The sequence below is a fragment of the Apteryx mantelli genome, chromosome 5 (assembly GCF_036417845.1).
Source record: "Apteryx mantelli isolate bAptMan1 chromosome 5, bAptMan1.hap1, whole genome shotgun sequence".
NCBI classification, from domain to species: Eukaryota; Metazoa; Chordata; class Aves; order Apterygiformes; family Apterygidae; genus Apteryx; species Apteryx mantelli.
The window spans coordinates 5,635,312-5,696,259 of NC_089982.1; the positions used below are offsets into that span (position 1 = coordinate 5,635,312).

Sequence of the window (60,948 nt, forward strand, 5' to 3'; positions counted from 1 at the left end):
CCTCCGGGAGCGCTTCTAGAGGCTCTCCTTGTTGGATTTTGGGGCGAGTGCTACAGCTTTTGCATTGGGAGCACTCTCTTTTGGCGACGCGTGCCGCTGGAGGCCCTGATGGGACAGTGTCCGTGCAGCCCTCAAAAGCAAAGGTGGCAATGAGTGGAGCGACGGGGCTCCTTTGCTTTGAAAGAAACGCAAGAGCAGTGGGGTGGTGGAGAGAGCAAACACACGCGGTGGTTAGCAGGTTGGGGAGGCAGCGAGCAGACGCAGGGGTTGGGAAGCTAGTTTGCGAGGTGTGAGCAGACAAAGTGGCTTGCTAATTTGCGAGGCAGCGCACAGACGCAGCGGTTTGCTTGTCTGCGAGGCAGCGATGACAATTTGCGGTTTTCTAGTTTGCGAGGCAGCGAACAGGCACAGCTTTTTGCTTCTTTCCGATAAAGCGAAGAGACGCAGCGGTTTGCTGGTTTGCGAGGCAGCGAACGGACCACAGTTTGCAACGCATTGAGCAGACGCAGTGGTTTCTTAGTTTGCAAGGCAGCGAACAGACGCAGCGGTTTGCTTGTCTGCGAGGCAGTGAATGGATGCAGCGGTTTCCTTGTTTGCGAGGCAGCGAACAGATGCAGCGGTTCTTTTTTGTGCGAGGCAGGGCAGAGATGCCGCGGGGAGTTATTTTGCGAGGCAGCCAAGTGACGCATTGGTTGGTTAGTGTGTGAGCTAAGGAACACAGGCAGTGGTTAGTTGGGGAGGCAGTGAGCAGACGAAGCGGCTTGCTGATTTATGAGGCAGCGAAGAGACGCAGCGGTTTGCTTGCGTGCGAGGCAGCGAACGAAGCTGCTTCGTCTGCTCACTGCCTCCCCGACAAACTAACCACTGCGTATGTTCGCTAGCTCGCACACTAACCAGCCAATGCGTCTTTTCCCTACCTCGCAAAGAAGCAAAGCGCTGCGTTTTTTCACTGCCTGGCAAACAAGTTAACTGCTGCATCCCTTCGCTCTCTCGCAAAGAAGCAAACCTCTGCATCTGCTCACTGCCTCGCAAACTAACTAACCAAGCACTACCTCTGCTCACTGCCTCCCCAGCTAACTAACCACTGCCTATGTTTGTTATCTGGCAGACTAACCGCCGCATCCGTTCCCGGCCTCGCATAGAAGCAAACCGCTGCCTCAGTGCGCTGCCTCGCAAACTAACTAACCAACCGCTGCCTCTGTTCGCTGCCTCGCAAAGAAGCAAGTCGCTGCACCGTTCGCTGCCTCGCAAAAGAAGCAAGTCGCTGCGTCCGTCCACTGCCTCGCAAACTGCCGCATCTCTTTGCTGAGTCTTATTGGTTAGTTAGTGTGCGAGCTAGCGAGCATACGCAGTGGTTATTTAGTTGGGGAGGCAGTGAGCAGACGAAGCGGCTTGCTAATTTGTGAGGCAGCGAGGAGACGCAGCGGTTTGCTTGTGTGCGAGGCAGCGAACGAAGCTGCTTCGTCTGCTCACTGCCTCCCCGGCAAACTAACCACTGCGTATGTTCGCTAGCTCGCACACTAACCAACCAAAGCGTCTCTTCCCTACCTCGCAAACTAACTAACCGCCGCATCCCTTCGCTGCCTCGCAAAGTAACTAACCGCTGCATCCGTTCCCTGCCTCGCAAAGAAGCAAAGCGCTGCGTTTTTTCGCTGCCTGGCAAACAAGCGAACTGCTGCATCCCTTCGCTATCTCGCAAAGAAGCAAACCTCTGCGTCTGTGCACTGCCTCGCAAATTAGCAAGCCGCTTCGTCTGCTCACTGCCTCCCCAGCTAACTAACCACTGCCTATGTTTGTTATCTGGCAGACTAACCGCTGCATCCGTTCCCGGCCTCGCGTAGAAGCAAACCGCTGCCTCGCAAACTAACTAACCAACCGCTGCCTCTGTTCGCTGCCTCGCAAAGAAGCAAGTCGCTGCGTCCGTTCACTGCCTCGCAAACTGCCGCATCTCTTTGCTGCGTCATATTGGTTAGTTAGCGTGCGAGGCAGGGAACATATACGCAGTGGTTAGTTAGGTGGGGAGGCAGCGAGGAGAGGCCGTGGTTTGCTAGATTGCGAGGCAGTAAATGGAGGGAGCGGTTTCCTAGGAAGAGCAGCGGAGGCCTGGGCCCATTTTCCTCTTTGGAAGGCATCTTGCCTAAGACACGTGCACCGGCCTCGTGCTGGTGAGGGTGTGTGGCTGGCGCCACGGCATCATTGGCGAGCCCCTGGAGCAAGGCCCGCGAGAGGGCGAATGGTGCCAAGGGCTTGGGCCTGCACCACTGAACGCCCCAAGGGCCCCTGAGGAGGCAGGCCCCTTGCGAGAGGCAAAGGAGAGAGGCAAGAGGTGGCCTGATGAGCCCCTGTGAGAGCACTGTGGGTGTGCTTCGTCGAGGTGGGCAGCGACTCTGAGCAGGGCTGAGCATGGCAGTTGAGAGGAAGTAGCTGTCGCACGGCCTTGGGGGCCTAGAAGGGAAAGGAAGGTGCGGAGAGTTGTGCTGGGTGTGTTTTGTGGCGCCAGGGGGTGGCCTGGCTGCTGCCATGTCTGGTCGTGCCCCCTGCGTGTCGCTGAGGCACAGGCACGTGTTGGCTGGCAAGGCTCTATGAGGCACGGGGCGGGGCTGCGGCATGTCACAGTGGTGGGGTTGGCTGTGGTGGGGAGGGGCAGCGGCCCCAGTGCCTTGGTGCTGCGCATGTGGGAGGAGGTGGCTGGAGAGAGCTGGGGAGTGCCGGCAGGATGGGGCGATGGGGAGGCGTGGCAGGGGAGGCTCTGCCTCGGCTCGCCGCGCCCAGGCTGCCCTGGAGGGGTGAGGCAGGGATGCTGGCCCTCTGCTGCTCTCTGTCCGCTGAGGGTGAGGCCTTTTGCTGCAAAGCTCTTGCCAGGCTGTGCAGACAGGATGCTGACTGAAGGGCAGGGAGTGTTTCTGCTTGCTCTGAGAGGCGTCCCAAGCATGCTTTTTGCCTCCTTCCTTCTCGTTTGCCTTGCCTAGGGAGAGCTTTTGTGGGCAGCAGTGTTTGCGGAGGGAGCAAGAGGTCATGGCAGATGCTCGCTGCAGGCTAGGGCTTTGCTTGCTGGCAGCTCTTTGGCCGAGGGAAGGCCTTGTGGAGAGAGGCTGTTTGGAGGTGGGGTGGTTGGGAGTTGGGAGAGGACTGTGCAGGGGCTGATGCCTTTGGGCGGACAATGTCCTGAGGCAAGCAGCGCCTTCGAGGAGGAAAGCCGAGGCGGCCAGCGGGCTGCAAGGCATGCGCGGCCCAGGGCGCTCTTGCTTCCAGCTGCAGTGTCGGGAAGCTCTGGCGCCTTGCCGCTGTGGTGTGCCACGGCGGTGCTGCAGCAGGGCAAGGAGAGAGCACGCCACGTGTAGGCAGGCGTGGGCTGGCTGTGGTGGAGTTGGGGGCTGGCAGGCCCGCCACTGCCAAGGCGCTGCTTTTCGCCTGTGTTTTGGGTGGCAGTGGGCAGCCCCCCGTTGGCTCGAGATGCGGTGCTACGAGCAGCTGGCGTCCAGGCAGTGCTGCTGAGCACCCAGCTGCTGCAAGGAGCCTGGCGGCTTTTTGGCCGGCCTTCTGGGCCCTGTGTGCTTGAAGGCCTTGACCCGTGCCTTTTCCTCCGGGAGCGCTTCTAGAGGCTCTCCTTGTTGGATTTTGGGGCGAGTGCTACAGCTTTTGCATTGGGAGCACTCTCTTTTGGCGACGCGTGCCGCTGGAGGCCCTGATGGGACAGTGTCCGTGCAGCCCTCAAAAGCAAAGGTGGCAATGAGTGGAGCGACGGGGCTCCTTTGCTTTGAAAGAAACGCAAGAGCAGTGGGGTGGTGGAGAGAGCAAACACACGCGGTGGTTAGCAGGTTGGGGAGGCAGCGAGCAGACGCAGGGGTTGGGAAGCTAGTTTGCGAGGTGTGAGCAGACAAAGTGGCTTGCTAATTTGCGAGGCAGCGCACAGACGCAGCGGTTTGCTTGTCTGCGAGGCAGCGATGACAATTTGCGGTTTTCTAGTTTGCGAGGCAGCGAACAGGCACAGCTTTTTGCTTCTTTCCGATAAAGCGAAGAGACGCAGCGGTTTGCTGGTTTGCGAGGCAGCGAACGGACCACAGTTTGCAACGCATTGAGCAGACGCAGTGGTTTCTTAGTTTGCAAGGCAGCGAACAGACGCAGCGGTTTGCTTGTCTGCGAGGCAGTGAATGGATGCAGCGGTTTCCTTGTTTGCGAGGCAGCGAACAGATGCAGCGGTTCTTTTTTGTGCGAGGCAGGGCAGAGATGCCGCGGGGAGTTATTTTGCGAGGCAGCCAAGTGACGCATTGGTTGGTTAGTGTGTGAGCTAAGGAACACAGGCAGTGGTTAGTTGGGGAGGCAGTGAGCAGACGAAGCGGCTTGCTGATTTATGAGGCAGCGAAGAGACGCAGCGGTTTGCTTGCGTGCGAGGCAGCGAACGAAGCTGCTTCGTCTGCTCACTGCCTCCCTGACAAACTAACCACTGCGTATGTTCGCTAGCTCGCACACTAACCAGCCAATGCGTCTTTTCCCTACCTCGCAAAGAAGCAAAGCGCTGCGTTTTTTCACTGCCTGGCAAACAAGTTAACTGCTGCATCCCTTCGCTCTCTCGCAAAGAAGCAAACCTCTGCATCTGCTCACTGCCTCGCAAACTAACTAACCAAGCACTACCTCTGCTCACTGCCTCCCCAGCTAACTAACCACTGCCTATGTTTGTTATCTGGCAGACTAACCGCTGCATCCGTTCCCGGCCTCGCATAGAAGCAAACCGCTGCCTCAGTGCGCTGCCTCGCAAACTAACTAACCAACCGCTGCCTCTGTTCGCTGCCTCGCAAAGAAGCAAGTCGCTGCACCGTTCGCTGCCTCGCAAAAGAAGCAAGTCGCTGCGTCCGTCCACTGCCTCGCAAACTGCCGCATCTCTTTGCTGAGTCTTATTGGTTAGTTAGTGTGTGAGCTAGCGAGCATACGCAGTGGTTATTTAGTTGGGGAGGCAGTGAGCAGACGAAGCGGCTTGCTAATTTGTGAGGCAGCGAGGAGACGCAGCGGTTTGCTTGTGTGCGAGGCAGCGAACGAAGCTGCTTCGTCTGCTCACTGCCTCCCCGGCAAACTAACCACTGCGTATGTTCGCTAGCTCGCACACTAACCAACCAAAGCGTCTCTTCCCTACCTCGCAAACTAACTAACCGCCGCATCCCTTCGCTGCCTCGCAAAGTAACTAACCGCTGCATCCGTTCCCTGCCTCGCAAAGAAGCAAAGCGCTGCGTTTTTTTCGCTGCCTGGCAAACAAGCGAACTGCTGCATCCCTTCGCTATCTCGCAAAGAAGCAAACCTCTGCGTCTGTGCACTGCCTCGCAAATTAGCAAGCCGCTTCGTCTGCTCACTGCCTCCCCAGCTAACTAACCACTGCCTATGTTTGTTATCTGCCAAACTAACCGCTGCATCCGTTCCCGGCCTCGCGTAGAAGCAAACCGCTGCCTCGCAAACTAACTAACCAACCGCTGCCTCTGTTCGCTGCCTCGCAAAGAAGCAAGTCGCTGCGTCCGTTCACTGCCTCGCAAACTGCCGCATCTCTTTGCTGCGTCATATTGGTTAGTTAGCGTGCGAGGCAGGGAACATATACGCAGTGGTTAGTTAGGTGGGGAGGCAGCGAGGAGAGGCCGTGGTTTGCTAGATTGCGAGGCAGTAAATGGAGGGAGCGGTTTCCTAGGAAGAGCAGCGGAGGCCTGGGCCCATTTTCCTCTTTGGAAGGCATCTTGCCTAAGACACGTGCACCGGCCTCGTGCTGGTGAGGGTGTGTGGCTGGCGCCACGGCATCATTGGCGAGCCCCTGGAGCAAGGCCCGCGAGAGGGCGAATGGTGCCAAGGGCTTGGGCCTGCACCACTGAACGCCCCAAGGGCCCCTGAGGAGGCAGGCCCCTTGCGAGAGGCAAAGGAGAGAGGCAAGAGGTGGCCTGATGAGCCCCTGTGAGAGCACTGTGGGTGTGCTTCGTCGAGGTGGGCAGCGACTCTGAGCAGGGCTGAGCATGGCAGTTGAGAGGAAGTAGCTGTCGCACGGCCTTGGGGGCCTAGAAGGGAAAGGAAGGTGCGGAGAGTTGTGCTGGGTGTGTTTTGTGGCGCCAGGGGGTGGCCTGGCTGCTGCCATGTCTGGTCGTGCCCCCTGCGTGTCGCTGAGGCACAGGCACGTGTTGGCTGGCAAGGCTCTATGAGGCGCGGGGCGGGGCTGCGGCATGTCACAGTGGTGGGGTTGGCTGTGGTGGGGAGGGGCAGCGGCCCCAGTGCCTTGGTGCTGCGCATGTGGGAGGAGGTGGCTGGAGAGAGCTGGGGAGTGCCGGCAGGATGGGGCGATGGGGAGGCGTGGCAGGGGAGGCTCTGCCTCGGCTCGCCGCGCCCAGGCTGCCCTGGAGGGGTGAGGCAGGGATGCTGGCCCTCTGCTGCTCTCTGTCCGCTGAGGGTGAGGCCTTTTGCTGCAAAGCTCTTGCCAGGCTGTGCAGACAGGATGCTGACTGAAGGGCAGGGAGTGTTTCTGCTTGCTCTGAGAGGCGTCCCAAGCATGCTTTTTGCCTCCTTCCTTCTCGTTTGCCTTGCCTAGGGAGAGCTTTTGTGGGCAGCAGTGTTTGCGGAGGGAGCAAGCGGTCATGGCAGATGCTCGCTGCAGGCTAGGGCTTTGCTTGCTGGCAGCTCTTTGGCCGAGGGAAGGCCTTGTGGAGAGAGGCTGTTTGGAGGTGGGGTGGTTGGGAGTTGGGAGAGGACTGTGCAGGGGCTGATGCCTTTGGGCGGACAATGTCCTGAGGCAAGCAGCGCCTTCGAGGAGGAAAGCCGAGGCGGCCAGCGGGCTGCAAGGCATGCGCGGCCCAGGGCGCTCTTGCTTCCAGCTGCAGTGTCGGGAAGCTCTGGCGCCTTGCCGCTGTGGTGTGCCACGGCGGTGCTGCAGCAGGGCAAGGAGAGAGCACGCCACGTGTAGGCAGGCGTGGGCTGGCTGTGGTGGAGTTGGGGGCTGGCAGGCCCGCCACTGCCAAGGCGCTGCTTTTCGCCTGTGTTTTGGGTGGCAGTGGGCAGCCCCCCGTTGGCTCGAGATGCGGTGCTACGAGCAGCTGGCGTCCAGGCAGTGCTGCTGAGCACCCAGCTGCTGCAAGGAGCCTGGCGGCTTTTTGGCCGGCCTTCTGGGCCCTGTGTGCTTGAAGGCCTTGACCCGTGCCTTTTCCTCCGGGAGCGCTTCTAGAGGCTCTCCTTGTTGGATTTTGGGGCGAGTGCTACAGCTTTTGCATTGGGAGCACTCTCTTTTGGCGACGCGTGCCGCTGGAGGCCCTGATGGGACAGTGTCCGTGCAGCCCTCAAAAGCAAAGGTGGCAATGAGTGGAGCGACGGGGCTCCTTTGCTTTGAAAGAAACGCAAGAGCAGTGGGGTGGTGGAGAGAGCAAACACACGCGGTGGTTAGCAGGTTGGGGAGGCAGCGAGCAGACGCAGGGGTTGGGAAGCTAGTTTGCGAGGTGTGAGCAGACAAAGTGGCTTGCTAATTTGCGAGGCAGCGCACAGACGCAGCGGTTTGCTTGTCTGCGAGGCAGCGATGACAATTTGCGGTTTTCTAGTTTGCGAGGCAGCGAACAGGCACAGCTTTTTGCTTCTTTCCGATAAAGCGAAGAGACGCAGCGGTTTGCTGGTTTGCGAGGCAGCGAACGGACCACAGTTTGCAACGCATTGAGCAGACGCAGTGGTTTCTTAGTTTGCAAGGCAGCGAACAGACGCAGCGGTTTGCTTGTCTGCGAGGCAGTGAATGGATGCAGCGGTTTCCTTGTTTGCGAGGCAGCGAACAGATGCAGTGGTTCTTTTTTGTGCGAGGCAGGGCAGAGATGCCGCGGGGAGTTATTTTGCGAGGCAGCCAAGTGACGCATTGGTTGGTTAGTGTGTGAGCTAAGGAACACAGGCAGTGAGCAGACGAAGCGGCTTGCTGATTTATGAGGCAGCGAAGAGACGCAGCGGTTTGCTTGCGTGCGAGGCAGCGAACGAAGCTGCTTCGTCTGCTCACTGCCTCCCCGACAAACTAACCACTGCGTATGTTCGCTAGCTCGCACACTAACCAGCCAATGCGTCTTTTCCCTACCTCGCAAAGAAGCAAAGCGCTGCGTTTTTTCACTGCCTGGCAAACAAGTTAACTGCTGCATCCCTTCGCTCTCTCGCAAAGAAGCAAACCTCTGCATCTGCTCACTGCCTCGCAAACTAACTAACCAAGCACTACCTCTGCTCACTGCCTCCCCAGCTAACTAACCACTGCCTATGTTTGTTATCTGGCAGACTAACCGCCGCATCCGTTCCCGGCCTCGCATAGAAGCAAACCGCTGCCTCAGTGCGCTGCCTCGCAAACTAACTAACCAACCGCTGCCTCTGTTCGCTGCCTCGCAAAGAAGCAAGTCGCTGCACCGTTCGCTGCCTCGCAAAAGAAGCAAGTCGCTGCGTCCGTCCACTGCCTCGCAAACTGCCGCATCTCTTTGCTGAGTCTTATTGGTTAGTTAGTGTGCGAGCTAGCGAGCATACGCAGTGGTTATTTAGTTGGGGAGGCAGTGAGCAGACGAAGCGGCTTGCTAATTTGTGAGGCAGCGAGGAGACGCAGCGGTTTGCTTGTGTGCGAGGCAGCGAACGAAGCTGCTTCGTCTGCTCACTGCCTCCCCGGCAAACTAACCACTGCGTATGTTCGCTAGCTCGCACACTAACCAGCCAATGCGTCTCTTCCCTACCTCGCAAACTAACTAACCGCCGCATCCCTTCGCTGCCTCGCAAAGTAACTAACCGCTGCATCCGTTCCCTGCCTCGCAAAGAAGCAAAGCGCTGCGTTTTTTCGCTGCCTGGCAAACAAGCGAACTGCTGCATCCCTTCGCTATCTCGCAAAGAAGCAAACCTCTGCGTCTGTGCACTGCCTCGCAAATTAGCAAGCCGCTTCGTCTGCTCACTGCCTCCCCAGCTAACTAACCACTGCCTATGTTTGTTATCTGCCAAACTAACCGCTGCATCCGTTCCCGGCCTCGCGTAGAAGCAAACCGCTGCCTCGCAAACTAACTAACCAACCGCTGCCTCTGTTCGCTGCCTCGCAAAGAAGCAAGTCGCTGCGTCCGTTCACTGCCTCGCAAACTGCCGCATCTCTTTGCTGCGTCATATTGGTTAGTTAGCGTGCGAGGCAGGGAACATATACGCAGTGGTTAGTTAGGTGGGGAGGCAGCGAGGAGAGGCCGTGGTTTGCTAGATTGCGAGGCAGTAAATGGAGGGAGCGGTTTCCTAGGAAGAGCAGCGGAGGCCTGGGCCCATTTTCCTCTTTGGAAGGCATCTTGCCTAAGACACGTGCACCGGCCTCGTGCTGGTGAGGGTGTGTGGCTGGCGCCACGGCATCATTGGCGAGCCCCTGGAGCAAGGCCCGCGAGAGGGCGAATGGTGCCAAGGGCTTGGGCCTGCACCACTGAACGCCCCAAGGGCCCCTGAGGAGGCAGGCCCCTTGCGAGAGGCAAAGGAGAGAGGCAAGAGGTGGCCTGATGAGCCCCTGTGAGAGCACTGTGGGTGTGCTTCGTCGAGGTGGGCAGCGACTCTGAGCAGGGCTGAGCATGGCAGTTGAGAGGAAGTAGCTGTCGCACGGCCTTGGGGGCCTAGAAGGGAAAGGAAGGTGCGGAGAGTTGTGCTGGGTGTGTTTTGTGGCGCCAGGGGGTGGCCTGGCTGCTGCCATGTCTGGTCGTGCCCCCTGCGTGTCGCTGAGGCACAGGCACGTGTTGGCTGGCAAGGCTCTATGAGGCACGGGGCGGGGCTGCGGCATGTCACAGTGGTGGGGTTGGCTGTGGTGGGGAGGGGCAGCGGCCCCAGTGCCTTGGTGCTGCGCATGTGGGAGGAGGTGGCTGGAGAGAGCTGGGGAGTGCCGGCAGGATGGGGCGATGGGGAGGCGTGGCAGGGGAGGCTCTGCCTCGGCTCGCCGCGCCCAGGCTGCCCTGGAGGGGTGAGGCAGGGATGCTGGCCCTCTGCTGCTCTCTGTCCGCTGAGGGTGAGGCCTTTTGCTGCAAAGCTCTTGCCAGGCTGTGCAGACAGGATGCTGACTGAAGGGCAGGGAGTGTTTCTGCTTGCTCTGAGAGGCGTCCCAAGCATGCTTTTTGCCTCCTTCCTTCTCGTTTGCCTTGCCTAGGGAGAGCTTTTGTGGGCAGCAGTGTTTGCGGAGGGAGCAAGAGGTCATGGCAGATGCTCGCTGCAGGCTAGGGCTTTGCTTGCTGGCAGCTCTTTGGCCGAGGGAAGGCCTTGTGGAGAGAGGCTGTTTGGAGGTGGGGTGGTTGGGAGTTGGGAGAGGACTGTGCAGGGGCTGATGCCTTTGGGCGGACAATGTCCTGAGGCAAGCAGCGCCTTCGAGGAGGAAAGCCGAGGCGCCAGCGGGCTGCAAGGCATGCGCGGCCCAGGGCGCTCTTGCTTCCAGCTGCAGTGTCGGGAAGCTCTGGCGCCTTGCCGCTGTGGTGTGCCACGGCGGTGCTGCAGCAGGGCAAGGAGAGAGCACGCCACGTGTAGGCAGGCGTGGGCTGGCTGTGGTGGAGTTGGGGGCTGGCAGGCCCGCCACTGCCAAGGCGCTGCTTTTCGCCTGTGTTTTGGGTGGCAGTGGGCAGCCCCCCGTTGGCTCGAGATGCGGTGCTACGAGCAGCTGGCGTCCAGGCAGTGCTGCTGAGCACCCAGCTGCTGCAAGGAGCCTGGCGGCTTTTTGGCCGGCCTTCTGGGCCCTGTGTGCTTGAAGGCCTTGACCCGTGCCTTTTCCTCCGGGAGCGCTTCTAGAGGCTCTCCTTGTTGGATTTTGGGGCGAGTGCTACAGCTTTTGCATTGGGAGCACTCTCTTTTGGCGACGCATGCCGCTGGAGGCCCTGATGGGACAGTGTCCGTGCAGCCCTCAAAAGCAAAGGTGGCAATGAGTGGAGCGACGGGGCTCCTTTGCTTTGAAAGAAACGCAAGAGCAGTGGGGTGGTGGAGAGAGCAAACACACGCGGTGGTTAGCAGGTTGGGGAGGCAGCGAGCAGACGCAGGGGTTGGGAAGCTAGTTTGCGAGGTGTGAGCAGACAAAGTGGCTTGCTAATTTGCGAGGCAGCGCACAGACGCAGCGGTTTGCTTGTCTGCGAGGCAGCGATGACGATTTGCGGTTTTCTAGTTTGCGAGGCAGCGAACAGGCACAGCTTTTTGCTTCTTTCCGATAAAGCGAAGAGACGCAGCGGTTTGCTGGTTTGCGAGACAGCGAACGGACCACAGTTTGCAACGCATTGAGCAGACGCAGTGGTTTCTTAGTTTGCAAGGCAGCGAACAGACGCAGCGGTTTGCTTGTCTGCGAGGCAGTGAATGGATGCAGCGGTTTCCTTGTTTGCGAGGCAGCGAACAGATGCAGCGGTTCTTTTTTGTGCGAGGCAGGGCAGAGATGCCGCGGGGAGTTATTTTGCGAGGCAGCCAAGTGACGCATTGGTTGGTTAGTGTGTGAGCTAAGGAACACAGGCAGTGGTTAGTTGGGGAGGCAGTGAGCAGACGAAGCGGCTTGCTGATTTATGAGGCAGCGAAGAGACGCAGCGGTTTGCTTGCGTGCGAGGCAGCGAACGAAGCTGCTTCGTCTGCTCACTGCCTCCCCGACAAACTAACCACTGCGTATGTTCGCTAGCTCGCACACTAACCAGCCAATGCGTCTTTTCCCTACCTCGCAAAGAAGCAAAGCGCTGCGTTTTTTCACTGCCTGGCAAACAAGTTAACTGCTGCATCCCTTCGCTCTCTCGCAAAGAAGCAAACCTCTGCATCTGCTCACTGCCTCGCAAACTAACTAACCAAGCACTACCTCTGCTCACTGCCTCCCCAGCTAACTAACCACTGCCTATGTTTGTTATCTGGCAGACTAACCACTGCATCCGTTCCCGGCCTCGCATAGAAGCAAACCGCTGCCTCAGTGCGCTGCCTCGCAAACTAACTAACCAACCGCTGCCTCTGTTCGCTGCCTCGCAAAGAAGCAAACCGCTGCACCGTTCGCTGCCTCGCAAACTGCCGCATCTCTTTGCTGAGTCTTATTGGTTAGTTAGTGTGCGAGCTAGCGAGCATACGCAGTGGTTATTTAGTTGGGGAGGCAGTGAGCAGACGAAGCGGCTTGCTAATTTGTGAGGCAGCGAGGAGACGCAGCGGTTTGCTTGTGTGCGAGGCAGCGAACGAAGCTGCTTCGTCTGCTCACTGCCTCCCCGGCAAACTAACCACTGCGTATGTTCGCTAGCTCGCACACTAACCAACCAAAGCGTCTCTTCCCTACCTCGCAAACTAACTAACCGCCGCATCCCTTCGCTGCCTCGCAAAGTAACTAACCGCTGCATCCGTTCCCTGCCTCGCAAAGAAGCAAAGCGCTGCGTTTTTTCGCTGCCTGGCAAACAAGCGAACTGCTGCATCCCTTCGCTATCTCGCAAAGAAGCAAACCTCTGCGTCTGTGCACTGCCTCGCAAATTAGCAAGCCGCTTCGTCTGCTCACTGCCTCCCCAGCTAACTAACCACTGCCTATGTTTGTTATCTGCCAAACTAACCGCTGCATCCGTTCCCGGCCTCGCGTAGAAGCAAACCGCTGCCTCAGTGCGCTGCCTCGCAAACTAACTAACCAACCGCTGCCTCTGTTCGCTGCCTCGCAAAGAAGCAAGTCGCTGCGTCCGTTCACTGCCTCGCAAACTGCCGCATCTCTTTGCTGCGTCATATTGGTTAGTTAGCGTGCGAGGCAGGGAACATATACGCAGTGGTTAGTTAGGTGGGGAGGCAGCGAGGAGAGGCCGTGGTTTGCTAGATTGCGAGGCAGTAAATGGAGGGAGCGGTTTCCTAGGAAGAGCAGCGGAGGCCTGGGCCCATTTTCCTCTTTGGAAGGCATCTTGCCTAAGACACGTGCACCGGCCTCGTGCTGGTGAGGGTGTGTGGCTGGTGCCACGGCATCATTGGCGAGCCCCTGGAGCAAGGCCCGCGAGAGGGCGAATGGTGCCAAGGGCTTGGGCCTGCACCACTGAACGCCCCAAGGGCCCCTGAGGAGGCAGGCCCCTTGCGAGAGGCAAAGGAGAGAGGCAAGAGGTGGCCTGATGAGCCCCTGTGAGAGCACTGTGGGTGTGCTTCGTCGAGGTGGGCAGCGACTCTGAGCAGGGCTGAGCATGGCAGTTGAGAGGAAGTAGCTGTCGCACGGCCTTGGGGGCCTAGAAGGGAAAGGAAGGTGCGGAGAGTTGTGCTGGGTGTGTTTTGTGGCGCCAGGGGGTGGCCTGGCTGCTGCCATGTCTGGTCGTGCCCCCTGCGTGTCGCTGAGGCACAGGCACGTGTTGGCTGGCAAGGCTCTATGAGGCACGGGGCGGGGCTGCGGCATGTCACAGTGGTGGGGTTGGCTGTGGTGGGGAGGGGCAGCGGCCCCAGTGCCTTGGTGCTGCGCATGTGGGAGGAGGTGGCTGGAGAGAGCTGGGGAGTGCCGGCAGGATGGGGCGATGGGGAGGCGTGGCAGGGGAGGCTCTGCCTCGGCTCGCCGCGCCCAGGCTGCCCTGGAGGGGTGAGGCAGGGATGCTGGCCCTCTGCTGCTCTCTGTCCGCTGAGGGTGAGGCCTTTTGCTGCAAAGCTCTTGCCAGGCTGTGCAGACAGGATGCTGACTGAAGGGCAGGGAGTGTTTCTGCTTGCTCTGAGAGGCGTCCCAAGCATGCTTTTTGCCTCCTTCCTTCTCGTTTGCCTTGCCTAGGGAGAGCTTTTGTGGGCAGCAGTGTTTGCGGAGGGAGCAAGAGGTCATGGCAGATGCTCGCTGCAGGCTAGGGCTTTGCTTGCTGGCAGCTCTTTGGCCGAGGGAAGGCCTTGTGGAGAGAGGCTGTTTGGAGGTGGGGTGGTTGGGAGTTGGGAGAGGACTGTGCAGGGGCTGATGCCTTTGGGCGGACAATGTCCTGAGGCAAGCAGCGCCTTCGAGGAGGAAAGCCGAGGCGGCCAGCGGGCTGCAAGGCATGCGCGGCCCAGGGCGCTCTTGCTTCCAGCTGCAGTGTCGGGAAGCTCTGGCGCCTTGCCGCTGTGGTGTGCCACGGCGGTGCTGCAGCAGGGCAAGGAGAGAGCACGCCACGTGTAGGCAGGCGTGGGCTGGCTGTGGTGGAGTTGGGGGCTGGCAGGCCCGCCACTGCCAAGGCGCTGCTTTTCGCCTGTGTTTTGGGTGGCAGTGGGCAGCCCCCCGTTGGCTCGAGATGCGGTGCTACGAGCAGCTGGCGTCCAGGCAGTGCTGCTGAGCACCCAGCTGCTGCAAGGAGCCTGGCGGCTTTTTGGCCGGCCTTCTGGGCCCTGTGCGCTTGAAGGCCTTGACCCGTGCCTTTTCCTCCGGGAGCGCTTCTAGAGGCTCTCCTTGTTGGATTTTGGGGCGAGTGCTACAGCTTTTGCATTGGGAGCACTCTCTTTTGGCGACGCGTGCCGCTGGAGGCCCTGATGGGACAGTGTCCGTGCAGCCCTCAAAAGCAAAGGTGGCAATGAGTGGAGCGACGGGGCTCCTTTGCTTTGAAAGAAACGCAAGAGCAGTGGGGTGGTGGAGAGAGCAAACACACGCGGTGGTTAGCAGGTTGGGGAGGCAGCGAGCAGACGCAGGGGTTGGGAAGCTAGTTTGCGAGGTGTGAGCAGACAAAGTGGCTTGCTAATTTGCGAGGCAGCGCACAGACGCAGCGGTTTGCTTGTCTGCGAGGCAGCGATGACGATTTGCGGTTTTCTAGTTTGCGAGGCAGCGAACAGGCACAGCTTTTTGCTTCTTTCCGATAAAGCGAAGAGACGCAGCGGTTTGCTGGTTTGCGAGGCAGCGAACGGACCACAGTTTGCAACGCATTGAGCAGACGCAGTGGTTTCTTAGTTTGCAAGGCAGCGAACAGACGCAGCGGTTTGCTTGTCTGCGAGGCAGTGAATGGATGCAGCGGTTTCCTTGTTTGCGAGGCAGCGAACAGATGCAGCGGTTCTTTTTTGTGCGAGGCAGGGCAGAGATGCCGCGGGGAGTTATTTTGCGAGGCAGCCAAGTGACGCATTGGTTGGTTAGTGTGTGAGCTAAGGAACACAGGCAGTGGTTAGTTGGGGAGGCAGTGAGCAGACGAAGCGGCTTGCTGATTTATGAGGCAGCGAAGAGACGCAGCGGTTTGCTTGCGTGCGAGGCAGCGAACGAAGCTGCTTCGTCTGCTCACTGCCTCCCCGACAAACTAACCACTGCGTATGTTCGCTAGCTCGCACACTAACCAGCCAATGCGTCTTTTCCCTACCTCGCAAAGAAGCAAAGCGCTGCGTTTTTTCACTGCCTGGCAAACAAGTTAACTGCTGCATCCCTTCGCTCTCTCGCAAAGAAGCAAACCTCTGCATCTGCTCACTGCCTCGCAAACTAACTAACCAAGCACTACCTCTGCTCACTGCCTCCCCAGCTAACTAACCACTGCCTATGTTTGTTATCTGGCAGACTAACCGCTGCATCCGTTCCCGGCCTCGCATAGAAGCAAACCGCTGCCTCAGTGCGCTGCCTCGCAAACTAACTAACCAACCGCTGCCTCTGTTCGCTGCCTCGCAAAAGAAGCAAGTCGCTGCGTCCGTCCACTGCCTCGCAAACTGCCGCATCTCTTTGCTGAGTCTTATTGGTTAGTTAGTGTGCGAGCTAGCGAGCATACGCAGTGGTTATTTAGTTGGGGAGGCAGTGAGCAGACGAAGCGGCTTGCTAATTTGTGAGGCAGCGAGGAGACGCAGCGGTTTGCTTGTGTGCGAGGCAGCGAACGAAGCTGCTTCGTCTGCTCACTGCCTCCCCGGCAAACTAACCACTGCGTATGTTCGCTAGCTCGCACACTAACCAACCAAAGCGTCTCTTCCCTACCTCGCAAACTAACTAACCGCCGCATCCCTTCGCTGCCTCGCAAAGTAACTAACCGCTGCATCCGTTCCCTGCCTCGCAAAGAAGCAAAGCGCTGCGTTTTTTCGCTGCCTGGCAAACAAGCGAACTGCTGCATCCCTTCGCTATCTCGCAAAGAAGCAAACCTCTGCGTCTGTGCACTGCCTCGCAAATTAGCAAGCCGCTTCGTCTGCTCACTGCCTCCCCAGCTAACTAACCACTGCCTATGTTTGTTATCTGCCAAACTAACCGCTGCATCCGTTCCCGGCCTCGCGTAGAAGCAAACCGCTGCCTCAGTGCGCTGCCTCGCAAACTAACTAACCAACCGCTGCCTCTGTTCGCTGCCTCGCAAAGAAGCAAGTCGCTGCGTCCGTTCACTGCCTCGCAAACTGCCGCATCTCTTTGCTGCGTCATATTGGTTAGTTAGCGTGCGAGGCAGGGAACATATACGCAGTGGTTAGTTAGGTGGGGAGGCAGCGAGGAGAGGCCGTGGTTTGCTAGATTGCGAGGCAGTAAATGGAGGGAGCGGTTTCCTAGGAAGAGCAGCGGAGGCCTGGGCCCATTTTCCTCTTTGGAAGGCATCTTGCCTAAGACACGTGCACCGGCCTCGTGCTGGTGAGGGTGTGTGGCTGGCGCCACGGCATCATTGGCGAGCCCCTGGAGCAAGGCCCGCGAGAGGGCGAATGGTGCCAAGGGCTTGGGCCTGCACCACTGAACGCCCCAAGGGCCCCTGAGGAGGCAGGCCCCTTGCGAGAGGCAAAGGAGAGAGGCAAGAGGTGGCCTGATGAGCCCCTGTGAGAGCACTGTGGGTGTGCTTCGTCGAGGTGGGCAGCGACTCTGAGCAGGGCTGAGCATGGCAGTTGAGAGGAAGTAGCTGTCGCACGGCCTTGGGGGCCTAGAAGGGAAAGGAAGGTGCGGAGAGTTGTGCTGGGTGTGTTTTGTGGCGCCAGGGGGTGGCCTGGCTGCTGCCATGTCTGGTCGTGCCCCCTGCGTGTCGCTGAGGCACAGGCACGTGTTGGCTGGCAAGGCTCTATGAGGCACGGGGCGGGGCTGCGGCATGTCACAGTGGTGGGGTTGGCTGTGGTGGGGAGGGGCAGCGGCCCCAGTGCCTTGGTGCTGCGCATGTGGGAGGAGGTGGCTGGAGAGAGCTGGGGAGTGCCGGCAGGATGGGGCGATGGGGAGGCGTGGCAGGGGAGGCTCTGCCTCGGCTCGCCGCGCCCAGGCTGCCCTGGAGGGGTGAGGCAGGGATGCTGGCCCTCTGCTGCTCTCTGTCCGCTGAGGGTGAGGCCTTTTGCTGCAAAGCTCTTGCCAGGCTGTGCAGACAGGATGCTGACTGAAGGGCAGGGAGTGTTTCTGCTTGCTCTGAGAGGCGTCCCAAGCATGCTTTTTGCCTCCTTCCTTCTCGTTTGCCTTGCCTAGGGAGAGCTTTTGTGGGCAGCAGTGTTTGCGGAGGGAGCAAGCGGTCATGGCAGATGCTCGCTGCAGGCTAGGGCTTTGCTTGCTGGCAGCTCTTTGGCCGAGGGAAGGCCTTGTGGAGAGAGGCTGTTTGGAGGTGGGGTGGTTGGGAGTTGGGAGAGGACTGTGCAGGGGCTGATGCCTTTGGGCGGACAATGTCCTGAGGCAAGCAGCGCCTTCGAGGAGGAAAGCCGAGGCGCCAGCGGGCTGCAAGGCATGCGCGGCCCAGGGCGCTCTTGCTTCCAGCTGCAGTGTCGGGAAGCTCTGGCGCCTTGCCGCTGTGGTGTGCCACGGCGGTGCTGCAGCAGGGCAAGGAGAGAGCACGCCACGTGTAGGCAGGCGTGGGCTGGCTGTGGTGGAGTTGGGGGCTGGCAGGCCCGCCACTGCCAAGGCGCTGCTTTTCGCCTGTGTTTTGGGTGGCAGTGGGCAGCCCCCCGTTGGCTCGAGATGCGGTGCTACGAGCAGCTGGCGTCCAGGCAGTGCTGCTGAGCACCCAGCTGCTGCAAGGAGCCTGGCGGCTTTTTGGCCGGCCTTCTGGGCCCTGTGTGCTTGAAGGCCTTGACCCGTGCCTTTTCCTCCGGGAGCGCTTCTAGAGGCTCTCCTTGTTGGATTTTGGGGCGAGTGCTACAGCTTTTGCATTGGGAGCACTCTCTTTTGGCGACGCGTGCCGCTGGAGGCCCTGATGGGACAGTGTCCGTGCAGCCCTCAAAAGCAAAGGTGGCAATGAGTGGAGCGACGGGGCTCCTTTGCTTTGAAAGAAACGCAAGAGCAGTGGGGTGGTGGAGAGAGCAAACACACGCGGTGGTTAGCAGGTTGGGGAGGCAGCGAGCAGACGCAGGGGTTGGGAAGCTAGTTTGCGAGGTGTGAGCAGACAAAGTGGCTTGCTAATTTGCGAGGCAGCGCACAGACGCAGCAGTTTGCTTGTCTGCGAGGCAGCGATGACAATTTGCGGTTTTCTAGTTTGCGAGGCAGCGAACAGGCACAGCTTTTTGCTTCTTTCCGATAAAGCGAAGAGACGCAGCGGTTTGCTGGTTTGCGAGGCAGCGAACGGACCACAGTTTGCAACGCATTGAGCAGACGCAGTGGTTTCTTAGTTTGCAAGGCAGCGAACAGACGCAGCGGTTTGCTTGTCTGCGAGGCAGTGAATGGATGCAGCGGTTTCCTTGTTTGCGAGGCAGCGAACAGATGCAGCGGTTCTTTTTTGTGCGAGGCAGGGCAGAGATGCCGCGGGGAGTTATTTTGTGAGGCAGCCAAGTGACGCATTGGTTGGTTAGTGTGTGAGCTAAGGAACACAGGCAGTGGTTAGTTGGGGAGGCAGTGAGCAGACGAAGCGGCTTGCTGATTTATGAGGCAGCGAAGAGACGCAGCGGTTTGCTTGCGTGCGAGGCAGCGAACGAAGCTGCTTCGTCTGCTCACTGCCTCCCCGACAAACTAACCACTGCGTATGTTCGCTAGCTCGCACACTAACCAGCCAATGTGTCTTTTCCCTACCTCGCAAAGAAGCAAAGCACTGCGTTTTTTCACTGCCTGGCAAACAAGTTAACTGCTGCATCCCTTCGCTCTCTCGCAAAGAAGCAAACCTCTGCATCTGCTCACTGCCTCGCAAACTAACTAACCAAGCACTACCTCTGCTCACTGCCTCCCCAGCTAACTAACCACTGCCTATGTTTGTTATCTGGCAGACTAACCGCTGCATCCGTTCCCGGCCTCGCATAGAAGCAAACCGCTGCCTCAGTGCGCTGCCTCGCAAACTAACTAACCAACCGCTGCCTCTGTTCGCTGCCTCGCAAAAGAAGCAAGTCGCTGCGTCCGTCCACTGCCTCGCAAACTGCCGCATCTCTTTGCTGAGTCTTATTGGTTAGTTAGTGTGCGAGCTAGCGAGCATACGCAGTGGTTATTTAGTTGGGGAGGCAGTGAGCAGACGAAGCGGCTTGCTAATTTGTGAGGCAGCGAGGAGACGCAGCGGTTTGCTTGTGTGCGAGGCAGCGAACGAAGCTGCTTCGTCTGCTCACTGCCTCCCCGGCAAACTAACCACTGCGTATGTTCGCTAGCTCGCACACTAACCAACCAAAGCGTCTCTTCCCTACCTCGCAAACTAACTAACCGCCGCATCCCTTCGCTGCCTCGCAAAGTAACTAACCGCTGCATCCGTTCCCTGCCTCGCAAAGAAGCAAAGCGCTGCGTTTTTTCGCTGCCTGGCAAACAAGCGAACTGCTGCATCCCTTCGCTATCTCGCAAAGAAGCAAACCTCTGCGTCTGTGCACTGCCTCGCAAATTAGCAAGCCGCTTCGTCTGCTCACTGCCTCCCCAGCTAACTAACCACTGCCTATGTTTGTTATCTGCCAAACTAACCGCTGCATCCGTTCCCGGCCTCGCGTAGAAGCAAACCGCTGCCTCAGTGCGCTGCCTCGCAAACTAACTAACCAACCGCTGCCTCTGTTCGCTGCCTCGCAAAGAAGCAAGTCGCTGCGTCCGTTCACTGCCTCGCAAACTGCCGCATCTCTTTGCTGCGTCATATTGGTTAGTTAGCGTGCGAGGCAGGGAACATATACGCAGTGGTTAGTTAGGTGGGGAGGCAGCGAGGAGAGGCCGTGGTTTGCTAGATTGCGAGGCAGTAAATGGAGGGAGCGGTTTCCTAGGAAGAGCAGCGGAGGCCTGGGCCCATTTTCCTCTTTGGAAGGCATCTTGCCTAAGACACGTGCACCGGCCTCGTGCTGGTGAGGGTGTGTGGCTGGCGCCACGGCATCATTGGCGAGCCCCTGGAGCAAGGCCCGCGAGAGGGCGAATGGTGCCAAGGGCTTGGGCCTGCACCACTGAACGCCCCAAGGGCCCCTGAGGAGGCAGGCCCCTTGCGAGAGGCAAAGGAGAGAGGCAAGAGGTGGCCTGATGAGCCCCTGTGAGAGCACTGTGGGTGTGCTTCGTCGAGGTGGGCAGCGACTCTGAGCAGGGCTGAGCATGGCAGTTGAGAGGAAGTAGCTGTCGCACGGCCTTGGGGGCCTAGAAGGGAAAGGAAGGTGCGGAGAGTTGTGCTGGGTGTGTTTTGTGGCGCCAGGGGGTGGCCTGGCTGCTGCCATGTCTGGTCGTGCCCCCTGCGTGTCGCTGAGGCACAGGCACGTGTTGGCTGGCAAGGCTCTATGAGGCACGGGGCGGGGCTGCGGCATGTCACAGTGGTGGGGTTGGCTGTGGTGGGGAGGGGCAGCGGCCCCAGTGCCTTGGTGCTGCGCATGTGGGAGGAGGTGGCTGGAGAGAGCTGGGGAGTGCCGGCAGGATGGGGCGATGGGGAGGCGTGGCAGGGGAGGCTCTGCCTCGGCTCGCCGCGCCCAGGCTGCCCTGGAGGGGTGAGGCAGGGATGCTGGCCCTCTGCTGCTCTCTGTCCGCTGAGGGTGAGGCCTTTTGCTGCAAAGCTCTTGCCAGGCTGTGCAGACAGGATGCTGACTGAAGGGCAGGGAGTGTTTCTGCTTGCTCTGAGAGGCGTCCCAAGCATGCTTTTTGCCTCCTTCCTTCTCGTTTGCCTTGCCTAGGGAGAGCTTTTGTGGGCAGCAGTGTTTGCGGAGGGAGCAAGCGGTCATGGCAGATGCTCGCTGCAGGCTAGGGCTTTGCTTGCTGGCAGCTCTTTGGCCGAGGGAAGGCCTTGTGGAGAGAGGCTGTTTGGAGGTGGGGTGGTTGGGAGTTGGGAGAGGACTGTGCAGGGGCTGATGCCTTTGGGCGGACAATGTCCTGAGGCAAGCAGCGCCTTCGAGGAGGAAAGCCGAGGCGCCAGCGGGCTGCAAGGCATGCGCGGCCCAGGGCGCTCTTGCTTCCAGCTGCAGTGTCGGGAAGCTCTGGCGCCTTGCCGCTGTGGTGTGCCACGGCGGTGCTGCAGCAGGGCAAGGAGAGAGCACGCCACGTGTAGGCAGGCGTGGGCTGGCTGTGGTGGAGTTGGGGGCTGGCAGGCCCGCCACTGCCAAGGCGCTGCTTTTCGCCTGTGTTTTGGGTGGCAGTGGGCAGCCCCCCGTTGGCTCGAGATGCGGTGCTACGAGCAGCTGGCGTCCAGGCAGTGCTGCTGAGCACCCAGCTGCTGCAAGGAGCCTGGCGGCTTTTTGGCCGGCCTTCTGGGCCCTGTGTGCTTGAAGGCCTTGACCCGTGCCTTTTCCTCCGGGAGCGCTTCTAGAGGCTCTCCTTGTTGGATTTTGGGGCGAGTGCTACAGCTTTTGCATTGGGAGCACTCTCTTTTGGCGACGCGTGCCGCTGGAGGCCCTGATGGGACAGTGTCCGTGCAGCCCTCAAAAGCAAAGGTGGCAATGAGTGGAGCGACGGGGCTCCTTTGCTTTGAAAGAAACGCAAGAGCAGTGGGGTGGTGGAGAGAGCAAACACACGCGGTGGTTAGCAGGTTGGGGAGGCAGCGAGCAGACGCAGGGGTTGGGAAGCTAGTTTGCGAGGTGTGAGCAGACAAAGTGGCTTGCTAATTTGCGAGGCAGCGCACAGACGCAGCGGTTTGCTTGTCTGCGAGGCAGCGATGACGATTTGCGGTTTTCTAGTTTGCGAGGCAGCGAACAGGCACAGCTTTTTGCTTCTTTCCGATAAAGCGAAGAGACGCAGCGGTTTGCTGGTTTGCGAGGCAGCGAACGGACCACAGTTTGCAACGCATTGAGCAGACGCAGTGGTTTCTTAGTTTGCAAGGCAGCGAACAGACGCAGCGGTTTGCTTGTCTGCGAGGCAGTGAATGGATGCAGCGGTTTCCTTGTTTGCGAGGCAGCGAACAGATGCAGCGGTTCTTTTTTGTGCGAGGCAGGGCAGAGATGCCGCGGGGAGTTATTTTGCGAGGCAGCCAAGTGACGCATTGGTTGGTTAGTGTGTGAGCTAAGGAACACAGGCAGTGGTTAGTTGGGGAGGCAGTGAGCAGACGAAGCGGCTTGCTGATTTATGAGGCAGCGAAGAGACGCAGCGGTTTGCTTGCGTGCGAGGCAGCGAACGAAGCTGCTTCGTCTGCTCACTGCCTCCCCGACAAACTAACCACTGCGTATGTTCGCTAGCTCGCACACTAACCAGCCAATGTGTCTTTTCCCTACCTCGCAAAGAAGCAAAGCACTGCGTTTTTTCACTGCCTGGCAAACAAGTTAACTGCTGCATCCCTTCGCTCTCTCGCAAAGAAGCAAACCTCTGCATCTGCTCACTGCCTCGCAAACTAACTAACCAAGCACTACCTCTGCTCACTGCCTCCCCAGCTAACTAACCACTGCCTATGTTTGTTATCTGGCAGACTAACCGCTGCATCCGTTCCCGGCCTCGCATAGAAGCAAACCGCTGCCTCAGTGCGCTGCCTCGCAAACTAACTAACCAACCGCTGCCTCTGTTCGCTGCCTCGCAAAAGAAGCAAACCGCTGCGTCCGTCCACTGCCTCGCAAACTGCCGCATCTCTTTGCTGAGTCTTATTGGTTAGTTAGTGTGCGAGCTAGCGAGCATACGCAGTGGTTATTTAGTTGGGGAGGCAGTGAGCAGACGAAGCGGCTTGCTAATTTGTGAGGCAGCGAGGAGACGCAGCGGTTTGCTTGTGTGCGAGGCAGCGAACGAAGCTGCTTCGTCTGCTCACTGCCTCCCCGGCAAACTAACCACTGCGTATGTTCGCTAGCTCGCACACTAACCAACCAAAGCGTCTCTTCCCTACCTCGCAAACTAACTAACCGCCGCATCCCTTCGCTGCCTCGCAAAGTAACTAACCGCTGCATCCGTTCCCTGCCTCGCAAAGAAGCAAAGCGCTGCGTTTTTTCGCTGCCTGGCAAACAAGCGAACTGCTGCATCCCTTCGCTATCTCGCAAAGAAGCAAACCTCTGCGTCTGTGCACTGCCTCGCAAATTAGCAAGCCGCTTCGTCTGCTCACTGCCTCCCCAGCTAACTAACCACTGCCTATGTTTGTTATCTGCCAAACTAACCGCTGCATCCGTTCCCGGCCTCGCGTAGAAGCAAACCGCTGCCTCAGTGCGCTGCCTCGCAAACTAACTAACCAACCACTGCCTCTGTTCGCTGCCTCGCAAAGAAGCAAGTCGCTGCGTCCGTTCACTGCCTCGCAAACTGCCGCATCTCTTTGCTGCGTCATATTGGTTAGTTAGCGTGCGAGGCAGGGAACATATACGCAGTGGTTAGTTAGGTGGGGAGGCAGCGAGGAGAGGCCGTGGTTTGCTAGATTGCGAGGCAGTAAATGGAGGGAGCGGTTTCCTAGGAAGAGCAGCGGAGGCCTGGGCCCATTTTCCTCTTTGGAAGGCATCTTGCCTAAGACACGTGCACCGGCCTCGTGCTGGTGAGGGTGTGTGGCTGGCGCCACGGCATCATTGGCGAGCCCCTGGAGCAAGGCCCGCGAGAGGGCGAATGGTGCCAAGGGCTTGGGCCTGCACCACTGAACGCCCCAAGGGCCCCTGAGGAGGCAGGCCCCTTGCGAGAGGCAAAGGAGAGAGGCAAGAGGTGGCCTGATGAGCCCCTGTGAGAGCACTGTGGGTGTGCTTCGTCGAGGTGGGCAGCGACTCTGAGCAGGGCTGAGCATGGCAGTTGAGAGGAAGTAGCTGTCGCACGGCCTTGGGGGCCTAGAAGGGAAAGGAAGGTGCGGAGAGTTGTGCTGGGTGTGTTTTGTGGCGCCAGGGGGTGGCCTGGCTGCTGCCATGTCTGGTCGTGCCCCCTGCGTGTCGCTGAGGCACAGGCACGTGTTGGCTGGCAAGGCTCTATGAGGCACGGGGCGGGGCTGCGGCATGTCACAGTGGTGGGGTTGGCTGTGGTGGGGAGGGGCAGCGGCCCCAGTGCCTTGGTGCTGCGCATGTGGGAGGAGGTGGCTGGAGAGAGCTGGGGAGTGCCGGCAGGATGGGGCGATGGGGAGGCGTGGCAGGGGAGGCTCTGCCTCGGCTCGCCGCGCCCAGGCTGCCCTGGAGGGGTGAGGCAGGGATGCTGGCCCTCTGCTGCTCTCTGTCCGCTGAGGGTGAGGCCTTTTGCTGCAAAGCTCTTGCCAGGCTGTGCAGACAGGATGCTGACTGAAGGGCAGGGAGTGTTTCTGCTTGCTCTGAGAGGCGTCCCAAGCATGCTTTTTGCCTCCTTCCTTCTCGTTTGCCTTGCCTAGGGAGAGCTTTTGTGGGCAGCAGTGTTTGCGGAGGGAGCAAGCGGTCATGGCAGATGCTCGCTGCAGGCTAGGGCTTTGCTTGCTGGCAGCTCTTTGGCCGAGGGAAGGCCTTGTGGAGAGAGGCTGTTTGGAGGTGGGGTGGTTGGGAGTTGGGAGAGGACTGTGCAGGGGCTGATGCCTTTGGGCGGACAATGTCCTGAGGCAAGCAGCGCCTTCGAGGAGGAAAGCCGAGGCGGCCAGCGGGCTGCAAGGCATGCGCGGCCCAGGGCGCTCTTGCTTCCAGCTGCAGTGTCGGGAAGCTCTGGCGCCTTGCCGCTGTGGTGTGCCACGGCGGTGCTGCAGCAGGGCAAGGAGAGAGCACGCCACGTGTAGGCAGGCGTGGGCTGGCTGTGGTGGAGTTGGGGGCTGGCAGGCCCGCCACTGCCAAGGCGCTGCTTTTCGCCTGTGTTTTGGGTGGCAGTGGGCAGCCCCCCGTTGGCTCGAGATGCGGTGCTACGAGCAGCTGGCGTCCAGGCAGTGCTGCTGAGCACCCAGCTGCTGCAAGGAGCCTGGCGGCTTTTTGGCCGGCCTTCTGGGCCCTGTGTGCTTGAAGGCCTTGACCCGTGCCTTTTCCTCCGGGAGCGCTTCTAGAGGCTCTCCTTGTTGGATTTTGGGGCGAGTGCTACAGCTTTTGCATTGGGAGCACTCTCTTTTGGCGACGCGTGCCGCTGGAGGCCCTGATGGGACAGTGTCCGTGCAGCCCTCAAAAGCAAAGGTGGCAATGAGTGGAGCGACGGGGCTCCTTTGCTTTGAAAGAAACGCAAGAGCAGTGGTCCTTTGTGCATCCTGCTCCATTGTGCTGGTGTAGGAGAGAGCTCCTTTGAGCAGCTGGGAAGAGAAAGCAGCTTTGCTCTCCCAGGCCCCAAGCTCCTTTGGGGGGGACGGGGAGTCCCTTGCCTGGTGCTCTCGCACTCTGCCTGTGCCCTGCAAAGTGGACTTGTGGAGGCAGAGCCGTCCGTGGGATTTCCCTGTGGCACAGGTGGTGCAGAAAACTGCTGTCTGGCTCAAGGTTTTGCCTGGGAGAGCAATCGCAGGCCTTGGTCAGAGAGTGGAATGCCAATGGCTGAGAGCAGTGAAAGCCTAGGCCCATTTTCCTCTCTGGAAGGCAGCATATCCATCCCTTTCAGTACGCATCGATACCTCTCGATCTGCAGAGGCATCAAGGCCTGTCAATTTCCATACCCACTTAGAAGTATCGATACCACTACTTACTGGTAGTTATCAGTAACTCTCAATATCAATCCCTGCTGATAGCCATCAATACCTCTCATCTCAACAGGCATCTAGCGCTTTTGCTCTTGCCCCGACTTTGCTCTTTGGAGGCATTGAATGGTATCGACATCGATCCCTCTCAATATCGAGCGGGATTGTTGGCTGTCAAATGCCAGACTTATCAATAGGGTTCGATATAGATATCAATATTAAGTGGAGGGGGACATGATATGTTGGAAGGGAGCATTAGAAGGGTGGTGGGGCACATAATAAATGGTGGTGGGGACATATGTCAGAAGGAGGTGCAATACATGGCGGCGGGGCATCATAAGTGGCAATGGGGACATAATAAGTAATGTGGGGGGCAATATCAATAGATATCGATATCAAACCCTGTTGATAGGCACCAATACCTTTCATTCCCAACAGGCATGCATACTTTTCTGTCTGGGACTGACATGGCCCTCGGTAGGCATGGATGACTACTGACATTGACCATTTTTTACATTGACAGACCTTGATGAGTACTGATTTCCATACGTATCGCAAGGGCACGACATCCATACATATCGATCCCTCTCGGTACACATTGATACCTCTCAATTTCAACAGACATCGAGGCCTGTTGATTTCCATACCCACTTAGAGACATTGATAGCACTACGTATTGATAATTATCAGTAACTCTCGGTATAAATCCCTGCTGATAGCCATCAATACCTCTCAACAGGCATTTATCCCTTTTGCTCTCACCCCAATTTTGCTCTTGGGAGGCACTGTTGACATTGATCCCTCTCAATATCAAGGGGGCATTGTTGCCTGTTGAATACCAGATCTATCGATCAGGTTCGATATATATAATAGTAAGTGTAGGGGGCATGTGATATATTGAAAGGGGGCATAATAATTGATGGTGGGGGGCATAATAAGTGTGGGGGGGCGTGTAATAAATGGCGGTGAGGTCATATGTCAGAAGGAAGAGTAATACATGCTGGGGGAGCATAATAAGCCACAAGCTTGGCTCTGGGCATGAGGGTCTGAATGCCCACCAAGACCTCCAGAAAAGAGCTGAGACTCTGCAAAGGAGCATGAGAGGGAGAGGGGGGCTGTCAATGCAAACCTCCCGGAAAGGGAGAAACTGGCATCGCTGGGAGACGCCACAGTCTGAACCCACTTCCACGGAAACCCCAGCCCTGCACAGGGCTTCTGGCTCGTCCTTCCCACAGAGTGGCCCCAGGAGGCAAAGGCAAAGGGAGTTGCAAACAGCAGCTTTTGACCATGCTGAGAAACCTTCTCTCTTCAAAATATACATGTCTGCCCTGATCTCCCATGCGCTGGACAGGCCTCGGCCCCCCCCGCCCCCACACCTCTCAGATGAACAGGAGAACAAGCAGCTTCACTTACTCCCCCCTCAAGAACAGCCGGGTGGACCTGGTGATGTCTTTAAAGGCAGAGCGCTTGGCCCTCGCCTCCAGCAGCCCCAGCACCTTCACCAGCACCAGCAGGCCTTCCACAGCCACCTCCACATCGGTCACGTCCTCCAGGCCCCTGAGCAGCACCTCCACCATGGCCACCCTGCGCCTCTGCAGCTGCAAAGAGCACAAACTGCTCGCTATTCCTACCTCTCACTGCTGCTCTTCACCACTGCACCAAGGGCTGAGCTTGCTAGAGCAAGTCCAGAGCAAACCCCAGCCCAGGGAGCCCCAATTTGCATCCGGTTTCCCCTGAAAGCCCTGAAGCCCTGGGCAGCTCTCCCCTGGCAGCTTTTGAGTTTGTGCTGCGCTCAGAGCGCAGGAAAGACCATCTCACCTTCGTGGGCGCTCCACTGACCCCATTGCCCATGCCTCTCATGGCCACTTGCCACACGGTGCTGACAGGGTCACATGATCTTTCTACTAAGGCCTCTAAGAGGGGCTTCAGGAGCTCACTCTCCTCCACCACTTGGTCCTTCATCAGCTGCAATAAAGCCACATGGCTGCTAGCGTCAGGATGTCATTCATGTCAGGCAAGATGCAGCAATAGCCGCATCCTGGGGCTCCAGCGTCAGGAAGCTCTACAGCCCCTGACCGGCTCCCCTGCAGTGGGGCTTTCCCTCTGGGCCAGCCTAGCTGTGGCTGCAGAGTCAGGCAGCTGCCAAGAGCAGAGCTGCACAGTGCTGGGAGAGGCCTCGCACATGGGTCCACATGGGGTGGCACCTCCTGGCAGGAATCTGCATTCGGGCCTGGGGCCCCCGGGAGCTTTGCCGCAGCTGACCGAGCTCAGGAGCACATCCCAGCCAGGCTCGGGAGCACCTGGCAAAGAGGGCACCCAGCAAACACCCCTTCACCTTCCCTCCCCAGCAGCACCAGTGACAAGGGCCAGGACAGGCTACTTCGCAGGGGCAAGAACGTCCCTGGCAGCAGCTCCAGGAAAGGCTCAGCAGGAGCCTGGGAGGTGCTGCTCTCCAGAGGCTTCCTACAAAGGAGGAGCCATTCGAGCCACTCCAGCACTTGCTGCTGCCATCCTCCCCCAGAAAGGGACACCCTGGGCAGCAGTTTCTGAGGGAATACCTCCGAGCCCTCCCTGCCCCACCTGCTGCCTCACCTCAGCAAGGAAAGCTGTGGCCATGAGCCACAGGTTTGCTGAGCGCAAATTCAGCCCCAGGAAGAGACTCTCCACCAGGCACTGCAGGATGAGCTCCACACAGAGCAGCACACTGTGCATGAAGCACGAGCAGGCTCGTGATACACAGCCACGCAGGACGGCCACAGGCTGCGACTCCCAAATTCACATGCTCCAACGCAGACGTTGCTCTGCACCTCAGCAGAGCTCCCGGGCACGCAGGAAGGTCCCAGCAGCCATTTCCCCGGCAGCCATTTCCCCAGGCACAGCCCCCATGACAAGGCAGGGTGCATCCCGAGGGCTCTCACTTGCCAGAAGACACACGCTGTCCGTGTGAGCCCAGGGATCTGCCAGGGATGCCCACACTCCCTGCTTCCGGAGCAGCCGCAGCCACAGCTCCTCCAGGCACTTCGCCAGCACCAGCTCTAACACCTCCACAAAAAATCTGGTGAAAGAAAAACCAAGAGAAATCTCCAGTCACAGAACTTTGGGGGAAGATTTGTCTTTAGCAGAGCTAAAACAGCTCAGCCACTTTGGGAGGTGTTTGTTCGCTCATCCTAAACCGCACCGAGGGAGAGGCAAAGCACCCCTGAAATGACACTCTGCACTCTTCAAGTCTCAAGCTAACAGAAAACTAGCCCCTGCCACTTCTCACCTGCCCAGCGTGTCGTCGCTCCCCGGCTCCCCGAGGGACAGCGCCATCTCTTCCCCCAGTGTCTCGCTGACCTGCCCCAGGAGGCCAGGAAGCAGGCAGCAAAGCAGGCGCTGGACCAGTGCCTCGCTCCACAGCACCAACATCACCTCGAAAATGGCCTGGGTGATCTACAGAGAAATTCAACCAAGAACCACCTGGTAAAACAAGGGCTTTTCCCAACATCCAGCTCCCCCCACCAGCCTGCGGGGCTTTTACTGTCTCCAATTCTCACTTCAGTAACAGCCTTGTAGCACAGGAGCAGCAAACTGTCCCGGCTCCCCACGCCGCGAACACTGCCACTGCCCTGGCAGAGCACCCCACAAGGCTCCACAGGTGCTTGCAAAGGGCATGAAACTCCCTTGCGCTGAAGCATGAGTTGGAAAGCAGACGCAAAGCGTCACTAACGCCTCCGTCGCTGACCGCACCATGAGAGGCTCCAAGGCAGCCTGGCTGCTGCCCAGCTCCCGAGCACAGCAGTCGCTCCTGTGGCTGCTCTTTCCAGCTGCCCTTAATTTTTTGGTTAAGCGTACCAGCATGTGGCACCCCAGGGCGCTTCTCCCCAGGCTCCTCCACAGCTCCACTGTGTCGCTGCAAGGGAATAGATGCTTGCCCATGAGCCCGCATCCTCAGGTACCTGCAACGCCCTCACGAGAGGCCAACGCTCTCCTCGTCTGCATCGGGGCTGGCAATGCCCTGGTCAGGACAGGGACACAAGCCCACAATCCTGCAGCGCTCAGCCTTTCCTGGGGAAAAAATACCTGCTTCCAACCAGGACCCCCCCCATGCAGGCACACCCTGGGGCTGGGTCTGACTGCAGAGGGAAGGACGAGCACACAGACCTGTCTCTGGGCAGGCGCTTCTGGAGGAGACTGTCGAGTACTGGCTGTTGGTGACTGCGGGCCAGGAGGAACATCGCCCACTGCACAAAGTGCCTGGGGGTGCTCTGTCAGGTGCTCTGCAGGCAGGTGTAAAGGATGACCACAATTTCAGGCACCTGAAAGGAGGAAGGCAAGAAAGAACAGCTTGGTGTGTCCTTTCCCTGTCCTTCTTCGGGGCTAACAGCTGTGACAGTGTGCTCCTTCCCCCCCCCCACCCCCATGTGCTCTCTCTCCCTCAACCTGACCTCCCTGTAAACAGCATGTATGCAGGGGCTCACTGAGCATGCGCCAACTAAGACCCGTCTAGCATGCAAATATGGCTATGAGTCAATCATCTCCCTCCCCATAAATAGGGGGCAGTCCAGAGCCCACTGAGCTCTCCCGCATGGCAGCGGGCTGCACTGCAGAACCTCCTCTTGAGCAGAGACACCTCTCAAGGTTACTCCTCAAGGTTGAGAGATTCCTTACCCACGAGAGATCATCAGTAAGTGATTAATAGCATGCTGAACTTTTGCAAACTTCGCAAAACTTTGCTGAGTTATATCTCTGATTAATTGTGCACATAATCCCCTAGACATAACCTGTTGACCAAGTCTGAGACTAGGACTGGATCCAGCCGCACCTAGGCTCCTCTCCGAAGGAGTTTAGAAAGCAAGGGGGTCCTTTCTGAACCTCGTGACTCAATGAGAGGGTCTCCATTGCACGTGCATCTGACCCTGTCCTTCATGCAGTAAATAACTGAGTGAACCTTGCCAATCAAACCTCGTTAAATCATTCTTATTTATGATTGAACTTTGTTGAGTCGCTGTCTTACCGCAATAAACACAGTGCTGCTTCCCTCGTACAAGTAAAGTGCATCGCTCATTCACGACAACAGCCAACAACAGAAAACAGCCAAAGGCAAATGGAAAAAACACCTCTCTTACCTCCTCCTGGAGTATTTGCTCTCCGCACTCCCCCAGAAACGTGAGCATCCACCACTCAGCAGCCCACACACACACAGGCCTGGCGCACAGCAAGCTCTCCACAAAGGTGCTCATGAAGTCTGTGGCCTGGCCTCGGGGAAAATATCAAGGCATCTGCTCCTTTCATCATGGGCTGAAAGGACAGATGTGTCTCCAGCCTCCTGCTCCGTGCTTATGCCACATGTCCCTGTGTGACAGCTCGCTCGGGGAATGGCACAAGCCCCTGGAGGGAGCAGGGAGATAGGCACAAGCCCAGCACCGGGCCTCCACCCCCTTTTCAGGGGCCAGTTACCTTCATGATGTTGATGGAGGTCACCAGGAGAGACTCTGCATCATCAGCATTCAGCCTCTCACACAGCTACCCGATCTCTTTGGTTGCCGCTTCTGTGGTCTTGGCTCGAGCTAGAAGAAAGGGGAGTCACGTTCGGGGGGAGCCAACCTCCGGCCCTGTGTGCAAATAAAGGAGGACCCGAGGGACGGTGGCGAAGGCCATGGCAAAGCTAGGGCCCTCTGAATGCAGCGCAGCAGGTTTGCTAGCCAGGTGAGGGGCTGGCCACAGAGAGGGACGGTCCCTGGCACCGGGGGTGACGTCCTGCCCTCAGACAGCAGTGGGGAACGGCCCTGCACTGCTCTCCTCACCTCCTATTTGCAGCAGGCTGCCGAGGCAGGTCACTGCCCACATGCGGGATGTGGCTGGCACATCACTTGTCAGAGGCCCTAAAAGTCCCACCAGAGAGCCAAACCGCTTTCAGGCATGGCCTCGCTGCGGGAGCAAGAGGCAGGCAAAAAGGTCACTGGCAGCCCCTGTGGCCACTTGCCTTCTCCCAGCCATGCCATCCCTCGAACCATGGCCAGGTGGCAGGGCAGACAAAGGGCTGCCCCACAGCCCTGGGAGAACCAAAACCCAGTGCTTGCCTGGGTAGAACTCCCTGCTGGGGCTGCGGCCGGCAGGGAGGGGGCCAGGGAACGTGGGGTCCCTGCTCACCCTATGCTCACATCCCTCTTCATAAGCACCCAGCAGCTGGATGCACACATGCAGGGCCCTCTCCCGCTTGCACACATGGGCCAAGGCGAGCCAGCGCCGCAGGACACCACTGCTACCACTCTGTCCACGACAGAGCTCTGTGAACAGCTCTCGTCATCCCACAAGACACTCTCCGGTTTGCTGTAAGTCTCCGCTCTGCCATGCCACCCTGGGGACACACCACACATGGCAGTGATGGGACATGTTGCCCCCACATCAGCTCTGCCAGGTTGATGCTGGGGATGAGCTGCCAGCACTGCTCAGCACAGCTGTTGGAAGCGGGTGAGAAATCCCGTGCTGGGATTTCCTATCTCAAACCCTAACCCTAACCCTGGGGACATCACCACCTCCTGCTGGAAAGGAGGATGCACAGTAGCATCTGCTCAGCACCACCGGCAGGAGCAGCATTTTGGGATGAGGCGCAGCAAGAGGGCAGACACGTCATCGGGTGAGATCAGCCCGCAGCATCGGGGAAGCCAAGGTGCTGTGGGGAGCCCTCAAACCCCCACGCAGCCCCATGGGATGCCCCTGCCTCACCTCAGCATCTTACAGCCAGTCCAACAGAGAAGTCATGATGGCAGCAAAGGTAGCAATGGCTGCAGGAACAGATCCAGCCGCCCTGCCACCGTTCTTGCCACATGCAGATCCAGACTGGGGACCCACGCAAGTGATGAAACCTGGAAGGAAAGCAGCAGAGGGTTTGCATTGCTTCGGCAGCCACAGGGATTGGTCCCGAGTCGGGGCAAACATCTCCCCAGCTGGAGCATGGGGTGACAGGAGAGGCTGATGGAGCCAGCTCTGCGCAGCCTGGAGAAGAGCAGCCCACGGCAGCTTGGGGCTTACTCCAAGTGTGTGATCCCAGCTCTCCCTGAGAGGAGAACATGGGCACCAGCAGGTCCTGGTCACCCCAACCAAGCATGCCAGCGGGCTGGGCGCCGAGCTTGGCGCCAGCCCCCACCTTGGAGCGCTTGTAGCACCCCCATCGCAGCAGGACTCCCTGGATGGATGCACTGCTCCACCAGCACCTCCTCCCTTGGGATCCATGAGCCACTGGGCCAGCACTGGCCCCAGGAGGGAGATGGGACACAGCCACTGTTAACCACAGGGACTACTGTGATCCATGGTGGGGATCCAATGCCTTACAGAGGGCTGCTGGCCACGCAGGGGCATGAGCAGGAGGGAGGGGGCCAGGCACTGCCACATTAGGGACCCCATATGTGGCACTGCCCCAGGCTCCAGCACTTGCAGATGCTCGTCCCCCTTCAGCTCCCCACTCCAGAGACCCAAGGGGAAGGGGGTTTGGGGGGTTCACAAGGGCTTTTCTTTGGTGTTTCACCTGGTTTCCTCCAAAAAGGAGGTTGCTGCAGACACACAGCCCATGCCTATGCCTGCCCTTCCCTCTGTCTCCAAGAACTTTTGCTCCCCTGCTCCAGCCAGAACAGAACTGGGCAGAAACCCCAAACCCATCACCATTCCAGCCGTGGCATGAAACTGGTGACATGGGAAGGACAGAGACCCAGGCCAGAGTCTGAAGGAAAAAATCTAACAAGCTCCTGCAATCACACCAGGGCAATTGCTCCAGCAGAGGGGCCCCAGGAGCCAGGAGTGATTTGTGCAACTGCTCACACAAGTGCCAGGTCATTTAGCTGCATAGAAAACCTAGAAGGGCAAAGCCTGGAGACTTGCACAGACACAAAGTCTGAATATCAGTATCCATTTTCTTTTGGTAGGGAACTTTTCATTAGAATTGAATTGATCTTCAGGGAGTTTTTGAATGCAAAGTTATGATATTTCTTCTTAAGGAGAGATTTTTGTTTTGGTTTCAGGCTAAATGTTCATTTCCAGCAAAAACAGAATAGAAGGCAAAGTCAGCAATTTCTTAGCAAGCTCCAGTGCTTACACCCAATTCTGCTCCCAGCTTTGCTGCTGGGCCAGTTCAAGATTGTATCAAGCTTTGAGAGGCACCAGTCAACTGAGCGCCTGCAGCCTATGAGCAACCGAAACGATGCTACAGGGGGGATCTGGGCTCTGCGTAGGGTCAGCAGAAAGGCTGGGTCCCACCGGACACTCCCATGCAATCCCACACCAAGCAACGATGCTGAAGCACCCTGCGTGCCCTGCCCAGCCCCTCCCCGAGTGGCTATGGGTAGCTGAGCAAAGCAGCTCCAGTGAGGGGAGCCAAACCATCCTCAAGTGCCACTGGCCGCAGCTCCTAGATCTACAGCTTGGCTCCAAGGGCAGGTTGGCCCCTTGCTCACACAAACCTGGAGACTGCACACTCACACCGTGCCGCCTTCCCCTTGCAGGGGCTTCATGGCAGGGACATGAGCTGTTCCTGGCACCCCGACCACAAAGTTGGCCTGCCCTGCTCTGCTCTCTACACACCCCTGACTCTGGCACAGCATGTCTGTATGCAGTCACACTGCAGTTGACCAGAAAGAAGGAGCCCTGCCATTGACAGCGTTAACCCGAACGGTGTCAAGGGATCACTCCCACCCTATGCGGTTTGACTCAGCAGGGGAAAATAACCACAAAGACAATAAAGCAAAACAGAGCCTTCCCAGAATCGCTGTGTTTATTTTGCACTCCAAATCAAGTCATGTCAATTTTAGGGATAGATACATTGCTCTCCAGGCAGCTGACTCACCTTGAGGCATTTTGGGATATCTAAAAACTTTCCCCTACCCCCAAGGAAAATTTGTAAGGGGAAAAAAGGGAGAGATTGATTGCAGAGAAGACGCACTGCCGAAAGAAGGCAGCTGGCTTCTGTGCTTCAGCTGCCATCTCAGGCTTCTGGGGCCCACCATTTCAGCGTAGCGTTACCAGCTCTTCTGCAGAAGTAGGGTGAATGGCAACAGTGTTGTCAAAGTTGGCCTTAGTAGCTCCCATTTTGATGGCCACAGCAAAGCCCTGCAGCATTTCATCGCAGCCCAGGCCTTGCATGTGCAATCCCACCACCTTTGAAGAACAAGGGAGATGGTGGATTGAGAGGGAGGGGTGGGTAGACAGCCCTGCTCCAGCAGTGCTGGAGACCACCTGCAGTCCAAGCTTTCTCCCGACTCTCCACACATGCAAGTTTTGCCAATAGGCCTTGCTCAGCTTGAGGCCCTTAGGGTAAACTCCAGATCTTCAGCAACTGGGAAATGAAACATTTACTGTATCCAACCCTTCTGCAAGGAGCCCTAACACTGTCTTCCTGGAAGTGTCCAGCCAGAGTATTTTCAGGACTAAGGCTAGAGCCAGCAAATGCTTCCTTTTAAGCCTCTGAGAAAACAGTATTCTCTAGCAAAAGGCACAGTCTAGACTAAATATTAGGCTTGGTGTGGAGGTAGGTGGATCCAAGTCTAGGACCTAATTTGTGCAGGTCAGAGCAGATCACATAGAACCCTTCTGGTCCTGAAACAGGCCAGTAGTGAGTGTATACATGGATAAATACTGGTGGTCAAACACGGGGAAAACATGACAATCAGCAATATTCCCAGCAGTACCACTGTGAGGGGCCATCATGCTATTCCAGGTGACAGCTAGACGCACACAGTTGAGGTCTAAAGGACACCCCAGCCACTTCCCTACAGCACTCAGCCGGATCCCCTAGCCCCCCCACGCACCTTCTCCTCCTTGCCAGCACAAACCAGCTTCATGACACACTTGGTCTTCTTTTTGGTGACTGCATGATACATGGGGGTAAATGAAGTGCTGTAGATCTTCACATTCTCTCTCCCATGCACAGAAATGGCTTCATCTGGAACAGAAGACACTGCGCATCAGACAGTGGGAGTGTTAAAGGGTAAACCCATGAGGTGTTTGAAAAGATGAGTCGAAAGGCATTTTACAAGATTTGGACTGAGAACAGCTTTCTGAAGATAAGAACATTTACTTAAACAATAAAATAATTATTGGAGCCACTCAGCTTCCATTTCCTCAGCCTCTTTTTATGTAGTCCATAGTGGTCTGTCAATGCAAGCATCATGGACTCCCAAGCAGGGGTTTAAAGACCCCAGACTTCCAAAAGATACCCAGCAAGCTCTTTTCTGGAAACCAAGTCCCTTTATCAGGAGCTTGCCTCTGACCTTCCCTGAAGTACCCTCTTGTGAGTTTGCATCCTGATTTCTATCTAATTGTACGGCACACAACTGCAGCAACAAAAACAGTAGTGTTCCTGCACAGCAGTGGTGGTCTACAGGAAACCGTGTGACCACCCTCCATCCTCCTCTGCCAAAGGACCACTGAGCTAAATGGCTAAAGTTCGTTACAACACCATGCGTGGAGAACCTCTGCATTTCTTCAGCGTGTTCTCAAAGAGCTTATGGGCTTCCTTCCCTTGCCATATGTTACAGGTGCCCCTTGCAGCAAACAGCTCACCTCTTCCCAAGGGGCATCTTGAAATAAAAGAAGCTACAGTTTGGCTAGAAAAACAAGCATCCCCAGCTCTCTCCTGTGAGTGTGCTAGCTGAAGCACTAACTGTAGAGCAGGGAACAGGAATTGCTCACCCAGACCGTGTCAGGTTCCTGTTACACCTCAGCTGCCAACAGCTCAAGCTCCAACCAACATTTGAGCTTGGTCCACAGAAAATCAGATCCTTTTGAAGTCAAACATCCTGTTAAAGCAACCACTTCTCAGCATCTACCTCAAATGTGGTGCCCAGAGCCAATTCTATCCCCCACTCCCTTAAAAATCAGGGCTTGGAGAGCTGTCAACACAGAGTAAGAAAGTGAAGTCAGAGCAGCACATCCGTCCCATCCCTACCTTCAGTGAGGCCCACGGTCCCAATTGGAGGATGACTGAAGACCACAGTGGGAATGTTAGTGTAGTCCAGCTTGGAGTCCTGCCTGCCTTCGAAGAGCCTGTGCGCGAGCTTTCTGCCAGCTGCTATTGCAACTGTGAAAAGGGAAACGGAGCCTGAGGCACAGCCCAGCTCAGGCCAACGGGAACCTGGTTGCAATGACTAAGGAGGCATGCACACAAACACACACACAAGCATACATGCACGTGCACAGTGAGTTTAGGCAGAGGAAAGCTGAAGGCACTCTCCTCTGCAAGGTCATCTTTGTCAGGCTCTGTCACCACCAGGCCTCCTGCAGGAAATCCTTCTAGTTTTAGGCTCCTGAGGTCATATTCTTTCTGATCGGATAAGATGATGCAAGCAAACATCTCCTCTCAAGGGCAGGGAAGAGCAAGGTGACACCAAGACATTACCTGGGGTGAGGAGGGCTTTTCCACAGACATCCCCAATGGCATAAATTCCTTTCCTCGTCGTGTTCTGGAACTCATCAACCACAATGTGACCTTTTGCATCCACTTCAACGCCCTGCCATTGGAAATAGCAACTGTGTCAGTACACATACAGAGCACTGGGGAATAGTGTGGCAGCCTGAAGGAAAGGTTGGTCCCAACAGCAATCTACAGATCCCCATCAGAAGGAACAGAGCCCAACGGAAACACGCAAACTTTTCATGCTCATACACACCATCAGGAAGCTCTACACGCTCAGCCCAAATCAACACCGAAAATATGTCTGTGCCAGTGACAGCAGCACCTGTCTCTATTTTAGAGCCAGCTCAGGGGCACAGCAGAAATATAATCCCGCTACAAGCTCCAGGTGGACAAGGACCTCTGCAAGCAGAACATCTGCAGCAGGGCTGGGCCACTACATGCTGACATCCTCAAAACAGGGAAGGACAACATGCTCCCATCTCACCACTTGGTCCAGGCAAAGCCCTTCTGTGTTTGGGACTCTCCCAAGGGCCCATAGAAGGCAGTCCACATCCTGTATCACTCCAACCGTTGGCTTACGGCCAGGCATTGAGGATGTCACTGTCACATCCAGCAACCCACCAGGGGACCTCACAACTGTCTTGACCTGTGGGAATTGACAGACAGAAGACAAGGTTAGAAGGTGCTGACAGCTTCTGGGGATGATCACCCTCTCTTTGAAACAAACCATGCAGTTTTGCCAGAGGAAGCTGAAATTGTATTCCCCATGAGCTAAAAGATGTCAAAAAGCTCTTTACTATCTCATGATCCTGCTCATCTGTCACCATTAGTGACACAAAGGTTGGGTCAATCTCTGCCCTGCAAGGTGCAGCAATGGCTGCAGAGGAAGCGGTGCTTTCAAAAGGCAGGCTACTTGCGAGGTGAGACAGAGGCTGCACAGCACAGCCAGGGTTGCTGGCTGCAGGCAAAGCCATCATGCCACAAACAGTACTCAAAATGCAGGCGTTTCCTTTGGCACATCAGCAGTGCTCCTTCCTTGTGTCTCATGAGCAACGTGGCAGGCCAAGGGCTGTTTTGCAAGTCCATACCAGTGTGTGCTTCCACACATCGACCCCAGTGTTCTCCAGCTCCTGTGTGCAGTTCGAACTGATCAACGAGTCAAACATCCTCAGCACCTGGGCAGAAACCCAAACATCGCTTTGAGACAACAATCCATATACAGAGGCACTGGCTGACAGCCCCATCCACTGGCATTTCCCTATCTATGTTCTTGTCCCATTAACTTGCAGATGTGTTGGGATGCTTCTGGTTCATGATGCAGTTTCTTTTTTTCTTCCAGGTTGTGACCTGAAATAAAGCTAAGGGAAACTGGGCCAATGGCCTGCACTTCTACATCAATGCTCTGCACACAGGTTAGTGTTGCAGAAACACACTTGGCAGCACATCTACACTCTACTTCACTCCCAGAAACACCCTGCCTGGCCCATCCTGGGCTGTCATTCCACTAAGGACCACTGAATAGCTAATGACACCTTCATCTACATCTCCATTTTCAGCTTCTTGATCCTCTGAAATTCCCTAACCATCATCTTAAAATGTAGAAGAGTAACTAGCCCTCCCATCCGACAGCATGCCTGCTTTTTGCTATTCCCCTCTGGTCTAGCTCCATGCATTCCTGTTATGTATCAAAACATCTAAACAGCAAGTAAGCATGCAAGATGACCCAAGTATGAGCCTTTCCTCTCTTGCTCTCTCCATGTGAAGCTTTTAACTCTGTAACTTGAAGAGATGCTGAAGAACCAGTCTGAATGTGGCACTGTGGTATTTTTATACTCGTGCTTATTCAGACCCTTCTTCCCACATTCACATGAGAAATCCTGATGCCCAAGGAAACACCCAGCAATTCTGCTCTGACTAGAGGCTTACAACACTGCCAGCTGACTATGAGACTGCTGCAGAGCACTGCAGTGGGAAGCACCGCTGGGGATTGCTAACAGCAGTACCTTGTCATGACGTATCAGCAAGGAGGACTTGGAACCCAAAGTGGAAAGGATCCCTGCCATTTCTACTGCAATGTACCCAGCACCAACAACAACGCTGCGCCTGTGAAGAAGCAATGACACAATGCACACATGCACAGCTTCAAGGTAACACATTCAACCTGAAATGACAGTGCAAGGCATTTCCTAGAAGCCAGACTTGTTCCTGGTCTTTGAAATGCATCTTTGTATCCTCCTTCTCTTTCTCCCTGCTAGTCTTCTGATATAAGAGGAGGGAACCCATCTTGCACTCAAGCTGCCTGGCTGACAGCCCGAACTCACAGCACGAACTTGTCATTTCACCAACCGCACGCCTCAAGGAAACCAGCTCGGGTGCTGATTATCTCTTGTGCCTCTACCACATTGCAACACAGGGATTTCCAGTGTTGCAGTTGTAATCTGGGCTGACTCACATCCCTGTGGCTTTCTGAAACTACACTCTCACCTTCCCTCCCCCAGTGCAAGCAAAGAAAAGAGGAGGGCAGACAGACAGAGTGGTACACTGTGCTGCAAGCAGGCAGGGCAGGGCTGAGGTGTTGCAAGCAGAAGTTGGCATGCTGTGCTCAGGCAAGCAGGTTATCCTTGGGTCACCCAGAGGTGCTGTAACCAGCCTGGCACAGGCCTGGGTGCTGTGCCTAACACTAAAGAGACTTGGTGGAAGTCTGACAAGGACCAGGGCCAAAAGCTTGGCAGTTTCTCCTCCATCCAAAATGGAGAGAAGCACCAAGGGGATACTCCCAAGGACAGCAGTTCTGAACAGCTCATCTGAGGTAGCATAGCGGTTGAGCCCTGTAAAACAGCAAACCCATGCAGCCATGCAGCTCAGGGGCAGAGTCAAGGCAAGCCAAAAGGATTAGCACAAGCCTGCAAAATGAACCAGCTGGAGACATGGAAAAGTCACAGAGCACCGGAGACCACCTCCCTGCTCACAGGCTCATTAGCCAGAGGGAGAGCACCACTTTACCTGGGCAGCTCTTCAAGATCAAAGAATCCGTCACTGGTGATACCCAGACTGGCACCTGCAAAGCAAAGCCAACTTTCACGCACATCTGAATAAGTATTGCTCCTGGAAGGAAGCTTTCCCAGCAGCCCTGCCTGCCTGCTCTGCTTGTTACTGAAACCTACATCCCCTTCAGGCACTTTGACACAAAGATGGTCAGCTTTGGTTGATCTTTTTGGGCAAAAGAAGAATCCCTGTTTTGCCTGCAGAGGATATGTCACAATATCACAGGGCTGGGAGGAAGAGTAGGAGTTTGGAGAGTGTGTTTTAACCACATATCTCCCGAAATCCCAGCTGAGTGGAGATGCAGAGAAAATGCTCTCATTTTTCCTGTGCTGTAATGGGCCAAGAACCTTCTATAACTGATGGCTCTCTTTCAAGCAGTGCAGTCAAACACACTATCAGTTTTCGATGCTCCTGGCCTTCACTTGCCCAGTGTTCATACTTGACAGCCCCAAATGTCCTGAGAATAATCCCATGCACAGCCTCTTCAGTAGGCTTTGGCAGACCTCTTTGAAAGCAAACCACAGATAAGACCGAGCAGTATTTTTACCATGGACAAGCTCTCCACAAATGCAGGAGGCTTTCTAAAGCTGAATAATTTGCTTTTGAAAGATGCAAAACAAAATGTAGCCCGAGTGCCATCTCCATCCTGCAGTGGTTGCATACTGCAATATCTCTTGCATCATGCAAAGACTTACCAGGAATTTCACTTTCGAGAGGGACTGACGGTCGCCCACCAGTAGCTATAAGGATGTGAGGAGCTGTGTACTTTTTACCATTGACTTCAACTGTAGGCTCTGGATCAGCCGTAAACTTTCCATAGCCATGAATGATTTCAATGTGAGCCTACAGAAATAATTGCAGGGAATTCAGTTATTTTATTAACTACAGAACTAGATGCTAGAGCCAACTAACAAATCCTTCCTGCCTATGAGTTGCCCAGCTACAGAAGAGAGATGAAGAAGCCTGTAAGGCTGGAAACATGGCCTAAAAGGCATATCCTCCTGCCCTCTGGACTGGCAGCTCCATTCCTGAGAATGGTGAACTGACTGATGAATGCCGTGCAATATCCCAACAGATGCATCACATTCCAAAATCCCTCTCCAAGTTAAGCCCTTATCTCACTGCTTTCTCAAACTGTCAGTCTGTCTCAAAAGTCACAGTAGCTTTCCAGAGAGTGACAAGTGGTCCAACTCTAGGCCATCAGAACATAGTAAGGCTGGCAGGAGTATCCTTACCCCTTCCTCCAGACTGGGCATCAAATAGTTTCCTCGCTCTGCTTTGCAGAGGAAGAGCTCTTACAGCAACCAAGTACCCAAAACAGGCCCTCACTGTCATTCTGATCCCAGAGGGACAACTTCCAGTTACTGGAATAGGAAACTTAAAACAAAAGCTCAAACCAAATTCTCAGGAAAGCTCTCATGGGGGTCTGAGGAAATATGGGTGTACAGAGGAGACTGATTCCAGACCCAGCTCATAGAATAAAAACGTACTCACCTTGTTCATGTTATTTTCATAGATCTCATTCAGGCGTCTCACGTAAGCATCACGTTTTTCTTTAATAATTCTGTAACAAAATAGTTCGTCACTACACAAGTTCTTCCTCTCCTAATGAACATACAGAGGTTACCATGTGCTGCAGAGTTTTGCATCTTTTGGCTACACATGCCACAAGATGAAACAGATATTAGCTATCTGACAGTTTTCCCCCCACTAACACTAGGTTTTCACACCTTACTTCCCTTTAATGGTCTTCCTTCCTACCATGCATAAATGTCAAGAAACCATCTTCTGCTGAATATTTTCAACAGATTGTTTGCAACCCCTCTCTTCCAAAACACAGGATTCAAGACCCAGTCAAATTACCAGTTCTACTGCAAACCAAGCTCAGCATCTGTCCACACCAAGCCTCAAAGCAGACAGGAGCACAACTTCTGTGTGAAATATGAGCTGGCCACTTGTCCCTGCTATGGAGATAAAACACCGAACTGCAGATGCTCAACCTTTGCTTCCCAGAGGATAGGCCTGAGACCTCACCATGGTCCAAGATCAGAGGAGATGGTTGCCAGCAGACACAAATGCAGCAAAACGTTTTCAGAGGAGCATGTTTAGGAGAGTGAAGGCAAACAGGCCGTTTCCAAACTCACCTCCAGTTAAATTTGCTGCCAGCCACTTCAAATCCATAATCAGCGTGATCGTGGATGAACTCTGCGTGAACTGCTGTGTTCCACATCACCTGCTCACACAAAGAACAGTGCACTGAGCACACAGACAACTGCAGCGCTACCTGCTTCAGGGCAGGCAAGTCGGATCAGGAAGAACAATCTAATTTCCAGAAAAACCACATACACCTTAGGGGCCCCAAGGCTTGCCACAGCAGGCTTCTAGAGTCAGCCAACTCCTGCTGGCTCTCAAATTCCCCTTTATGTGCAGCGTGATATATTTTTCCTCCACTGGCTTGTACTGGGGCACAGAAGCCAGTGTTTTTAGCTCAGCTGCAAGGCAGAGACGCATGCAATCCTTGCAAAAGAGCATACAGGCAAAGGACTTGATCCTACAGCCCACTCTCATGCACTCAAGACACCGTGAAATTCACACAGCTCAGAGCACACAATTAGGCCTTTAAAATAAAATAAAATCCAGGCATCAGATTCTGCTTCAAGATCCTGCTCCAGTACAAACTCACAAGAGACAAAGTCTGCAAGCTAGGCTTGTCCTCTGAATCATTCCATTTGCAAAGCACATGGTACACAAGGACTGTGGAAAGGCTTCTCTTGTGGGCTCCTACATATGAATTTTTTTTTGTAGTGGTGCAAAAACACCTGCACCAGAATGAATCCAAGGTCGAGGTGCTGGAGCTGACCAGACAAGCTGAAAACAACAGCAAAAGCACACTTACCTTTTTGGGGACACAACCAACATTGACCTACAAGGGAAGAAGAGCAAGTCTTAGCACATTCAGATTCTGAAAGGCAATGCTCTGGAAAGCATGACACATCCTATCCGACAATCCCACAACTGGCACCAAATCCAGGAGGAAAAAAAGAAAAGAAAAAAAGACAGGACTATGCATTCTTGGAGATGAAGAGAGCTTAACCATATTTGGAGGCTCCACGTCTGTTGGTTTAATCTTTCTTCACTTCCTTGAAGAATAAGGAAGGCACAAGGTTTTCAAGTACAAGGTGCTTTCTCCTTCAGCAATTTAAAAGAAGTTTTACTGGGAGAAAGCAGCTCAACCCCTTTTTCCTGTGCTTCCAGTCCGAGTGCAGCAACTCTTGCAGGGGCACGGATTTAAAGCACAAAGCTGGTTCCCTTGGGCAACAAGTTTGTTTTCTCTGCTTGTTACTGCCTGCTTGCCACTGGTGCCAGGACTGCCTCTCACCGTTTTAACCGCGTTGGCATTATGTGCTTGGCCAAGCTCAGCATCCCTTCCACAAGTGGAAAAAAAGACACCCCCCCCCCCAAAAAAAAAGACAAAACAAAAAAAGAAAAGAAAAGAAGTGCAGAGTAACAAGTACAGCAAGTGAAGTCAGTCCTCCATTTCCCGCTCCCCCCCCGCCCCCCCTCCCCGCCCGGAGGCCGAGGCGCTCGCGGCACGGCGCGGCCCCGCGGGACTCACGCAGGTGCCGCCGAGGCGGCGCGGCTCGACTAGGGCGACGCGGGCGCCCAGCTCGGCGGCGCGGCGCGCCCCCGCCAGCCCGCCCGACCCGCCGCCCAGCACCAGCAGCTCGTAGGCGGCCGCCGCCATGGCCTCGGCTCCCCCGCCACCGCCCCACCCCCGGTCCCGGTCCCGCTGCCGGCTCCGCCCCCGGCCCCGGCTCCGCCCCGCCGCATCGCAGCACTGCGCCGGCAGGGTGTGGCTGACAAGGGGAGAGTTTATTCGTTCCAATACACCGAGGCAAGCACTTCCATGACAAATATACAGAGGAAAAAAAACAACGACAAAAAAAAGGGGGGGAGGGTCAACACAGAACGGAAACCGAGCTCGAAAACGGAACGCCGCTTTCGCCCTGCTATGACCCGTCCGCCCCGCCCCGCCCCCCCCCCCCCGGAATTGCTTCCTTGCTCCAGTTAAGTCAGTTGTCTTCCAATAAAACAAGAGTGGCAGGTTAAGAAGTTAGTGTCCCTTAAAAATAAACTCCAAACTCTACTTCATGCCAGTTAACCACTAGAACTAAAAATTTACAAAGAAGCATAAAAGGAGATGGAAGTGTTAGAGTTATCTTTTCTCTCTGAACAGTCCAGAAGAAAAAAAAAAAGACCACAAATACAGCAGGCAAACTGACTGTTGGACTGATTGGTATAGGATATATAGTGTTGTAAGGAATTCAGTCTCAAGTTGTGCTAAACACTCTTCGTCCTCAGTATGGCACATTTTGGTCCATGATGGGGATTTTAAGTTGAGACGAACCCCAATTTCTTACAGAAACGTGTAAATATTGTTGCTCTTTAAAACGCCAGGTGTACTTCCTTCTACAGAGGTTAGGGGACATTTATAGGAAGTAGTCTGGGGTACGACGGGTAACATGAGGCTCTCCACGACGAGGTGCTGGGTCAAACTGAAGGCTGTGAAAAAGAGAAAGAGATGGTTTCTCCCCCTCCATACAAGGTATTTTTAAACACCACAGTACACACAAGATGCTCTCCTGCTGCTGTTGCTTCCTTATCCCAGCTGCTCCCACACAAAATGGTTCAGACCTCCCACAACCCCACATCTAAATCCAGAGGACTTGAGGTCCCAAAAATGACAACTGGTAGGAGGCAAACTCAACAACTGATAGAAATTCTGCTTATGCAGTGAACATTTCCACAGCCAATCTGTGCAAGGGAGGTCAGCTGAATGCAAAATTCACTCTCTCACAAACCTTTACAAAGCCTAGTGCTACCAAAAAAACAAATAAACAAACAAACAAAAAAATCACAAAAATTAAAAAATGATTTTTACTTCTCCCACAAGTTTGGGCAAAGGAGTGATTAACAGAATGCAGAAGCTCCTACTGTTCAGAGAGCAAGGCAAATGAGGTATGCAGTATTAAAGAGCTTTTAAGTGCTTAATTCACTACTTATTTTTAGATCATCTTACAGGTAGAGTACACAATGTTAAACCCAGACTAGTTTAAGCAGCTGGCTTTTCACAAAAGAATCCCTTTGAAAGGATCAGACTCTCTCACCAATACCAGAGCTCTAATTAAACAGGAAGAGAGAACAGCCTGAACCAGGTTACTCACAAGGAATATTTTAAAGTGTCATCTAGTTCCATGATAGCAGCCTGGTTCCCACAGCGGTAACAGTAATTGGGCGCACTGAAGATGGTAACCACATTTCGATCATGGCACCAATTATAACCCTGCCAGAAAAAGAGGAAAAAAGGTTACTGTTAAATCTCTGCTCTCAGTCCAACCTGAACTCCCTTTTAAGGCCTAATAAGACAAAAGGCATTTGTGAAATGGTACATTTTTAAGTGTTTCCAACTGACTTAATCTTCCTTTTAAAGAACACTCTACAGCAAGAACAAGCTGTAGTTAGATAGCAAAAAGCTTAAACTATTCCACAAAGAACACATAAGCCATCCATCACTTGTGTGTTCATCCATTTTGTACCCAAATTATGCATTATACCACAGAAAGAACCAGAGGGCTTAGCTAAGCCTTCAGATTTAATTCACCAAGTATTAGAATTCATTAGCTCACATGTGAGAGACTTCTGACACACACTACTACTTATACAGGATCTACCTGAACCAGATTTAAAAATAAGTCTGCTCCATTGACCCACCTGGCATTTCTCCAGTAAGGCATACAATAGCAGCCTATCAACAGCCAAAATTATAGCTTAACCCCTATCACATCTGACTGCTCTCTATTACTGGACAGCCTATTTAATACAGCAGTGGAGGAACAGTCAGCATTTAAGAAGATTATTACTTCCATACGTGGTATATGGTAGGATCTCTTTGGTGATTTACTGGAAGAGTGGGAAAAAGGGCAGAGTATCCCTTATTTAGGTAGCAGGTCACAGCATAGCATTCCACTTTGCTTGCTGTTTTCACATGATAAAAATCCCTCTTAGGTACGTGCCTGCTTAGCATTTAGGTGTCAGCATCTGCAAACCCATCAGTGGCAGATCTCAGAGTAAACACAAGCATTTGCATCTATGGTCTGTTAGCCCCATCTAGCACAGCACAGGAAGTGCCTGCCTTACCTCCATGACAAGTTGGTGAGCACGGGAGACCAGTGTAAGACCATTGGCATGGTTAAATGTTTCAGAAATATCTTGCCCAAATGTGTAGCCAGCACCACGAGGAGATATACCCCAGCCACCACGATCATCTGGATCCGACCATAACAGATCACACATAGGACCCTAGGAAAAGATCATCATTCTTCATTAGATTTCCCTTTATTAGTAAGACAGCCATAAAAAGCTCCTTTTAAAACACATTTTATTTACAGTAAAAAGACTTGCCAGCATTTTATTCTATGCATATAAGCCACAAGTGTTTATATATTATATCACCAACTAGTTACTCAGTGCATCAGTCAACACCCTTTCACAAGTGACTATGTATACAGCTGATAAAGAAGTTCATGTAACCAGAAAACTGTTTCCACCTCCTTCTCCACGCACGCAGTTTATGATCTTACTTCAGCTAGTATAAGCAATATGAAGATACAGACAGCAGATCCGCATTCTCACTCCTGACACTTGAAGTGTAATAAGGCCCACATGAGAAGGCACACAAATCCAAGGACAGGCAAGGGGCTAATTACACCAGCCAAGCTGCAATAAATTAAAGAAAGAGCAAGGACCTGCAGAAGGCTACAAGCTGTTCATAAGATGGATGTTTAGTCTTCAGCAGCCCTTCTGCCAGGGGATTTACTATTAGTTTGATTTCCTCTCCTAAATGGTATTGCTAGACTTGTCATATTGGAAATATTCTGGTATCAATCTTCTAACAGTCACAAGTGAAGCCTGGCAGTTTTTCTTGCCGAGTTATTTAGGAACTAAGTGTCAGTAGAAACACCCTACCAATCCAAGCCTGTTCCCTGCCCACTGTTCTGAGCTAAATGGTAGGTATCACACTGACCACATGTGGAAGTTCTCAGGAAAGCCAGATTTCAGTACACAGATATGCAGCAGGGGACGGTGGAATCCACAGAGCAACAAAATAATCATTAACACTAACAAGCCCCTCTAGGTAATTTCCTAGTGCTGGGGTAATTCATACAGCTTATTTCAGGCTGTTGGAAGGTTTGAGCAAACCTTGCTGCACAGTCCTTGGTGTTGTACCCAAGACATAGTGTTTCAGGACAAGCAGTGCTTTTTAATCAGCAGACATTCACATCTCTTAGTAAGCCCCTGTCACTCCAACAGGCAGAGTCATCTGCTACCCTGGGCCCTTGAAAGGGGGCTTCTTCAGTCCAGGTGTCAGGTCAGCATCCCCCAGCTGCTCCACATGAGCACATCCCACAGGGTCCCCCCAACTTGGGCAGGCCCCCAGAAGAAAGAGCTAGTAGTCACAGTGAATTAGCACAGAACAAGAAAGCATTGGTGGGGGAGGAGGAATGGTGATATGACATGGCTTCACGCAACTACGGCTTGTTTGCGAGCAAGTCTGTGACCAGGATGAAGGTAGTAAGCACTTACCCCTGCCAAATACAATTCTTCAAGGCAGCACTACAGTCAAGAATAACTGTGAAAACCCCACAACTCTCCCTTTGCAGACTGTGGTAATCAAAGCATATTGACTGGGGTCTGTTTTGCCCAAATTAATGTTAGTCTGCTCCAGCACTAACAAAGGCAATAGTCTGCTGTGTAACAGTGTATCTCACTGTGTAAATGGATTTCAAAGTGAGGCTGCACTTGCATTGTCAGCTAACAGATATCTAAAATTAAAACACATTTCCTTTCTTGTTACCTCATGCGGAACTTCCTGCAGGCGGTCCAGAGCCCGGATATGATCCAGTGTATCTATCGATGGAGAGAGACCGCCATGGAGACAAAATATCTGTTCCGGAAAAGAGACCAATCTATTCAGTACATTTTGTTACTGGAAAATTGATCTCAGAAATAGCTATGTGAAACTCTTAGCATTCTTTTACAATTACAATGTTCTTACCCTCGCAGCAAAGGAACCAGATTTAATTCCAGAGAACGGGAACAAAACTAAAAGGCCACACATTCCATACAAAGATCAGAGGAGCAGCAAAGATAATATTCCTTCAGTTTCAAGAATATCTTGCCTCACAGCAACAACTCAACTCACATGTAACAGATCACAAAGGGCCTCCCACTTGTTGGGCAGTCATTTAAAATAAACTCGAGGTGTAATACCCTACTATTCCTTAGGAAGCAGAGGCAAAGGCCTTGCTGCTCTATCAACTTTCACTAATATCTCATTAAATTCTTCCCACCATCCGCAATAAGTGAATGAGCTTTAAAAAGTTCTGCCTACGAGCCAAGGGAGCTCGCTTGAGATTGTTCATGTGCAGGTCAGACAACACAGCCTGCATAGCTCCATCTGACCTCCTCTCTATGAAATGGAGAATTTTCCTTATTTAAGGCACAAAAGCTTACCTGGCCATCTACTAGAGCCGTAAGTGGAAGATAATCAAAGAGATCCGTGAAATACTTCCAGACATTGGCGTTTCCATACTTTCGCAGACATTCATCATAAAAGCCATACACTTGTGTAATTTGTCTGCTTTCGTGATTTCCCCTCAGTATTGTAATGCGTTCTGGGTAACGCACCTATTGATGAAAAAACATTATTTATTTATTTAGAGCATATGCATTGTACAGTCAACATGGGAGGAAACACTAGTGGTAATTTTCAAAAGGCAGGCAAGTATTCAGCTCTTATATAAAAGCATGTGTCCCTTAACATTCAATTTTTAAATATCTACCTCAAGCCAGTGGCAGTGTCAATTCCCTCCCCAAAAAGCAGTCTTACCTAAGACCGTTTACAAAAGTTGTCAGACCATACCTTTAATGCTACTAGAAGAGTTACTGTTTCCACCGAGTAATAGCCTCTATCCACATAGTCTCCCATGAACAGATAATTTGTGTCCGGCGATTTCCCACCAATTCTAAAGAGTTCCATAAGATCGTGGAATTGACCGTGGACATCCCCGCAGACAGTGACAGGGCAACGTACTTCTTGCACATTCGATTCTTTTGTAAGAATTTCTTTAGCCTAGCAAGAAAAAGATATTTAGGACTAAAAGACAAGAAGCTCCCTCCATAAGCAAATTGCAAAGTTATTCCACTGTGTTTGCACTGCAACTCTGATTTCACTCTCGTAGTTCAAGCTGACTACTGGAAGAACAGGCTGCTGGATAAGCAAAGACAAAGTGCATTCTACAAACTGCTGTGGAAAGAGATATGCAAGTTTGTTACTGTGAGGCCAGGTCATTAGGATTTTATTAGTACTACAAGCAACAGCAAACAAATTTAATCTCTGATAAGTAACACGCACTAAAAATCCTTGGCAGACTCAAAATCAGCTGTACTGGAAATGTTGAGACTGGAAGGGGCTGAATACTACTAGAAGGCAAACTGCGCTCTAGGACAGAAAAGTCACGAAATATTACAAACAATAAGGAGACCATCATTTTTTCTGGAAATTGGTTTTCCCAATGCTCAGCAATTCATTCAGTTTGCCTCTACTTTCAATTAAATGCTAAAAGTCTTTTCCCAGGCCTCTGTTGAAGTACAAAGAGCTCTTCAAAGAGCTGTAACTAAACAAGTTACCTCTCAGCCTCCCCTGGAATTCAGAAGTGTGAACTCCAAGATTTCCACTGGATATAAGACTTCTATCATTCCTGGGGTTCACCCATGAATCCTGTGCTTTCAGACTTTTTTTTGAAGTGCAGACAATACAGAGCACTACGCCAGTACGTTTCATTAGTCTCATGGGCATGGCCTTAAGCACAATTTTATTTTATTTTTTAAAAACACGTTAGTCCCTTCATAGATCTCTCCATCCACATGTTCAACAGAGCTCAAGTCTGTTCATCTCAACTAACTGAGCTACAGCAGCAATCAGCACCCTGACAGTCAAAGTCAAGTACTCTTAAGTTTCCTGATACCAAGAAGCTTTCACCTCAAGAACCACAGTTATCCCCCGACTACTGCAGACCATTCCACGTCCTGTCAGAAAGTTCAGGGCAAAACTTGTACAAATAGAGCTTAGTCAATAATCCTGTTCTCCACACTCAGGTCAGAAACACCTGAGGAGCTGCTGAACATCACCCAGACAACTATTACAACATCTTAAATAACTTGATTTACAAAAACATGGATAAAGGTACTTGGTACTTACATTAATAGGAAAACTATGACCTCCTAGGCATCTTTGAGAAGTCACCTCACTTGCGAGGATGTGCTGCGTACATAAACTCCTTCCTGCCACACTTGAGGCTGGCTACCATCTCAATTGCTTGGCTGACTGTTCAAGTCCCACGCAGCCATGGGGAACTATACATGCAGCCACTTTTGCTGGCAACACAGCAGCAGGCTGGAACACCACTTCTGCTGCCACACAGAGTTCCTCTTCACTGCCTTCCTCCCCTGGGATCCCTCAGGTTTTCCCCCCCATCACTGCACACCCATAATGCAAATATGCTGCCCAAAAATCAGGCCTTCGCAGAAGTAGATCTGTGCCATGGAAACAGCACTACGAACAGCTTGTTTGTTCTGTATCTAAGTCAGCTCATCATGCGATCACAGAGCGGAGATGTTGTTAGGGAAGGCTCCGCATGAAGAAGTGACTTATCTGGCACAAAAGCTGGGCACTGCTAAGGCACCAGTGTTACTCAGCAGAACAATGCTGAATTGTGAGTGCCTATTCAGTGGATTCTGGGGTGGCCCCAACTCTCTGGAGGTACTGCACTTACTCATGGCAACGCTATCTGAAAGAGATAACAGGAACCAGACTCCCTTTGCTGACGTATTTCTCAGCTATTTCCAGTCACTAACCAATCAAAACCTCCTTCGGAGAAGGGCAGATCTCCTCTTCTTGCTTAAGCTACTGAGGAAACCAGTATTCCTAATATTGACTTTACTAACCTTGCATAGAACATCACCATATGCACAAGAGGCATTTCTCTAGCCCAGGGCACTCTTTGCCTGCCAATTTTCCAACCCTCTTCCTAGCAGAGCAGTTCAAGAATTTCTAAAGGCAGGACACACACCTGGAAAAGCAAAGGGAGAGGCAATCTAAATATAAGGAGCCACAACTAACTTCACAGACCCTACCTGACTGGTGCCAAAAAAGTCACAGCAGAGGGAGGGAAGGCATCCCTGGCCTTTTTTTTTTTTTTTTTAAACACCCAGCAGTTTCTCTGCTAATTACAGTCAGCAGCAACATGTAGCCTATCTGCACTACCTTATTATGGTTATCAAATACCATGTCTGTTTTGTTGTCTCCACCTCATCAGCTTATGTAGATCAGAGCTCCAGGCACATCTGAGGCACAGAGAACACCCACGAATAAGCTCAGTCCAGACTGGACAAAAGGAAAGGTAGATCACCAGTGCTAAACAGTCACTGGCAGGTGATCCTCTGGCTACTCAACACCAAGTCCCTCAGCTTAGGATGACTTAGGTCCCACCTGCCATTAACAGCAGGAAAAGCTGGTTACTGAGGACACCCTGGCTCCCCGAAAGTGCAGGTCTTCACACTCAAACATTAAGTTGCCCCTTTTGCCTCTTTCAGGGAAAGTGTATATTTAGAAAGAGTAACTAAAACCCAAGCAGACAAGGGCAGAGACACCACACAGCTGCCATGTGCAGAACAAGGTATGTAACCCCAGGGATGTGACACTGACACTCAAAGATATCTACAGCAGATATCTCCGACTTCATGATGTGGAGTTTATCTTACAATTCTGTACTGACTGGAAACTGCTTAACACATTGCATCTCTGACCACAACAGCCCTACCTGAATTCCCTCTGTTCATAGGGAACATGTCTTTAAAAGCACCTGTGTTGCCTTTTGAGCACTTCCAGCCTCTGAGACAGATATAAACACAAACCATCACAAAACAGTTTCTCTGTGTGTTCTGACACACGTTTCATAAAAGAACAGGTAGGTGTTTTTTTGTAAATTGGAGTTACTTCTGTAATACCAAAAGATGTTAGGCATTTTTTGCCTTTTTAGATCAGGCGTACTGCTCCTTTCCCTTATGCATAAAAAGAAATACCCTTACTTCCAATCTCTAGGGAAGAGATACAGAATGCTGCATACAGATACTATACATAATTCCTAATGTCTCAACCAAACCATCATCCTCCATCTCGCTAACCTGCACAGAAAACCCATGCACCCATCCTGAAACCAAGTACAGGTAAAGCAGCACAGAGGGAACACAGAAGAGCTCCTTTCGTGCAGTAACGGGTCCCACACACTCACATCAAATGCATACTAGGAAGCCAGACCAGTGTGTGACGCTAGAGATTTTGGTACTAGGAACATCGAGAAGTTTTCCCTCAGCAGAGAGGAGGAGTTAGCAGCTTAAAGGGGGCAGCTTCTTAAGCTGCCTGCCAGCTGTTAACATTTAGCCTATTTTAGCTGTCTCTGGGCTTGACTAGAACCCTTCCATGCTCTGCTCTGAAACATGAGACATTGCAATGTCTTTGAGACTAACATCAGGATTACCAGGAGGCTAATCTCTCCAGCACAGATTTAATCAAGTTCAAATCTGAAAAGTGTAGTATTTGCTGTGGCTACAAGAACTGTGTAGTCTGGTTCCACGGGCAAGCGAATCTAACCAGAAGACAGATTATCAGCATCAGGCTTTCGTTAGAGAACAACAAAGATCCCAAGCACCTGATTAGCATAGAGGATCTTTTGAGAGAGGACAGAAGCTCATCTCCTTTTGGAAGATTCACTTATTGCAGGATAACCTCAGTTTGATGCTCACAGGCTTTTCTTTCAAGATCTGAGAAAACAGCCTACAGAATTTCTGACCAAAATTCAATTCAGTCATTTGATCAGCTGGGAAACATGAAACTAGAATGTTAATTGGTGTGCTGAGGCTATTAAAATCTCAAAGATCCCCAGAGAGTTTGGCCTAAACAAGAATCAGCAGCATGGTGAATACCAGTTAGATTCTCTCCAAACAGAGCAGAAACTGGTGGGATGGAGCTGTCCTGCCCTTCAGCAACCAGGCACCAGAGGACACTCAACAGCCCCAAGAGTGACCCAAAGCAAATTGTCAACATGCACACATGCTTGTAGAGGGATGTGTGCTAGCATACCCTAGGAAGAATTTCATCACAGGAGAGATGAAATGCTCCTGGCCACAACTCAATGCAGCACTTGGAATTTAACAGTTTGAACAGCATCCAGAATGCTACTTGGCTTCATCACTCATACTAATTTCACCAATTAGTGCAGAAGAGTTTACAAGCTCATTCTATGAAAATTCTTAGGTGAAATGGTCTCAGAGGGCAGCAGTGTCACAGGTATGTGCCTGTAAGAGCAATATTCCCTACAGCATCAACTGGCTCCTGCTGCTTGGTCTGAAGAATCAATTTACAATCACCATTTGATAGCTGTGCAAGAAATGCAAGTCTTCATTAGCTATTAGAATCCCCAACTCCCACCAATTCACAGCACAAAGCTCTTAAGCTGCTGGCAGCAACAAGACTGTAACCCCTTCTTCCACACAGAAACAAGAATGAAAAAAGATAAGCTGCAAGGAATGAGATAGTGATGGATGGCTGTTTGCTCATGTTTAAGAGACAGCCTTTTACTTGCCTTCTTTTACACTCCCTTTTATACCCAATGAAAACAGTTTTTCATCAAGGTAATTAGAATTAGGATGGCTTTCTCAACTGCCTCACCTGCATCAGAATTAACTTGCTGACCCAACCTGAACTTTAAGAAAAGAGGCATGCATTCAAAGATTTCATTCTCTAAACTTGGGACTACTTCCTATTAAATGAATCCAACTCCTTAGCCTTTTAGCCTGACCTAAGCTACCCAAAAACACAGTTTATATGGGGCAGCAATAACCTACACAAGTTCTAAGCCAGTTCCCTAAAGCAAACACTACCCTGCTGGCAGTACCCAAGTTAACAAGCTTAAAGATAGCATGAGCACAGATACAAAAGCTGCCATTGCACTTCTGATGGAAGTGCAGACATAACTCAAGACAGAACTCTAGGTTTTCACTGCCTATTTAGAGAGAGTGGAAAACAGTTTTAACAGCCTTCTTCTATAAAGAAAGTCTAAGATGATGACGTTAAGTGTAGTAGTACGAGATGCAAGGCATCTGACGCCATTTCCCTAACATGCTGGAACATTTCTCATTTCTGCAAGCTCCAGCAGTAATCATAATCATTTGTCCTTCTTTTATCATTTAAACATCAGTATGATTTTAGTTAGATTTCATTTTCCAGACCAGTAGAACCAGCAACAAGCGCTTTCTTATTTTCTTTCGATGAAGTCTTGGTTAACTGCATAAAGAACATAGATGCATTAGCTGCCAAAATTAAGTTGTAACTGGGAAGCTGAAGCCATCCAACAGTACATGACTTTACAGGTGAAAATTTCAAGACCTCTCAGAGTGAAGAATAATTTGGCATACCTTAAGCAAGCCTAACTATGTCCAATCCTTTCCTCATTACTGACCATCATGCCAGCAAATAAAATGAAGTATAAGCCACACTTTGAAAGTCTTGGAGTTTTTTTTTTTAAACACCATTTTGCTTTAAATCTTTCTGTCCTTTTACCATTGAACACTTCCACAAATCTAAACCAGAGGCATGAGGTACTACTGTGCTTGACCTTTTAGAAATGAGTCGCACAAAAGGGAGTGCTTAAAAGTAAGTTGGGCAAAGTTTATAAGGATTTCTCCAAATGCTATCACACACAAACAAACCAAACTAGCTTTCTGGCAGAGCTGCTTCACACTGAAAGCAAGCCTACATACCCAAGTGCTTGTAAGCTCCCTTCTACTACCACCTGAATACTACCACTCCCTAAAAAACTTACTAAGCAGAGTAAGACTACTGCAAAGCATTTACTTCATACCCAAGTTGTTTCAATCAATTATCAGCACTTCCCTGAATACTAGGCACTGTGATAGGTTACATTAATTTAAAAGGAAACACACCATGCGCCACAGCTTCAGAGTTCCTACCCGTCACGCAGATGACAACCATCTGCTTCATCTCCAGCTGTATTCCCAACTCGGTGCCCTAAGCTGCTACTCTCCCTGTTTACCGTGCACTTCATTGACGTACAACCACAAACTGCTAGCATTATCCTTCAGCTTTTCCAAACACAGCAACCACAACTCCTTAATTAACAACACGACCAGAGGAGGCGAGCAATGTCTTTTCATCTAACACTTTGCTGGTTTCTAACAGCAGTTCCCAAGCAGCAATATTTGAAACAGGGCACAGAACAAGCTAATAAATTATTTCAGGCTTATTAGCTGGACTTCACACAGGAGACAGCATTGCCACCAAAAGCTCCTATGCCCTCCTCAAGATACCCATTCGCCAAGCCACTGCTGTTGCTTCTTGTTGTAGCACCAGCCCCCCTCACCACCTTCCCTCAGAGCTGGTGCAGCTCTGTGAGGAGGCAGAAAGCCATAAAGCAAGTGGACAGCCCCAGCATGGGATAAAGAGGGAACAGGAGCAAGAAAACAGAGGCTGAAGGGCCCATCTAGAAGTCAGAACCACTGGTGAAAGCACTGACCAGGAAGACAGAGCCTGGAGTCCTACACAGCCTCCACCTGCAACATTCAAACAAACAAACAGCTCCTACTTTTCCAGAGGACGCTCCTGGCACTTAATGATCTTTCAGCACAGACTCTCTCTATTTGTATCACTGTGGTAGGCTACCAGAGACCTGGGAGAAAGAAAGAGCTGCATCTTCCAAAGTCTGCACTGAGATATTTAGTCACTGATCAAAATGTGTTGCCAGCAACAGGTAGGTATCAGCAAACAAAGCTTCTGCTCCCAAGAGAACTGAGCAAGACACACACGTAATACACAGCAACATGAAGTTCACCATCGACAACGTGATGGTGAAAGGAAGGCTGAACTAGTCTCTCCCATATACCTCCTAGTTTATCAGTCAGTTCAGGAAAGGAAGCTGAGAGCTTCTTCCAACAGCCTGATGCACAGCAATGGTCTCTGCTAGTTAGTGAAATAAGAAGCAAGTAGAAAAAACAATCTGTGCTATTATATTATGAAGAGGCCTGTTTCAATTCCTCAACTAGCACATCTTGCAAAAAAAAAAAAAAAAACAATTTTCATTTAGTCATAGATTGTTGTACTGAAAAAGTCTTCATAGACAGGTATTTAACTTCTCACTCAAAATTCAATGCATATATAAAGACATAAAATCTTTTAACAACCTACAATAAACAAGCCCAAACAGGAGTCTGTCAAATAACTGTTCAGAGAACAGTCCTAAAAAGCAGGTAAAGTCCTTTATCCAACCCTTTCTTGTTCTATTTTAGTCCCCCCCAGCAGCTTGTAAGCTCTCTGTTTAGGTTAGTGCTACAGCTCATCTCCCATCACCTTCTGTTTGCCTTCCTGGATCACTCATCAGATGTCACAGAAGTTTTCCTCATAGATTTAGGATCCCCTTTTTAATACGGGGCTGCTATACATTATGGGAAACAAGTGAGCAGCACAACATGAAACCCCTAAAACACAATAATAGGTTCTTCCCCATACACGCGACCCCTGAGCCTCCTCAACAGGTCTAAGGAATACAAATACAAAAGGTAAGACCGTACTACTACGGATAACTATGCGTTTGAAAACCCTATAACGTTCCAGCCGCTCCCCGCCGGCCCGGGCGCTCACCTTCTCGCAGAGGCTGCGGACCTGGCTCTCGCTGAGCTGCCGGCACTCGTTCAGCTGCTCGATCCACTGGTCCAGCTCCTTGGCGAAACCCTTCTCCTCCATGACGGCGGCGCTGCCGCAACGCCGCGGGGAAGGAGGGGAAGGGGGGGGAGGGGCAGGCCGGGCCCGCCGCGCCCGCCTAACGGTCGCGGCGCAACCTCCGCGGCGCAAGGCCTGCTCCGCTCCCCGTAATGGCGGCCCCCACCCGACCCTACGCACTTCCGCTCCCGCCCACCCCTCCTCCTGTGCCCGTGACGTACTTCCGGGCCGCGGCGGCGCACATGCTCTGCCCCCTTCCCCCCCGCCCGCCCCTAGGCCCCGCCCCGCCGCGGTAACAGTCGCGGTGGAGTCGCTCGGAGTGGGTGCCGCCGCTCCGTGATTTTAGGTCCCATGGAAACTCTTAAAATCAGGAACGTCCACCGGCCGGGGGCGCTGGGCAGTGCTGCGCAGGGAGAAGTTGGCCCTTCTATTTATTCCTCTAAAAACAGAGCACTAAAATTACGGAGATAGTAGTTCCATTTTTAGGGTAAAATTAAAGGGTAACGTTCACAAATCGCGTTACCTGTTTCCCACCCTGAGAAGGGAATGTCATGACGGCTGGAGGGCACCGCAGCAGGAGGACAGGGTCGGAGCTGCACGCACTGCTGTCGCTGCTGGGAGAAGCGGGTCAGTCCCCCACACTGTCCACATCGTTTCTCCGCTCCCTGCGAGCGCAGGAACCAAACGCCTGAGAATAAAACATACTCGCGTGTGCATGATGTGTAGCACTTGCAGCCACAGCGGGCTGAAGGGAGGCAGCCGCTGCACCCTGGGAGATGTGAGCCCACGGTGCATCGGAGCCGCTGGACCGTGGCTGCTCCTGCTCTGGCGTCAGAAGTACCAGGAGTAGGAAAGGCAGGAGGGCTCGGGGGCAGAGGCAAAAGTCCCCAGCTCAGGACCCGCAAGGCACTGCCATTCGCTCAGAAGGGAGGCAGGGCTTTTTCCCATTTCCTTGCAAGGCTGCTCCCCCGTGCACTGTGTGAACTCCAGGCCGAGGGGGTTGCGTGCCAGGTTTGTGGTACTGGCTGGCACATCTGCCAAGGCTTTTTTTGTTTCCTCTTTTCCTCCTCTCAGGACGTGCAGATGAATGATGGGTAGCGCCACAGTCAGGCACTAAACCAGACCTAGCTGCATGTCCTGCGTTAACTCCTTGTGCTACAAGCAACCTGAGAAGCTGGCCCCTTGCTTTGTGGTGGGGCCATTGGATTTTGCCTGTGCTGAACATGAAGGACTACCCAGGGACCTCTGGGCTCACATCTCTTCCTCTGAGGCCAGACTTTCAGCTTCACATTTCCTGTCACCTTTCTGATGTTTCCATGGGCGTTTCCTGAGCTCCTCTTGCCTCTCCTCTGCTGCAGCACCTGGTGGGGTGGCTAAGCCTTTTGGGAAAACAAGTGAGCTTTTTGAGCCCCTTGGGATGGACTCAATTTCCTCCAAGGCTGCAGCTGACCCACATGATTGGCTCTGTGCAATTTTTTTAAGGGATAGCTTGCTGTGACCCAGACTACCCCAGGAGGAGCCTGATGCTGAACATACTCCATCCTTGAGATAAGTTGGTCCATTCTCTCTAAAAAGAAGGAAATATCATTATGAGCTTTTGCACCCCCTCTGGATGTAAAGTCTGATAAATATAGGAAACAGAGATACTGTTACCAAGCATTAGCAGCAAGACAGTTTTTTCAGCTGGAAATGTAATAAACGTAATAAAAATACTTGTATTTAATCGTTTCAGTATATATGTATTATCAACTCACTTCTCCTTTACAATTTTGTGGAGCAATACTATAAGATTGCCCTATCTATAATAATAACCTTGATAAACATTAAGCTACATTACAGTATTTTAAATGTTATAGTATTCATATAGTATTTTACACAATCAAAAATGGATTGCCTGTACCATAATGTACCAAATGCAACACAACATAGATTGCAGTCTTGTCTTTTGCAATTAATATATGTGCTTATAATCTGGTATTTTATTCATCTCATGGCCAGCTCTGAAGTGCTACTGAACTGTGAGCATTTCTGTTTACTGCAGCAAACTGAACTCTCTTTTCTTCTTCTACAAGCTTTGGACGCAAGTTTTTACATTTTCCTCATTCCTAAAAATGCTGTTAATCCTTGCTTCTTTTTCCATAACACACAAACAATTCTCTACTCACATTACTGTCTTCTCCCTGGAGTGGTGCAAGAAATTTATGTTGTCGTACACTAATCAGCAGTATTAACAGCTGATAAGAGAGAGTCATTTGGAATAAAGCTGCAAAACATGGAAATTTAAAGACAAAATGACTATGGTTATTACACTGCTAAGGTCTGGAACACTGAATATGCGAGAGTTCAAATGCCTGGTCCAGACAGCAAGGACTGGACCTAGTGCTCAGGGCCAAATTTGGAAATAAAGCTGAGAGAAAGTAATTTGCATGTAAGAAGTTGCTGTCTCATAACATTTTGTTTTACTTTATTTTACTGCTGCTAATCTGCTGTCATTCCCTAAAAAGCCACATACAATTTAATGGGATTTTAGGAGGTTGAAAAGCAAAATCACTGGTGGGAAACGTTTTCTGGGATTTTTAGCAGAAGAAGATAAACCAATGAAGTCCCTATGGTATTTTTCATTTAAGACAGAAAGGCAGAGAATTTCATTTTAGGTACTGAGGCTGCACTTCGGTATTCAGCTACCAGGAATACTAAAGTCAATCACAAGAAAAGATCAATTTTTGTAATCCTTATTGGGTAAAATAGATAGACTTGTCACACTTCTGCTTCCCTGAAGTGAATTAGGAAATTAAAGGGTTTAAAATACCACAAACCCCTAAAGCGAACACTTCAACTAAAAATATGTTTAAGAAAGAAAAAGGATTTTATATATAAAATCTTCTAATTACTCTTAAAGCTGCCCATCATTTGCCATGACAGTATCCACAAAAGCCAAGCCTTTAGGGAACTATTCAGAAATTCCTAACACCTCTCTGCAGCAGAGAGCTTCCTCGTAATTTGGAAAACACAGTCAGCAGAGCTCTGAGTGCTCTCCCTCTGTTCCTATAATTCTATATATGTAAAAAGAAGAATCCTGGCGTGGTATGAACATGCATACTACAGGTTCCTGGATGACCTTCTCTTTACCCTGAGCTGATAGCCGGAAATGGAGAATAGGCAATCTTTATGATTTTGTAAACATCTGAGGCCATCACATTAAACATTGCAATCATAATCCTCTGGTTATTTCATAGTGCCCCTAGAGAGCTAAACTTCCTCAGGTCCCCTAATTTTCATATTTTCATACACTTGAATTATCTGTTTGGTCTTTTTTTTAACAGGTTTTCAGAATATTATTTTTAACTCTGAATTGCCTGCATTTATGGCACTTCAGAGAACTAAACAGTCCTGTGATAAGGTTATACCTTTGGCATGGAAGTGGACTCTTGGACTGCAGGACAATAAATCATTTCATCTTAAAACTTTTGCAAGGACAGCTTGCAGCATGTGCACCAAAGAGATACAGATATCTGCAGTAAAAATGATCATGTGGCTCGTCCAAAATGACAAAAAAAAATCTGTCCCAGGTCTCAAAAGATTATGATACACAACATTAAAACAAAGGCCCAGCTCTTTTTATTTATGATTCCTAAATTAGTCAAAATTTCAAGCTTTCCTGATTTTTTAATAAAAGCAAATAAAACTGGGGAAAAGAAGTATTTTAACATTGAAGTCTCAAATAATTCCTTCTGTGAAAAAATCCCAAGTATCCTGAGACTTGTATCAAAATCAGGTAACAATATGTACTAGCTGTTACGAAGTTGTGGTATTTGAAGTACTTCATTACCCTAAATTTTAGAGCAGAAACAACCATCCAGTAACTATTTGCCAACCCCTTTCTATCCCTATATATGGAGACATATATTCATACATCCATATATGAACACATACACTTTGGTGTATGTATCAGTATCAGCAATTGCACAGGCATGAGGCAGTAGGACTAGGTTTTGCTGGCATTTTCAGCTGAGAATAAACCCAGG

The 60,948-nt window shown here is 52.8% G+C and overlaps 2 protein-coding genes across 3 annotated transcripts; both read right to left on the reverse strand.

Annotated features, from left to right (window-relative positions):
- Positions 1–34,312: 34,312 nt before the first annotated feature.
- Positions 34,313–43,765, reverse strand: GSR (glutathione-disulfide reductase). Its single transcript, XM_067297359.1, has 13 exons — positions 43,628–43,765; positions 42,908–42,934; positions 42,156–42,244; positions 41,506–41,575; positions 40,707–40,854; positions 39,970–40,024; positions 38,970–39,069; positions 38,055–38,141; positions 37,451–37,612; positions 36,949–37,060; positions 36,499–36,630; positions 35,360–35,493; positions 34,313–34,709 (listed from the first exon to the last, which is right to left on the reverse strand). Exons 1-13 carry the CDS (start codon positions 43,754–43,756, stop codon positions 34,560–34,562), a joined length of 1,395 nt encoding a protein of 464 aa, XP_067153460.1. The 5' UTR covers positions 43,757–43,765; the 3' UTR covers positions 34,313–34,559.
- Positions 43,766–43,863: 98 nt separating this feature from the next.
- Positions 43,864–57,491, reverse strand: PPP2CB (protein phosphatase 2 catalytic subunit beta). Of its 2 annotated transcripts, none has more exons than XM_067297361.1 (7): positions 57,447–57,491; positions 48,995–49,204; positions 48,586–48,759; positions 47,927–48,016; positions 46,210–46,371; positions 45,237–45,355; positions 43,864–44,574 (listed from the first exon to the last, which is right to left on the reverse strand). In XM_067297361.1, exons 1-7 carry the CDS (start codon positions 57,474–57,476, stop codon positions 44,502–44,504), a joined length of 858 nt encoding a protein of 285 aa, XP_067153462.1. In that variant the 5' UTR covers positions 57,477–57,491; the 3' UTR covers positions 43,864–44,501. The 2 variants fall into 2 exon arrangements, with proteins under 2 accessions (XP_067153462.1, XP_013810590.2); XM_013955136.2 differs by lacking the exon at positions 57,447–57,491 and adding an exon at positions 56,846–57,097.
- Positions 57,492–60,948: the final 3,457 nt, after the last annotated feature.

Excerpts from the sequence above, each read along its gene's own strand:
- GSR (XM_067297359.1), bottom strand. The coding sequence starts at position 43,756 with ATGGCGGCGGCCGCCTACGAGCTGCTGGTGCTGGGCGGCGGGTCGGGC. Across the intron at positions 42,935-43,627 it reads GCCGCCTCGGCGGCACCTGC|GTCAATGTTGGTTGTGTCCC; the intron begins GTGAGTCCCGCG and ends CTTCCCTTGTAG. Across the intron at positions 37,613-38,054 it reads ATGTGTGGAAGCACACACTG|GTCAAGACAGTTGTGAGGTC; the intron begins GTATGGACTTGC and ends CAATTCCCACAG.
- PPP2CB (XM_013955136.2), bottom strand. The coding sequence starts at position 56,947 with ATGGAGGAGAAGGGTTTCGCCAAGGAGCTGGACCAGTGGATCGAGCAG. Across the intron at positions 49,205-56,845 it reads TCCGCAGCCTCTGCGAGAAG|GCTAAAGAAATTCTTACAAA; the intron begins GTGAGCGCCCGG and ends TTTTCTTGCTAG. Across the intron at positions 48,017-48,585 it reads CGGCTCTAGTAGATGGCCAG|ATATTTTGTCTCCATGGCGG; the intron begins GTAAGCTTTTGT and ends TTTCCGGAACAG.